Source organism: Lathyrus oleraceus, chromosome 5, assembly GCF_024323335.1.
Source record: "Lathyrus oleraceus cultivar Zhongwan6 chromosome 5, CAAS_Psat_ZW6_1.0, whole genome shotgun sequence".
Lineage (NCBI taxonomy): Eukaryota > Viridiplantae > Streptophyta > Magnoliopsida > Fabales > Fabaceae > Lathyrus > Lathyrus oleraceus.
Window position 1 is genome coordinate 332,716,656 of NC_066583.1, and position 72,089 is coordinate 332,788,744.

Here is a 72,089-nt window from a genome sequence, read left to right on the forward strand (position 1 = left end):
TGTCGATGCTTTGTGATTCTTGAATTTCTTCAAGCTCTACTTTCCTCCCACTGGTTCCTTTGGAATTAAAATCCTCTTCTAGGAAAACTCCAGTTCGAGCGACAAACACTTTGCCCTCAGAAGGATTGTAGAAGTAATACCCTCTTGTTTCTTTAGGATACCCCATAAATAAGCATTTGTCAGATTTGGGCTCAAGCTTAGTTGAAATTTGTTGTTTCACATAAACTTCGCAACCCCAAATCTTCATGTAAGACATATGTGGTTTCTTACCACTCCATATCTCATATGGTGTCTTCTCAACCTTTTGGATGGAACTTGGTTAAGTGTGTAAGCTGCTGTCAATAGTGCATGTCCGCAAATGGAGTTTGGAAGATCGGCGTGACTCATCATGGATTTAACTCATTAGGTTTCATCCTCTTAGTATTAATGTTATAAGTTGGCATTATGAGATCAAGGACATATAATGCATTGTTCATCTGTGCAGAAGCATAGAATATATCATTTAAATAAATTGAGCAACAATTGTTCTTTATTATAAATGAAAAACCAAACTTGTCCAAACAAGAAATGGAAATAATATTCCTGCTAATTGCAGGTACATAATAACAGTTCTCTAACTGAATTATTAAACCACTAGGTAAAGTCAATACATAAGTTCCTACGGCTAAAGCAGCAACCTTTGCTCCATTGCCAACTCGTAGGTCAACTTCACCTTTTGCCAAATCTCTACTCCTTTTCAGCCCCTGCACATTTGTACAAATGTGAGAACCGCATCCAGTATCTAATACCAATGATGCAGAAGTAGATAAATTTATTTAATAACAAAAATACCTGAAGTTGAAGTCTCTACTCCATTCTTCTTATCTTCCAGGTACTTCGGGCAGTTTCTCTTCCAGTGTCCGGTCTTACCGCAATGGAAGCAGGTGCCTTCTTTTTCTATGCCTCCATTAGGCTTCAAAGCAGCAACGGTGGGTTTGGGTTTGGCAACTTCCTTGCCTTTCCCTTTATCACCCTGCTTAGTGGGCCTTTTGATCTGTCTCTTTCCATTTCCGATCATCAGAATGGACTTCCCTTTTGTCTTCAGATTCTGCTCGGCAGTTCTTAACATGGCGAGCAGTTCAGGAAGAGATTTGTCCATATCAATCATATTGAAATTTAGGACAAATTGACTGAAACTATCTGGCAACGATTGCAAGATCAAATCAGTCGCAAGTTCCTTTTCGAGGGGAAAACCCAATCTCTCAAGGTTTTCCACATACCCAATCATCTTGAGTACATGGGGACCTACAGGGGCTCCCTCAGCTAACTTGCTTTGGAAAAGGGCTTTTGAAACTTCAAACCTCTCATGCCTTGCTTGCTCTTGATAGAGCAGCTTCAGGTGTTCGATCATATCGAACGCTGACATGTTCTCATGTTGCTTTTGCAATTCTGAGTTCATGGTAGCTAGCATGAGACAAGCAGTTTCATTGGCATCATCGACATGCTTCTTATAAGCATCTCTTTCTGCCTTAGGTGCAGAACTAGGAGGTTCCTCTTCAGGAACAGGTGTCTCCAAGACATACAACTTTTTATCATGTTTGAGGACAATCCTCAGGTTTCGGTGCCAATCCAGAAAATTTGTCCCAGACAATTTTTCCTTATCAAGGATTGATCGCAAGATGTTGTTAGAGGTGTTTGCTGTCATGGTAATCTACACAAGGATTAATGAAAATATAAGTATCATTGACATATTTAATTAGGCCTTTAATTAAATATGCTCCCACTATTTTACTCAAAACAAATGACCCTCATCATTTGATTCGGAAAATCCCGTTGGAAGATTTTCTAGTGGGTCGAGATCCATATTTCACTTCGTTCTAAGTCCGCGTAGGCGGATTACACAAAACTAGGTTATTTAGGTAGGAACTCCTTCCAATTGTATCTCATACAACTCTCGAAAATTTTAGTTGGGTGAATAACTCCTTATTCTAATCCATCATATGGATCATTCCCAACTCTTGCTTCTAAACACATATAATCTTATTATAATTTGTTTAGTTAAGTTTGACCCATTGTTTTAACAGTTGGATATTACAATTATCCCATCGCACCTTACTAATATATAGATCATGCACCTCGCGTAGGCAAAACCTACATTATCCATTACTAGTCTTGATGAGTGTTAAAACTTGGAAAGCATAAACTTAATATTTAATTTGAGGGAATTGCAATTTTATGATCTCACCGGCTTATTTATCATATAAATCGTCTCTCACATGCATCAATATACATACACATGCATCAACATACATACACAATGAAACAGTTATGGCCCCTAGCGCAATTGTTCTCCCAAGCCAATGAGAGAACCTAAGCTAACCTACAACGATCTAAGCTTCTCCAAGCAAGATCTTCAAGGTTGCCCTCCTTTGATCTTCAAGGTTGTCCTCCTTTGATATTGAAATCTTCTCGTTCTTTATAACATTGTCTTCTTCTCTTTCTTCATAACATTGTCCTCCTTTGACATTGAATTCTTCTCTTTCTTCATATCATTACATTACAGAAGAAACTCGTTTTACATACGAGGGATTGAGATGAGAAAAGAAGTTACACTTAGAGATTAAAAGGAGAGGCACGATACGCAGGTCGTATTTAAAACCCAAAACAAAATGAAGGAAGACTAAGGCCATAACTGATCATCACAAGGCAATAATAATAAACACATTATTATTATTATTATTATTAATTTTTAATTCCTTTAATTAATTAAAACCAAATTAAATTTCGGCAACCGATCACACTACGCAGAGTTAGCCGGGGGTTAGCCGGGGCAAACGATCATACAACCCTTGCGTAGTCACAAAACAGAAACCCCAAGAATTCTGACCCTGTGAGTGTGACGACCGTCACAAGCATGTTACGACCGTCACAGGTCACAAGCATGTTACGACCGTCACAGGCATATGTTACGACCGTCACGGGGCCAAAACAGAAACGCCTAGAATTTTGGATCTGTGAGTGTGACGACCGTCACAAAGCACGTGACGACCGTCACAGGCTTGTTACGACCGTCATGGGCCTGTTACGAACGTCACGCGTCTTGTTACGACCGTTACGCATCCAAAATAACAGAACTTTGAAACAGTCTACAGACCTGTTCCAAAAAACCCTAAATTCACAACTCCTTGACGGCACAACCCTTGCGCCGTCACCAACCCTAATGCGCCAATTTCAGACCGTCTCTACTCAGTCCACACGAACGGATTCCTTCAATCTCAGTGCTAGCTGGTATGAATGAAGGCTTTGAGTGAGAGAGAGAGAGAGAGAGAAAACGAAAGTAATGCAATCGCAATGAATGCTTCTGCACAAGGGTTCTATTTATAGAACCACTTGTGTGGGCTTCAAGCTAAAAAGCCCACTTAAGTGTATTTTGGCCCATATCTTATAATATGCCCAAAATCACTTAAGCCCATGGTACCTTACCATATTTCGTATTCTACTCAAGTACACCGTACCTTACGATGTTCTATAATTCACTTAAGGGAACCGTACCTTACGGTATTCCTTAGTTACTCTATCTCTCATCAATCCGTCCTTTGTGTGTGACCCTGTAGGTTTTCGTGATGTTGGCCATTATATTAAATCACGCATTTAATATAATAAACAGTGAGCGGTATCTAGCAACACATCACTGCTACCCAAGACACGAAAATGTCATGTGATCTGACAAAACCATCTGTGAAAATAATTATGTGTATAATTACCCTTTTGCCCTTATGTCTATATTGAACACAAGGCATAGACCGTGTCATCCTTGTCCAGTTCAATATTGGGCCCATAGACATTTATCCTGTTATGCAGGATGGGCAAATTCCATCTAGGTCACTCATGTCCCTCAGCATGCTTTGTGGAGTACCCATCAACTGTCTTTATGGTTATCCAGTTACGGACAATGTTGGATCAGCAATAAAGCACTCGACTCTACATCTAGGGTCCATAGTGGTTTCAGGTCGAAGAGTGGTATACACCATTATCACCATGAGAATAACTTATGACACTTTGCATAACTTTCTATATAGTATTCTCATAGCGAGTCAATCCGGTATAAATATTACTCCTAATATTCATACCTATGTTTAAGACTTGATAACTCTTTATCCATGATCCATGAGATGTGATCATCAGTCTACAAACATAATAGTCTTAATGCTTTAATGTTATCCCACTTCACACTAAAGCTCGACTACGGATACTTTAAGAATAGTGTCCTTATGTTTAATGTGTTCTCATGATTAAGTCACACTTAATACATTAAATGGACTATCTATTCCAGGGACTTTATTAATCAACCATAATAAAGAAAATGCCTTTTATTATTAATAAATAATTCGATACAAGTACCAAAAAGTATTGGCCTCTAGGGCTTACACCAACAGTTTTATGTATATAATTGTGTAGATATGGTTGTGTGGAGCATGCTGATATGTTTATATTTGAAAATGGATGAGAAATGAGCATGTTATGTTGATTTAAAGTTTGGATCTCAATTATGTTCTTGCTCGATCTGGAAAAGTTAGGAAGAATTAGGATTAATTAATATGATATTTGGATTGTGCGTGAGAGGACGGTTCGAACGGCATAGGTTTTGTCCATTTCTGGAAAAATATTTGGAAGCGCCGCCGTCCAGGTTGTCGGAGAAGACGACCGGAGCTTAGCTCCGGCGTCTGCAACATGCTAGGGTTTTTTTGCTGAGGTGTATTACACGTGTGTCACTGCGTGGCAAATTGATTGGATCTAATTATGTTGACCATTGCCACGCGTGTTGGACTTGCTGACTGAGCGTGATGACTGTTAAATGAAACGACGCGTTTCATGGAGTTGAACCTGAGTCATTGGATTTCCATGCGCGCCACATCGTGTGGCTGTGATCATTTCTGATTTAATTCAAATTTATTTATTTCCCTCCATTTCCATATCATATTTCATTTTATTTGCTCATTTTAGAAAATGCATTAAAAATAGGAAAATGATCCAATTTGACTCCAATTTTTTTTCCTAATTTTGTTTTAATCTCTAGTTTTTTATAGTGTTAATTTCATGACTTGTTTGATTCTGGATTTTTATTTTTGAACTTTTGATTGAACATTGTGCTAAATTGACATGTTACATTCAATGCCTTGTAAAATGCTATGTGTTGATCCAATTGATCTGATTTTTTGTGTGCTTAATCCTCACTCATGATATGATTTTTGGTAACTTTTTTGGAATTTTTCTCATATGCTATTACTGTTTTTGACACATGAAGATGTATGTGACAATTTGTGTCACATTTTCGACCTTGCATTTGTGCATTTTCGTTCATCTATCATTTGAACTTTTCTGGATTTGATATTTTGCATGTTGATCATTCATGATATGTGGAACTTGCATAAAAACTTTCAAAGCCATTGCATACATTTCTGTTTTGATTTGGATTTTCTAAGTTGGGAGTCCAATTTTGTGCATATTGTTTGTCTTTGCTTTACCTTGATCATTTGAGACATTTGCTTTGTGAATTGATGTTGGTCCTTTTGAGGATATTTTGTGACATGTTTGAACTTGCTTTATGCAAAAGATTGACTTCTGTTTTGATCATTTGGTTTGGTTTTGAATCTAGTCTTTGTACTAGTGTTTTGTACATAAACTAACCTTGACTTGTGTTTCAGGTTTGGACACTTAGCATTAATGGTTGAGTTGCTCACCTTTTGAGATGCAAATTGGATTGTGTTCTGACTTCTTTGTGTTTTGTAGGGATTTAAGTTGATGTGTTGAGCTCATTGATTCATATTGATTGCTTGACCATTGTACATTGAGTTGTGTAGCAGTTGGATGGTTTCACTGTTTGTTTTCTGATTGTTTGTCTGAGATACTAATTGGTTAGCTTTTGTACAGGTACATTAGTTGCTTGCTTTTAGCTCTTGCTTGAGCTTTGGATTATGGTTGATACACAACTTAGGTAGCTATTCTCTTACTTCATGTAGTCTGGAAGTCCTGTCACCTTTTTGGCAGGCATTTGGCTGGAAGTCCTCCTTAAGAGGCTCTGTTTGTGTTTGTTTATAATTGTGCCAAAGACCTCCAAGATGAGGCATGTTACTTGATAAGTCCTCCTAAGTGAAGAGGAAATTGAAGGATAAAAGGGATTAGTAGCCAATCCCCCGTTATTCAGTGAGTCGTTCTTTATGCTCGCACTACGTGCTGATGCTTTTGAACATATACCCAAGATCTTTGTCCAGAGTCTGTCAAGTGGAATAGGGTCCCTCTTTTTGGATCCCCACGCTTTCTTTGTCATGAGCTCACCCAGGCCAGGGTTAAGAGCATGAGGTATCATCCTCATTACCATTTTGATCAGCTTCACCCTAACTCTCAATGTTAGTGGTTAAGAGCTACAAATTACCTATTACAGTTTGGCTTGTTTGTCGAGGTTGATATGACCCCTCTTGACTAAAGCCTACCCATTGTCTGGGCCTCTTGTATGGATATAGTGTGTGATGCTTGTTCACTTGTGTTGGTGTGTTTATCTGCTTTCCTCTTCTCATCTCCATTTCTGTAGGAGTTGTATGATTGATTTATGAGGAATAGGATTCTGATTAGAGACCTCAACTTAGGGATTGTTGCTTGCATGACAACTATTAGGCTCGAGTCTTAGTCTCCCTATTAGTTTGTTGTTTCCCTGGTCTCTGGTTAGGAGAGTGTTGTACCCCTGTTCAGGGGAACTACGTCGCCCTGATTCTCATACTAGATGAGATACGTAGGCAGGAGATTGAGCGAGATCTCTCCGGGCACCCTTTTGTTTTTTTTTTGTGTTCAACCTTTTCTTTTTTTGTTGATTTGTGTGTGTACCCTTTATTTGTTTCTTTGGTGTGAGTACTCTTTGTTCAGCGTGTGTGTGTGGTATGTTTATACCTTGAGGATTTCTTCTGTTATCATTGGGGGTTCAGATTGGGGTTCACCTATATTGATTTGGGGTTCACATTTGGGGGTTTACCATGTATCGCTTGGGGTTCATATTTGGGGTTCATTTGTGATGATTATTCACTTGGGGTTCATCTTTGGGGTTTATCTTTGTTGTTTGCTGATTAGCGTTTGTTTTTGTTTGGAGTCGGATGTAAGTCCATATATTGGCATTCTGTTTCCTTTTTGTTGTTTGGAGTCGGATGTAAGTCCATGTATTGGCATTCTGTTTCCTTTTTGTTGTCAAGAGTCGGGTGTAAGTCCATGTATTGGCATTCTGTTTCCTGTTGAGTGTTTCTTTTGACGTCTCAGCGTCTCTTTTTGGTGTTTTGTTTCGGCGTGCGTTAGCCGAGCTACAAGTGCTCTGATTCTTCCTCTGGATAGAGAAGATACGTAGGCATAGGATGCAATGTGCTAGCGAGCATGTTCCCCATTTCCCCGAACTACGTTGACTCTGATGTTCGTTTCTGACAAACTACGTAGGCCCAGGATGCGACATCCTGCCGAGTCCACTTCCTCCGTCTTCTTTCACCTGTTTATTATTCCAGTTTGTGCAATTTCTTTGAGCAGTTTTATTAGCAACCTTTTCCTATTCTTTGAGCTATCTTTTGAGCGTGGATCCCGTCGAGTACGGCGGACGTAAGGGGTGTTAATACCTTCCCCTTGCGTAACCGACTCCCGTACCTTGTAATCTCTGGTCGTGAGACCATTCCTTTCCCTTTCTTAGGTTAGTCCTGCGCTCCCTTTCCGTCATAGGATGAATAGCGTCGGTGGCGGCTCTGTAAACTGTATTTTTTCCGCCGGTTGTTTTTTGCGTTGCGACAGCTGGCGACTCTGCTGGGGAATTAAAGTTGACCTCTTGCTGGTCCATCTTCCCTAAGCGAGTCAATCCTAGCGCTCCTTAGAGTAGTTTTGGTTGCTTTTACTATCATATTTATTGCATTTGTGATTATTATACTATGATTATATATTTGCATATATGTTTGCATGCATCATATTATCACTGTGCTGGATTTTGGACAGGTGTGGTTCCTATGATTTGGGGGTGGGTGTTCTGAGTGGGGCTAAAACCCAGGCCCGAGTATACACCTAGGATTAGCATGGTCTCACGTTCCTCACATGTTGGTTTGGCATGTTGTTGCGACGTGACATACCACAAGCCGGACGAGGTTCTTTTGAGAGAGCTTTTCCATTATGGAGTTTCCATTATGGTTGGCTTATCTCTTCTGAGTTGTTGACTTCGGTGACCGCTCTTTCCCGGATCTTTGGTTTAGACGATTTTATGAGAGCTGCACGGCACACCCGAAAGGGCAAACCCGTTGAGTATCTCATTCGATTGTCGAGACCGATTATCCGCCTTAGGATGACCTTATTAGAATTCACCTGTGAGGGGAGGGTTTGATTCTTACAAGCACAGGTTCTGATGGTGACTCTTTGATGGTGACTTTGGTTCGGTTTGAGATCTGAGTTCTATTTATGAGGTGGATTTATGGATATTTATTTCTGACACGCCGGAGTTCTGTCTGTGGTATTTATCAGCGGGTTCCGTTTATTTCGGATCCCCAGGCTGAATTTGAGGGTACTTGTTCAGATGGTTTTGTGGTTATCCGTTATGTGGCTTTCCTGTGATGATGGTGATATATCCTTCGTTCCGTTTATTTCGGAACCCCGAGTTGATTTGTGATTACTTAGTCCCTTGGATGGTTGTGATTAATTCTGAGACCGGAATCCAGTATAGTTGATGTTCAGATGACTTGGAGGATGGCACTATGCATTGCATTCATGCATCTGCATCATTCTCATTTTGCATTTATCCGCATCTAACTCATGTTTATCCATATGCAAGGTACATTCTTGATTGAGATCCTGGTTGAGAGGCATCCTTGTTCCAGATATGAGGACCGGCTTGAAAGATGATGTTGTCTACAGTTTCTTTGATCCAGAGATTAGCGTGTTGAAGGGTATGATAGCATTGATTACGCCTGACCATGTGGGGATGTTCCGTGAGACTTATGGTGGTATTCTGAAGATGGTTTTCAGGCTGACAAATGGGGACATGAGTTCCATCCATACTCTTCTCCAGTTTTATGATCCGGGTTTGAGATGTTTTGTCTTCCCAGACTACTTGTTAGGACCTTTGATGGAGGATTATGCCAGTATTCTGGGTATTCGGGTCAGAAACCAGATTCCTTTTTATGCTACTAAGGGAGAACCTGATATTACTGAGGTTTCTCGTGCTCTTTATTTGAGCCCAGAAGTGACTAAGAGAGGTTTGAAGGAGAAAGGAAAGTTGCTCGGTTTTCATCTGAGTTTCTTGGAGGCTAAAGCCAAGGAACATGTTGCTTTGGGCGATTGGAAGACTGTCTGTGCTCTGCTTGCTGTAAGCATTTATGGAATCATCTTGTTCCCTAATTAGAAGAATTTTGTGGATATTAATGCCATCCGGGTGTTTGCTCAGAGGAATCCCATTCCTACCTTGATTGGGGATGTTTATTACTCGGTCCATAATCGGAATGAGAAGCGGCGTGGAGGATTGGTTAGATGTTGTGCTCAATTGTTATATAAGTGGTTCATGGGATATTTGCCTTCCAGGGGTGCCTTTATTCTTCTTGACCATACTGTAAATTGGGCAACCAAGTTGATGGGTTTGAGAGCCAAGGACATAGCTTGGACTCACATTGATATGGCCGGATGAGATTTTATTTACAGTTGCGGGAGTTTTCCCAATGTGCCCCTTATAGGAGTTCAAGGGTGTATTAATTACAACCCGATGCTTCTTAAGAGACAAATGGGATTTGCTATGGAGGTTCCTCCCCTCGAGTGTGAGATTCAGGAGTCTTTCTACTTCCCGGTTGAGGGTAATCAGTCATTGTTAAGGCAAGTGTCTGATGCATGGCGCCGCATCCAGAGGAAAGGCAAGATTCCTTGTGGTAGAGCTAACAACATGTCTTTTCCTCCATTTGATGATTGGCTCAGAAAGAGGGTTGAGCTCACTCGTCTGCCATTTCCTGTGGGTGATCTTTGGTACCCGTTGATTGAGGAGTCCCGCTCTTCTGTTAGTATGGAAGAATTTCTTGAGATGAAGAGGGAAAGAGATCAACTGCAAGCAGAGAAGACTGAGCTGGAAATGAGGGTTGCTGGAATTCAAATGGCTAATCAGGAAGTCAAAGGGAAAGCAGAAGACCAGGATAAGAGACATGCTCTGGAGGTGAAGCATTTTGAGATAGACACCGCATATTATTGTAAGATCAGCCAAGCTTTAGAGTCGTCTACGAAGGAGCATGACATTACCAAAGAGAAGTTGACTAGAGCGTTGAAAGTTATTGAAGATGAGAAGAGGAGACAAGTCCTTGTGAAGACTCAGAGGGAAGCTAGAGCCAAAGCCCTTACCGCGGAATGGGAAGCGAAGTTAAGGGTTAAGGAAGAAGAGAAAGTGAAGATTATGACCGAGAGAGATCACTATCTTACTGAGAGAGACCATTATTTCCGTCAGATGAAGATTCAACAGAAAGAGGTGGGAAGACTTCAGCAGGAGAATACTGAGCTCAGGTTTTCTATGAAGTTTACCAAGATGGTTGATGGTGCAGAGTCTTCTGTGAGACCTTCTTCAGACTAGACTTTTATTACAGTTGTTATCATGTGTTGGATTACCGTCAGGCATGTTGACGGAATTCACTTGCTTGTATTTCTTTCTGATTCTGGAGGATTGTAGAGATGATTTGTGTCAAATAGAATGTTGCCGTCGGATTATTATCCGTCTCAATGAAACCAGGACCGAAAGACAGAATGTTCCTCATATGGATAGACATTGCATTCATGCATGAATCATAATAACTTGTCTTCTATTTTGCAGGTGTCGGTTTCTAACGTGTTTGAATGTTTCAGGAATCATTGCTCGCGCACGCAAAATCATTCCTTTGCACGTAGCTCGTCCGCACAGATACCCTACCAGACGCAACAAATCCAAACTGATGGATCCATCCAACGCTGACATTCTCGAGCTGAAAGATAAAATGAGTGAGTTGATCAACGTCATGCAAGGGTTCGCCTTGGGGCAGAAAGCACTTGTTGAGAAGGTGGAAAAGCTTGAGCAGGCTTCGGTTGCCAATAGTGGCAATAATCAAGAGGGTATCTCCAACAATGGTCTTGGTGGTTCTAGGGATGGTGGCGATCCCAGAAAGAAGGCAACTAATGCTGGTATATTCGTCAACAACGGTGGTGGTTTTGGTTTCGCTGCAGGCGGTGGGCCAGGTCCTGTGGGCAATAATCTGAAGGACACTCAGTTTCCTCCTTTCTTTGGGGCGGTGGAGGATAAAGAAGAGGACCAGTTCTCTGTGCTGAATGAGCAATTTGGTCAGTATGGTGTTCAACCGCCAAACAAAGAAATTCAGGTATTGGCGGAAAAGATCAAGGCTCTGGAAAGCCATACCTCTCCTGGGGCTATCAATATGACAAACATGGGGTTGGTCGAGGGGATTGTGATCCCACAGAAGTTTAAAGTGCCCACGTTTGATAAGTACAATGGGAGTTCTTGCCCGAAAACTCATCTTCAGGCCTTCGTCTGAAAGATATCTGCCTACACCATGGATCAGAACCTTTGGATGTACTTCTTCCAGGATAGCTTATCCGGTGGGTCTCTTGAGTGGTATACCAAGTTGAGATCATCAGATATTAAGAGCTGGCAGGATTTGGGAGATGCTTTCTTTAAACAGTACCAATTCAATGCTGACATGGCTCCTAGCCGTACCCAGTTGCAGGGTATGTCTCAGAAGCCAAATGAAGGGTTTAAAGAATATGCACAAAGGTGGAGAGAGTTGGCTGCCAGAGTTCAACCACCGTTGGTGGATCGGGAGATGTCTGATCTGTTCATGGGTACCCTTCAGGGGACTTTTGCTGAAAGGATGGTAGGTTGTCCCGTCACTGGTTTTGCAGACATAGTAGTGGCTGGTGAGAGAATCGAAAGCTGGTTAAAAATGGGAAAGATACAGGGAAATGCTTCGTCGTCTGGATCGAAGAAGCCATTTGGGAACGGTCAGCGTAAGAAGGAGGGTGACACGAGTGCTGTGTATGCCCAAAGAGGGCACGGTAGGGATCGTTACTACCAGCATACTGCTGCAGTAACAATTTCTGCTGATAGTCAACCTGCACAACAGCAACAGCAACATCAACGGCAGCCATTTCAGCAGAGAACACAACGGGCCGGGTATCAAGTGAGAGGAAGGATGACTGATCGTCAGTTTGATAGGCCACCCGTGACGTATGCATTTCTGTTAAAGAAGTTAAAAGATCTTGGGTTGGTTCAGCTGAGGACGTTGGCTCCGTTGAGACCAGATCAGAGGCCTGCCAACTATGATGAGAACGCCAAGTGCGAATTCCATTCTGGTGCTCCCGGGCATAACACTGAGGGTTGTAAGGCCTTTAAACATGTTGTTCAGGACTTGGTAGATTCTAAAGCCATTAATTTTGCACCATCGCCGAATGTTAATGCTAATCCCATGCCGACGCATGGTCAGATGGGGGTGAATGCAATTTCGGAGGATGAGAGGAAAATTGGGGTGATGAACATGGATCAATTAAGGACTCCGATGGCTGTGGTCAAGAGATGGTTGTTAAAGAATGGAGTTTTTCCGGGTTGTGATAATTGTTGTGCTGCTTGCACTGTCGCTACCAATGGATGTGTAATGTTGAGGGAGACGGTGTAGAGAATGATGGATGAGGGGAGTCTCCGATTTGAAAAAGTTGATTTGGAGAAGGAGAATGTTTCAACAATAACCATTTATTTTGATCCTATCAACTTGTCAGCGCCAGCAGATGCAGCTCCAGTTACCATCACGGTGCCTGGGCCTATTCCATATGAAAATGATGATGCTGTGCCATGGGACTATGGTGGAGAGGTGTTTTGTAATGGAGAAAAGGTAGAAGATCAGGCTGCAGGTGAGGCCACCGTTTCAAAGGTGGATAATGCCGGACTTAGTGGGTTCACTCGCAGCGGGAGGTTGTTTGCGCCTGACACATTAAGGAGTGGGGATGTAGAAAAAGAAAAGAGAGATAAGGCCGAGGCTTTAGCCAGGGAAAGAGGTAAACAGGTGGTGAGTGAAGGTACTCCTAGAGCGGCACCGGCGCCTGTTGGGTCAGAAAATGAGCTTGATGATGAAGCCGAGGAGTTTTTGAGGATCATCAAAAAGTCTGAGTACAAACTTGTTGATCATTTGCAGCAGACTCCGTCTAAGATTTCCATCTTATCTTTGCTGTTAAGCTCAGAAGGGCATAGAGATGCTTTGCTAAAAATCTTGAAGAGGGCCTACGTCCCGCAAGAGTTTACGGTCAATCAGTTGGAGACAGTAGTGTCAAATGTCAATGCCAGCCACGGGTTGGGTTTCACTGATCTCGATCTTACTATGGATGGACGTAATCACAATAAGGCATTACACATTTCGATGGAGTGTAAAAGAGCAGTGCTTTCGCATGTTCTGGTTGATACCGGCTCGTCACTCAATGTGTTGCCTAAGAAGGCCCTGGCTAAGTTGGATTGTGAAGGAGTAGTGTTGAGGCCTACTGATCTGGTGGTAAGAGCATTTGATGGCTCTAAGAGGGTTGTGTTTGGGGAAGTTGAGCTCCCTGTGAAGATCGGGCCCGAGGTGTTCAAGTCTGTGTTCTATGTCATGGACATTCAGCCGGCATACAGTTGCTTGTTGGGTCGACCATGGATACACGCTGCTGGGGCAGTGACTTCGACTTTGCACTAGAAGTTAAAGTATATCTGGGACGGGCAGGTCGTAACAGTTTGTGGGGAGGAGGATATTTTCGTCAGCCAGTTGTCATCGTTCAAATATATGGAAATGGACGGTGAAATATTTGAAACACCTTGTCAGGCGTTTGAAACCGTTAAGGTAGAGAATGCCATTTTTGCTGAGAAAGAGAAAAAGCCGTCCATTGCTTCTTACAAACAGGCCGCAGAAGTAGTGAAGAATTGAGAGGCCCCAAGTTGGGGAAGGATGATAGACCTTGCTTTAAAAGAGGACAGGTTTGGGATTGGCTATCAGTCGGGCCAAGGCTCGTCTAGACAGAATAAGGGACGTCGTCAACTGTTCACGTTCACCAGTGCTGGAATGCTAGATCCAGATCACGTATGTGCGGTGGGTGAAGAGATTGACAGTGACTGCGAGCTCGACTCGTGGATAAAACCGTGCGTACCAGGGATGGAGGTCCAGAACTGGAAGGCCGAAAAGATCATCACTGTTACTCTACGTGAAGAGTAATATTTCTGTTTTTCAATTCTGTTTGCATGAAAACCATATGTTTTGCCCGAAATGTAATGGTTCATTGTAAGGGCCACCTCATGTGTTTCACTTTGCAATATTTGCATCAGTAATAAACGGAAGTTTTCACATTAAAAGCGGTGTTCTCTGTTTTTCATTTATTTTTGCAGTTTAATAAAAATAAAATAAAAATGGCAATGTTTATTTTCATTTTTCTTCCTTTTAATTTGTCTCGTCCCGACTCTAAAATAATGCATGAATCAACATTCATACAGATGCGATCATTCTCCGGATCTCATTGATAACAATCCTGTTACACCCTCATATGACTTCGACAATCCGATCTATCATGCCGAAGAAGAAGGCGAAGAAGATTGTGAACTGCTGGAGGAGTTAGCCAGGATGTTGAAACAAGAGGAGAAGGTGATTCAACCGCACGAAGAGCAAGTCGAGATTGTTAATCTGGGCACCGAGGAGGTCAGAAAGGAAGTAAAGGTTGGGGCTGCTTTGGAGGTGAATGTCAAGAGCGGAATGGTAGCACTGTTGAAAGAGTATGTTGATATCTTCGCCTGGTCTTATCAAGATATGCCAGGGTTGGATACCGATATCGTTGTACACAAGTTGCCATTGAGAGAAGATTTTCCTCCAGTGAAGCAGAAGTTGCGCAGAACTCGACCCGAGATGGCCATGAAAATTAAAGAGGAGGTGCAGAAGCAGTTGGATGCTGGTTTCCTAGTTGTCACCAATTATCCGCCTTGGGTCGCGAACATTGTGCCAGTACCGAAGAAGGATGGAAAGGTGAGGATGTGTGTAGACTACCGGGATTTGAACAGAGCTAGCCCGGAAGATGATTTCCCATTACCTCACATCGATCTGTTGGTAGATAATACAGCTCAATTCTCGGTGTTTTCCTTCATGGATGGCTTTTCTGGCTATAATCAAATTAAAATGTCGCCAGATGATATGGAGAAAACAACGTTCATCACACCATGGGGCACTTTTTGCTATAAGGTGATGCTATTCGGTCTCAAGAATTCCGGTTCCACGTATCAAAGAGCTATGGTGACTTTGTTTCATGATATGATTCATCATGAGATCGAATGCTATGTTGATGACATGATAGCAAAGTCCCAAACAGAAGAGGGGCATCTGGTAGACTTGGCCAAGTTGTTTGACCGGTTGAGACAATTCAGATTGAGGTTGAATCCTAATAAGTGCACTTTTGGAGTGCAGTCTGGTAAGTTGCTGGGGTTTATCATAAGCGAAAGAGGAATCGAGGTTGATCATGCTAAAGTAAAAGCGATACAAGAAATGCCTGAACCGAGAACAGAGAAGGAAGTTCGTGGTTTCTTAGGTAGATTGAACTACATTTCACGGTTCATATCTCATCTAACAGCCACGTGTGAACCCATATTCAAGTTGTTAAGAAAAGATCAAACGGTCAGGTGGAATGACGATTGCCAAGCGGCATTTGAAAAAATAAAAGAATATTTGCAGGAGCTTCCGATTCTGATGCCTCCTGTGGAGGGGCGGCCTTTAATCATGTACTTGACAGTCCTTAAGGGGTCTATGGGGTGTGTACTGGGGCAGCATGACGAGTCTGGTCGAAAAGAGCATGCAATTTACTACCTTAGCAAAAAGTTTACTGACTGTGAAACAAGATATTCACTGCTCGAGAAAACTTGTTGTGCTTTGGCATGGGTTGCTCGCCGACTGAGACAGTATATGCTGGTTCATACCACTTTGTTGATTTCCATGATGGATCTGATCAAGTATATATTTGAGAAGCCAGCATTGACCGGACGGGTTGCGAGATGGCAAATGATTTTGACTGAATATGATATCCAGTACACTTCTCGGAAAGCAATAAAGGGGAGTGTATTGTCTGATTACCTCGCCCAACAACCCATTGAGGATTATCAACCGATGAAATTTGAGTTCCCTGATGAGGACATCATGTTTCTCAAATCGAAAGATTGTGAGGAACCTATCCCGGAGGAGGGGCCTGACCATGAATCCGAATGGATTCTGATGTTTGATGGGGCCGTTAACGTGAATGGTAGTGGAGTTGGTGTTGTTTTGGTTACGCCGAAGGGATCCCACATTCCTTTTGCTGCCCGGCTAACGTTTGAATGCACCAACAATGTGGCTGAATACGAAGCTTGTATCTTGGGTGTCGAAGAGGCGATTGATTTGCGAATCAAAAACCTTGTTATCTATGGAGATTCAGCTTTGGTTGTGAACCAGGTTAACGGGAAATGGTATACGCACCAATCTCACTTAATTCCATACCGGGATTATACGAGGAGATTGTTGACGTTTTTTACCAAGGTGGAAATACACCATGTGCCGAGAGAGGAAAATCCTTTAGCAGATGCTTTGGCTACTCTGGTCGCTTTGATTAAAGTGCGATGGTGGAATCAATTCCCTAGTGTTGAGGTGGGACGACTAGATAGACCGGCTTATGTGTTTGCTGTTGAAGCAGCGCCTGATGATGAAAAGCCGTGGTATTATGACATCGAGCGTTATCTGGAAACCCAAGATTATCCCGAGGGAGCGTCTAAAAAGGACCGAAAGACTCTGAGGAGGTTGGCCATGGCGTTCTATCTGAACAAAGATGGGGTTTTGTACAAGAGGAATTTTGATTGGGTTTTGCTTAGATGTGACGATGACAAAGAAGCAAGCCAATTGATGAAAGAAGTGCACGAGGGGTCGTTTGGTACCCACGCCAGTGGGAATGCGATGGTGAAAAAGTTGTTAAGGGCTGGATATTACTAGATGACAATGGAGGCCCAGTGTTTCAACTTCGTGCGGAGATGTCATAAATGCCAGATTTATGCTGATAAGGTGCATGTGCCTCCAAACCCGTTGAGTTTGATGTCATCTCCGTGGCCGTTTTCTATGTGGGGCAGTGATATGATCGGAAAGATCAAGCCTACGGCTTCGAATGGGCATCGGTTCATATTAGTGGCTATTGATTACTTCACCAAGTGGGTGGAAGCGGCGTCTTATGCAAACGTGACGAAACAGGTCGTTGCCAGGTTCCTGAAAAGAGATATCATTTGCCGATATGGGGTTCCCTAAAGAATCATTACTGATAATGGTTCTAATCTCAACAACAAAATGATGGCAGAACTGTGCCGGGAGTTCAAGATCGAGCATCATAATTCTTCTCCTTATCGTCCGAAGATGAATGGGGCGGTCGAGGCGGCTAATAAGAATATTAAGAAGATTGTGCAGAAAATGGTCGTGACCTATAAGGATTGGCACGAGATGTTGCCATTTTCATTGCATGGGTATCGAACCTCGGTGCGTACATCTACTGGGGCAACGCCTTTCTCGCTTGTGTATGGGATGGAAGCCGTGCTACCGGTTGAGGTCCAGATTCCGTCGTTGAGAGTCCTGATGGATGTGAAATTGGAAGAGGCTGAATGGGTAAGGACTCGGTATGAAGAGTTGAGCCTGATTGAGGAAAAGAGGCTGGCGGCCATTTGTCATGGGAAGTTGTACCAGCAGCAAATGAAGCGTGCTTTTGACCGAAAGGTGCGACATCGTGTATACCATGTGGGAGATATGGTGTTGAAAAGGATCCTTCCTCCTCAGAACGATCGTCGGGGCAAGTGGACACCCATTTATGAAGGTCCATTCGTGGTCAAGAAGGTTTTCTCTGGTGGAGCCTTGTTGTTGATGACCATGGATGGCGAGGATTTTCCATCCCCTGTGAATGCGGACGCAGTTAAAAAATACTTCGTATAAGAGACCCGCTGGACGAAAAGAATAAAATAGTCTAGGCAAAAATGGGCATCCCGGCGAACCAAAAAAAAATGAATGAAAAAGGTTCGGGCAAAAATTAGGGATAAAAAGAGAAAAAAAAACTGTACACCCGGCAAGTTGAAAACCCCACAAGGGCGGCTTGGGCAAAAAAGGGTATCCCGGTGGACTGAAAACCCGAAAGGGCGGTCCAGGCAAAAGAGGGAATGAAACGAACAACTGCGTCTAGCATGATCGTTTATACTGTGGATATGACACATGGGTAATCCCCGGCAGAGATCGGTCGGAAGCGTCTGGTTCAGAAGGCAGAAAGCACGGAGAGTCTTGAGGACATGTGGGTTGTAACCGGGTTGGAACTCGATGAGATCGCGGTTTCACATTGCCATTAGGATAGATTTTCCTTTTGTGCACAATTAACTCTTTTCAGGGATTGCTTCCTGTGTATTGCTCAGTTACGAGCCACCTTTTTCAATCAATAAAGTGCATATTCAGTCAAATAATTTTGTTTTTGTTTTCATTACCGCTTTGATTACAAAAACATCCGTTTATTTTGACAAAGAATCTTTGCATTTTGAGACATGAAGGTCCCTTCCAATGCATGTTTATAGGTTTGAAAACTTGAAATCTTATTCGGAAGGTTGAGTGACCTGGATGATGAAACTTTGGCACGCCTGGGGCACGTTTTTATCTAACGATCTCTTTTGCAGGTGTTGTTAGATATTTTCACTCACTTGCAGGTTGTGGTGTGAAGCGTTTCCTTTTGACAAAGGATTCCTTCGAGTCCAATCAGGGACGAGGAGTTGAAGAATGGTGAAGAGACGGCGAGAGAATTGCGACGATCCTAGAGGGTTAATCAAGAAGACTCTTCAAAGTCTGAAAAAGTGGAAGATGGACACTATGGTTAGATGGTGAATGCCTGTGTTCGACGAGTCGACAGGTGTTCCGTGTCAACTATTCCGCTTTTCCCCAGCGGGTTCGAGGTCGGTGTTTCCTCAGCAGGCGGGTTTGAAGTTTGCTGTTTCCCCTAGTAGGGTGAGATTGTTATTTCCCCAGCATGTCCGAAGGTTGTTGTTTCCCCGGCAGGGGTGTGCGTTGGAAGATTCCCCAGTGAAGTCCCCAAGCGGATCAAGTTCAGTGAAGGTCATCCCTAGTAGGGATTGTCCTTTCCCCAGCAGCAGTGTTATCCCAAGCAGGGTTGGAGATTGGAAAGATATCGAGTTCCTCGCCAGAGTTGCTCGTGCTGTCCCCTGAGGGGGATATTTTTTATGCATTCATCATTTAGAAAATCATATTGCATTGCATCCTCCCAAATTACGTAGCATTTCCATGGTTATGGGGCATTTACGCCAGTGAAAAATTCAAACATACGCATATAAAGCATAAACTAGTCTCGAGCCGTGGTTACTGTTTGAGAATTGGTTTAGCTGGTCGGTGAAGATGTTACTCTGAGGAGTTTGGCATCGTGATTTTGAATCCACAGCATTCCCCAGTAGCGCGATATTGGAGGAAAAATTTCCGTCGTGCGGAGATGGGAAGTCAAGATTGGAAAACGTTACGCGATCAGCGCGGAGATTGGGGTCCATCAAGAGAAAAGGAGACGTAGAGTGTCTTCTGGAGAACGGGGTTCAAATGGAGAACGGGGCTTGTTGTTTGACAGTAAAAATCAAAGAAGATTTGGGGGTCCAAGAAAAGCAAAAATAATAACAACAAGGAGAAGATCCCCAGCGGATGTGGCATTCAGGCCAATTTTTCCGATGTTCAGATCGAAGAAGTTTCCGACGTTCAGGTCGAAGTACTTGTGGCATTCAGACCAATTTTTCCGATGTTCAGATCGAAGAGGTTTTCCGACATTCAGGTCGATGCGACTTGTGGCATTCAGGCCAATTTTCCGGTATTCAGGCCGAAGTGGCATTCAGGCCAGTCTTCCCGGTATTTAAACCGAAGTGGCATTCAGGCCAATTTTCCGATATTCAGACCGAAGTGGCATTCAGGCCAGTCTCTCGGTGTTCAGACCGATATTAATAATCTCATATCTTCCGATGCTCAGATCGAAGTCATTTCCAGTATTCAGACTGATGAGTGACATTCAGGCCATGGTTATTCCTGTGTTACCATTTATTTTGGTATCCAGGTTAATATTCTTTTTCAGTATTCAGGCCGGCTCTCACCGTACCAGACGGATTTTTTCTTTCAAGACTACCTCTTTGCCGATTCTGACAGGAATTGTTACTTATTTTCCAGCGGAGCATAAATTGTTCGTTTGTTCTTTGTATTCAATCACTCTTCACCCTGATCATCTGAAAAGCCGAGGCTGTTCATATCGACAGGTTCACACTGGATTGAATAGGGGCAGCTGTAACACCTCAAAATTTGCCCTCCTCTTCTTGAGACTAGTTTGACACATTGCATTTCATATTCTAGGGCATTAGGCATTGCATTCTGCATCTCATGAGAAATAAGAAGGTCATCCTCCAAGGTCTTTTCAAAAGATGGGGAAGTTACATGATTCAAGCCTGAGGGTCTCTATGAATTGATGATCAACCACCTGAGGGTTTGCTTTTAATTAGGGTTTCTTGGTTCTTCAAAGGTCTTGAGTATCATCTTGTTTGCAAGGATATATTACCATCATCATGGTTCTATCATCATCAAGGGTTTCATTGTTCATTCTCAAGTTCCTTTGGATTAGGGTTGTGACCTCTGGTCAACCCTAATCAATGCCATTCTTCCAATCAGGGCTTCTCAAAGGGATGAGGCATTTGCTGGGGATGAGGATCACATGATTGTTATGAAGAGCTTACATGGGCTAGGGTTTCATTTTTGATCAATTTTCCCAAGTGGTAGAGGCTCAAATTCATTCAGGTATTTCAAGGTCATCTGAAGACCAAAGAGTCAACTGAGGGCTATGAGGTGGGGAAATGAGTTGAGACACCTCAATCATGTTCAAAAGAGGTCCATTTGTCATTCTAAACATCTATCTTGAAGATTTTGAAGTCATGGCAAAAGTTTCCAAAAATGGAAAATGACCTGTAATTTCAAGTTTCCAAAAATGGCAAGTTTATGGTCCACATTCAACTTAACTTTTCAACATCAAAGATGTTTCAAATGGATTTTTGGTGAACATGAAAGTTGTAGATCTTTGTCTCCCCTTTTCAAAAATTCCTATTTCATGATCATATGATGAATGGTTGAGAAGTTATGGCCAAATGATCACAAGGTGTGCATGGAAGTTCAAAGTGACATAACTTTTGATACAAAACTCCAAATTGGTCCATTCTTTTTGCAAAATACTCCTCATGACCAATACTTCTCAAAATAAGCCTTGCCGTGCATGAGAGAAGTGTGTATAATCATCATTTCTCACATGTGCATTTTGGAGGGAAATTCCATATTTCAAATTTGGCTTAAGCTACACGCAAAACAGCCATTCCATGTTGATTATTGGTTGATTTTAAATGAATTTCAGCCATTGCATGAGGAAAAACACGTGGGACATAGCCATGCAAGTTCATTTTTCAATTTTTGCAATTCACTTCATATTTCTCTAATCTTGATTAACCAAAGCCTAATTGGGATTACAACATCATTAGTGAACCATATAAAAGCCAAACCCTAACTGTATTTGGAAATAACAGAATTTGAGATCTAGAATTTTCCATTTCCCTCCAATTTTTCTCTCACTTTGATTTTCATTTTTCTCCACACAAACATCAAAAATTCTTCAAGAATCTTGATCATCATCCTTCATTGATCAAGAATCAACCTCTGTTTTGGACAATTGAGCAAGATTTGGAGCAGGTCATGTACATGAACATGTTGATGGAAGTTGGAAATTAAGCTAGATCCAGGCATTTTCATCCAATCCTTTGTGCACAAAGCTTCAATAGAGGTTCAAGGAAGTTGATCTGGAGCATATGAGAGCTTAAGGACACGTGTACAGAAACTGCCATTTCCAAGTAGGTTGAATTCGATCCTCACATTTTGCTGTTTTATGTATATAATTGTGTAGATATGGTTGTGTGGAGCATGCTGATATGTTTATATTTGAAAATGGATGAGAAATGAGCATGTTATGTTGATTTAAAGTTTGGATCTCAATTATGTTCTTGCTCGATCTGGAAAAGTTAGGAAGAATTAGGATTAATTAATATGATATTTGGATTGTGCGTGAGAGGACGGTTCGAACGGCATAGGTTTTGTACATTTCTGGAAAAATATTTGGAAGCGCCGTCGTCCAGGTTGTCGGAGAAGACGACCGGAGCTTAGCTCCGGCGTCTGCAACATGCTAGGGTTTTTTTGCTGAGGTGTATTACACGTGTGTCACTGCGTGGCAAATTGATTGGATCTAATTATGTTGACCATTGCCACGCGTGTTGGACTTGCTGACTGAGCATGATGACTGTTAAATGAAACGACGTGTTTCATGGAGTTGAACCTGAGCCATTGGATTGCCATGCGCGCCACATCGTGTGGCTGTGATCATTTCTGATTTAATTCAAATTTATTGATTTCCCTCCATTTCCATATCATATTTCATTTTATTTGCTCATTTTAGAAAATGCATTAAAAATAGGAAAATGATCCAATTTGACTCCAATTATTTTTCCTAATTTTGTTTTAATCTCTAGTTTTTTATAGTGTTAATTTCATGATTTGTTTGTTTCTGGATTTTTATTTTTGAATTTTTGATTGAACATTGTGCTAAATTGACATGTTACATTCAATGCCTTGTGAAATGCTATGTGTTGATCCAATTGATCTGATTTTTTGTGTGCTTAATCCTCACTCATGATATGATTTTTGGTAATTGGTTTGGAATTTTTCTCATATGCTATTACTGTTTTTGACACATGAAGATGTATGTGACAATTTGTGTCACATTTTTGACCTTGTATTTGTGCATTTTCGTTCATCTATCATTTGAACTTTTCTGGATTTGATATTTTGCATGTTAATCCTTCAAGACATGTGGAACTTGCATAAAAACGTTCAAAGCCATTGCATACATTTCTGTTTTGATTTGGATTTTCTAAGTTGGGAGTCCAATTTTGTGCATATTGTTTGTCTTTGCTTTACCTTGATCATTTGAGACATTTGCTTTGTGAATTGATGTTGGTCCTTTTGAGGATATTTTGTGACATGTTTGGACTTGCTTTATGCAAAAGATTGACTTCTGTTTTGATCATTTGGTTTGGTTTTGAATCTAGTCTTTGTACTAGTGTTTTGTACATAAACTAACCTTGACTTGTGTTTCAGGTTTGGACACTTAGCATTAATGGTTGAGTTGCTCACCTTTTGAGATGCAAATTGGATTGTGTTCTGACTTCTTTGTGTTTTGTAGGGATTTAAGTTGATGTGTTGAGCTCATTGATTCATATTGATTGCTTGACCATTGTACATTGAGTTGTGTAGCAGTAGGATGGTTTCACTGTTTGTTTTCTGATTGTTTGTCTGAGATACTAACTGGTTAGCTTTTGTACAGGTACATTAGTTGCTTGCTTTTAGCTCTTGCTTGAGCTTTGGATTATGGTTGATACACCACTTAGGTAGCTATTCTCTTACTTCATGTAGTCTGGAAGTCCTGTCACCTTTTTGGCAGGCATTTGGCTGGAAGTCCTCCTTAAGAGGCTCTGTTTGTGTTTGTTTATAATTGTGCCAAAGACCTCTAAGATGAGGCATGTTACTTGATAAGTCCTCCTAAGTGAAGAGGCAATTGACGGATAAAAGGGATTAGTAGCCAATCCCCCGTTATTCAATGAGTCGTTCTTTATGCTCGCACTACATGCTGATGCTTTTGAACATATACCCAAGATCTTTGTCCAGAGTCTGTCAAGTGGAATAGGGTCCCTCTTTCTGGATCCCCACGCTTTCTTTGTCATGAGCTCACCCAGGCCAGGGTTAAGAGCATGAGGTCTCATCCTCATTACCATTTTGATCAGCTTCACCCTAACTCTCAATGTTAGTGGTTAAGAGCTACAAATTACCCATTACAGTTTGGCTTGTTTGTCGAGGTTGATATGACCCCTCTTGACTAAAGCCTACCCATTGTCTGGGCCTCTTGTATGGATATAGTGTGTGATGCTTGTTCACTTGTGTTGGTGTGTTTATCTTCTTTCCTCTTCTCATCTCCATTTCTGTAGGAGTTGTATGATTGATTTCTGAGGAATAGGATTCTGATTAGAGACCTCAACTTAGGGATGTTGCTTGCATGACAACTATTAGGCTCGAGTCTTAGTCTTCCTATTAGTTTGTTGTTTCCCTGGTCTCTGGTTAGGAGAGTGTTGTACCCCTGTTCAGGGGAACTACGTCGCCCTGATTCTCATACCAGATGAGATACGTAGGCAGGAGATTGAGCGAGGTCTCTCCGGGCACCCTTTTGTTTTTTGTGTGTGTTCAACCTTTTCTTTTTTTGTTGATTTGTGTGTGTACCCTTTATTTGTTTCTTTGGTGTGAGTACTCTTTGTTCAGCGTGTGTGTGTGGTATGTTTATACCTTGAGGATTTCTTCTGTTATCATTGGGGGTTCAGATTGGGGTTCACCTATATTGATTTGGGGTTCACATTTGGGGGTTTACCATGTATCGCTTGGGGTTCATATTTGGGGTTCATTTGTGATGATTATTCACTTGGGGTTCATCTTTGGGGTTTATCTTTGTTGTTTGCTGATTAGCGTTTGTTTTTGTTTGGAGTCGGATGTAAGTCCATGTATTGGCATTCTGTTTCATTTTTGTTGTTTGGAGTCGGATGTAAGTCCATGTATTGGCATTCTGTTTCCTTTTTGTTGTCAGGAGTCGGGTGTAAGTCCATGTATTGGCATTCTGTTTCCTGTTGAGTGTTTCTTTTGACGTCTCAGCGTCTCTTTTTGGTGTTTCGTTTCGGCGTGCGTTAGCCGAGCTACGAGTGCTCTGATTCTTCCTCTGGATAGAGAAGATACGTAGGCATAGGATGCGATGTCCTAGAGAGCATGTTCCCCATTTCCCCGAACTACGTTGACTCTGATGTTCGTTTCTGACAAACTACGTAGGCCCAGGATGTGACATCCTGCCGAGTCCACTTCCTCCGTCTTCTTTCACCTGTTTATTATTCCAGTTTGTGCAATTTCTTTGAGTAGTTTTATTAGCAACCTTTTCCTATTCTTTGAGCTATCTTTTGAGCGTGGATCCCGTCGAGTACGGCGGACGTGAGGGGTGCTAATACCTTCCCCTTGCATAACCGACTCCCGTACCTTGTAATCTCTGGTCGTGAGACCATTCCTTTCCCTTTCTTAGGTTAGTCCTGCGCTCCCTTTCCGTCATAGGATGAATAGCGTCGGTGGCGGCTCTGTAAACTGTATTTTTTCCGCCGGTTGTTTTTCGCGTTGCGACAGAGGGGAGTCAGTGGAGGTCTTTTGTCTCGTAATAATGCCAAACCTTCAATGGTAAACGTATTATTCTCGACTGAAGGGCTAGAAGCTGACAAACTTCTATTCTTAGAACCTACTAGTGAGGGGCGGGCTAAATTCAGGAAAGCTTAACCTTCAACCAACCCGGTTTTATGGTATTCTTGTTGGAGCAGAACTTTGATCTCTTATATGTTCCTCAGTGGGTTTCTCTTCTTAAAGTGCGACCTGACAGTTGTTCAAGCAGATACAGCGATCCTGATTCCCATGTCACTGCATTACATCACATCATTTTGCATTCACATCATTTAACACATGTTTATCTATTCCTAGGGGTTTATATCTTCTTCTTGATTCTAGTCGGGGTTTTCTGGTTCTCATCCACGGCAAGATCTTCTTACACTACTTATCTAATGTGAGACTGGAATCAAGGGGTAGAATACCCTTTGGAATTGATTAACATGTCATTGCATTTGCATATCCATTAGCATGTCTTTCTCCAGTGATGGCGTCATTCAGTATGGCCATATCTCTGCAATCAACGAAGAAGATGGGGATAGTGATTGCGACATTGATAACTAGGTGCGTCCGAGGGTCCCGGGTGAAGTTCTCCGCAATTGGTCTTCTGAGGAGATTATCCAAGTCACTCTTCTTGAAGAGTAATTTTCTTTGTTTATTTGTACATATCCAAGTCTTACGTTTCGCCCAGGGCGTAATGACTCATTGTAGGGCTCATCTATGTGAATACCTGCATTTTTTATCATAAATAAAGGACGTCTTTTTGCATTCAAATATTTTGTTCACTGTCTTTCTATTTTTGCAATTTTTCAAAAATCAAAAAAAATATATTTGGCAATGTTTTGTCTAGTTTTCACTTCTTGTTCACACTCATAAGCACATACCATCACTCATGCAGATGCACGTCACCGGATCCTATTGATAACAGTTCTGCTATGGCTCGCTTCGACTTTGAAAATCCAATCTTTCAAGCTGAAGAAGAGGGTGATGAAGACTGTGAACTCCCTGAAGAACTTTACAGGTTGTTAAAACAGGAGGAAAGGGTCATTCAACCGCAACAAGAGTCTATTGAAGTGATAAATCTCGGCACCGAGGACGTCAAGAGAGAAATCAAGATAAGGGCTGCTTTAGAAGATGATGTGAAGAAGGGGCTGATTGAATTGCTGCAAGAGTATGTTGACATCTTCGCTTGGTCTTATCAGGACATGCCAGGGCTTGACACAAACATTGTGGTACACCGTTTACCTCTCAAAGAGGATTGTCCTCTGGTCAAGCAGAAGCTCAGAAGAACAAGACCAGAGATGGCTGTCAAGATAAAGGAAGAAGTGCAAAAACAGTTGGATGCAGGGTTTCTAGTGGTTATAAATTATCCGCCTTGGGTTGCAAATATCGTTCCAGTACCTAAGAAGGATGGAAAGGTACGAATGTGTGTTGACTACCGGGATCTGAACAAAGCTAGTCCTAAAGATGATTTCCCATTACCTCACATCGATGTTTTAGTGGATAACACGGCTCAGTTCTCGGTATTCTCCTTTATGGATGGCTTTTCTGGCTATAATCAAATTAAGATGGCACCAGAAGACATGGAGAAGACAACTTTCATAACCCCATGGGGCACCTTCTGCTACAAGGTGATGTCGTTTGGTCTAAAAAATGTTGAGGCAACATATCAACGAGCTATGGTAACTCTTTTCCATGATATGATTCATCATGAAATCGAGGTTTATGTTGATGATATGATTGCCAAATCTCAGACGGAAGAAGAACATCTGGTGAATTTGCAAAATTTGTTTGAGCGTTTGAGGCTGAATCCGAACAAGTGTACTTTCGGGGTGAGATCTGGAAAACTGCTGGGTTTTATTGTTAGTGAAAAAGGGATTGAGGTGGATCCGGCCAAAGTAAAAGCAATACAAGAAATGCCTGAGCCAAGAACAGAAAAACAAGTCTGTGGTTTCGTAGGGAGGTTGAACTACATTGCAAGGTTCATCTCTCACCTAACAGCCACGTGTGAGCCAATATTCAAATTGTTAAGAAAAGATCAGGCTATCAGGTGGAATGATGATTGCCAAAGGGATTTCGAAAAAATAAAAGAGTATTTGCAGAATCCTCCAATCCTTATGCCTCTAGTCCCAGGGAGACCGCTGATTATGTATTTGACAGTACTTGATAATTCCATGGGTTGTGTTCTCGGTCAACACGACGAGACAGGTAGGAAAGAGCATGCCATCTACTACCTGAGTAAAAAAATCATAGATTGCGAGTCAAGATACTTAATGCTTGAAAAGACATGTTGGGAACTTGCATGGGCTACTAAGCGATTGAGACAATACATGCTGACTCACACAACCTTACTGATCTCCAAAATGGATCCAGTGAAGTATATATTTGAGAAGCCAGCTCTCACCGGAAGGGTTGCTCGTTGGAAAATGGTACTGACAGAGTACGACATCCAGTATACATCCCAGAAAGCCATCAAAGGGAGTATTCTGCCAGACTATCTTGCTCAGCAGCCGATTGATGATTATGAGCCGATGAAGTTTGATTTTCCGGATGAAGACATCATGTTCCTCAAGGTGAAAGACTGTGAAGAGCCAGTTATTGAGGAGGGACCTGACCCAGATGAAAAGTGGACTTTAATGTTTGATGGGGCCGTCAATGCCAAAGGAAGTGGAATTGGTGTTGTCATTACCACTCAGAAAGGTGCCCACATGCCTTTCACCGCTCGTCTGACTTTTGAGTGCACCAATAATGAAGCTGAGTATGAGGCCTGTGTCTTTGGTATTGAGCAAGCCATTAATTTGAGAATCAACACCTTGGACATCTTCGGAGATTCAGCTCTAGTGATCAATCAAGTGAATGGTGATTGTAACACTCTCCAGCCTAATCTGGTCCCCTACAGAGATTACACGAGAAGACTGTTGACTTTCTTCACAACAGTAAAGTTGTATCATATACCTCGTGATGAAAACCAGATGGCAGATGCTCTTGCTACTCTATCCTCCATGATCAAGGTGATTCGGTGGAACCTTGTTCCCAAGATCGATGTTATGCGTCTTGATAGGGTCGCGTATGTGTTTGTTGCTGAACTAGTAGTTGATGACAAGCCCTGGTATAACGACATCAAGTGCTTTCTGAAGAATCAAGAGTACCCTGCAGGGGCATTCAACAATGATAGAAAGACTTTGAGAAGATTGGCAGGCAGTTTCTTCTTGAACAAAGACGATGTGCTGTATAAGAGGAACTTCGACATGGTTTTGCTCAGATGCGTGGATAGACACGAAGTGGACATGTTAATGCAGGAAGTTCATGAAGGTTCCTTCGGTACTCATGCCGGCGGACATGCAATGACTAAGAAATTGTTGAGAGCGGGTTATTACTGGATGACCATGGAATCTGATTGTTTCAAATATGCTCGGAAGTGTAATAAATGCCAGATTTATGCTGATAAGGTGCATGTGCCGCCAAATCCTCTGAATGTGATGTCTTCGCCGTGGCCGTTTGCTATGTGGGGCATTGATATGATTGGAAAGATTGAGCCGACTGCTTCCAATGGGCATCGCTTCATCCTTGTTGCCATCGACTATTTCACCAAGTGTGTCGAAGCGGCGTCATTTGCGAAGGTCACCAAACATGTGGTTGCCCGATTCATTAAGAAAAAAATCATTTGTCGTTATGGGATTCCCGAAAGAATCATTACTAATAATGGTTCTAATCTCAATAACAAAATGATGAAGGAGTTGTACAAGAACTTCAACATTCAACATCACAATTCTTCCCCTTATCGTCCTAAGATGAACGGTGTTGTTGAGGCAGCAAATAAGAACATAAAGAAGATTGTGCAGAAGATGGTCGTTACATACAGAGATTGGCATGAGATGCTACCCTTCGCCTTGCATGGGTACCGTACTTCAGTACGTACATCGACCGGGGCAACCCCTTACTCCCTTGTGTATGGTATGGAAGCAGTCCTACCTGTTGGAGTGGAGATTCCTTCTCTAAGAGTCCTGCTTGATGTCGAGTTAGAAGAAGCTGAATGGATTCAGACAAGGTTCAATGAGTTGAGTCTTATCGAAGAAAAGCGAATGGCAGCCATTTGTCATGGGCAGTTGTACCAAGGTCGGATGAAGAGAGCCTTTGATCAGAAAGTGCGTCCTCGATGCTTCCAAATCGGAGATTTGGCGTTGAAAAGGATCCTTCCTCCTCAGACAGATCACAGGGGCAAGTGGACTCCTAACTATGATAGACCATATATTGTCACCAAGATTTTTGATGGTGGAGCCTTAATGCTTGCAACTATGGATGGTGAAGACTTCACTTCCCCTGTGAACTCAGACGCAGTTAAAAAAAATACTTCGCATAAAATATACCCGCTGGACAATAAAAAGAATAGTCCAGGCAAAAAATGGGCATCCCGGCGAACCAAGAAAATGAAAAAGGTTCGGGCAAAAGTTAGGGATTAAAAATGAAAAGATTGTACACCCGGTAAGTTGAAAACCTGAAAAGGCAACTTAGGCAAAAATGGGTATCCTGGTGGATTGAAAACCCGAAAGGGCGATCCAGGCAAAAGTTAGGGATTAAGCGAATGACTGCGTTCTGAGTAGTTCTGAATCTCATCTCGTGTCGATAACTGGAAACTTTCGAAGGATAGGAAACAGTCCAATCACCTTTTTCAGAAAGCTGATCATTTGGAGGATCTTGAAGATGAGTGAGTCATAACAGAATTGGAACCCGATAGAAATCCATTTCACATTGCCATTAGATTAATTTCTGTTTTTTTAATCTTTTGTGCAATTACCTCTTTCCAGGGATTGCTTCCTGATGTAAATGCCTATTCAGAGGCCATTCAATCAATAAAATCATGTTATTCAGTATATCTCTATGTTCATTTTCATTTTACTACTTTATTTGCAAAAATGACGTCGAATTTTTGATAAACATTGCATCATGAGACATAAGAGCTTTACAGGTTCATGCTTAATAAACATTTAAAATTGCTGTAAATTTTAAGTGCTTTGGATCGTCTATTCAGAACAGGTACACTTGGGGCATTTCCTTAAAGTTCCCAGCAGATGATCGTAGATGTTTTTCTTCAACAATTGGTATTTGGTATCTTATCCCTGCAAAGTTGGTCCAAGCATTGGATTCTTCAATCCCCAGCAGTTTCTCACTATTGTACTTCCCCAAGCATTTGTTTCAGATTATACATTCCCCAGTGGAGTCGACAGTGCCAGACTGTATCTTCCCAGCAGAAGCGGTTGCTCCTCAGAGTTCGATGCAAGATCAATGATCTCTACGCTAGATCCGTGGTCTTTTTTTCCTTGAAGCAGAATCTCGGTACAGTATCGGTGTTTGCTTCCCCTTCTGAGTCGTCTCTCTCGTAGATTATGGTTGCCAGAACCACTGTCGCTTTCCTCAGCAGCAAGCTTTCAGTGCCATTCTCTCCCCAGTCAGAGTCTCGGTATTTTGTTATTGCCAGAACATCGTGTGGCGGGTCATTTCCCCCCAGAGTTCATTGTGCTGTGTATTTCAAACAGCATTGTCAGGGTCCAGAAGATTGTGATCATTTCCCCAGCAGAATTCCTTGCCTCGGCTTGGCGTTCTCTCTAACCTAGCATTTCGCATCACTGCTTGTAGAATCATATTGCATTGCATCCTCCCAAATCGCGTAGCATTTCCAGTTTCATGGAGCATTACGCCATTGAAAAATTCAAACATATGCATGTAACGCATAGAACATTCTCGGTATCCCAAGTGATAAGCCAGAAGTTGTTTTCAGTACTCAGACTAAAGGTTATTCATAACTTATCCTTTATTATTCCCAGCAGGGGTCGTTGGCCCACTCGCCACCTCAATTATCATTTTCCCTATTTCCGCCGATACTGACAGGCATGCAAGTTTCCGGTATTCAGAACGAAGTGGCATTCAGGCCAGTTTTCCGATGTTCAGATCGAAGAAGCTTCCGACGTTCAGGTCGACGCAACTTGTGGCATTCAGGCCAGTTTTCTGATGTTCAGATCTGTCGTAACCTGAAAAATACAGTGCGCGAAAAAACAACCGGCGAAAGAAAATGACAGAAGAGTCGCCACCGTGCGTTATTCATCCCAAAGGAGGGAAAGGAAACGCTCGAAGTAAACCTGAAAAAGGAAAGGACAAGACGGGGTCTCGCAACCAAATCTTGGGTTCGGGAGTCGGTTATGCGAAGGGAAGGTATTAGCACCCCTACGCATCCGTAGTACTCTACGGGATCCACTTTTGTAGTTCTTGTCTAAAGGGTGTGAGTTTATCTTGTGCTGTTTACCAAAAAAAAAGGGTTAAATGAAAATGACTCGCGTGGATGTCGCATCCACTGCATACGTATCTCATCTGAATATGAGAATCAGAGTCTTCGTAGCTCGGCTGACCTATGGGTTGGGGGATTGTGTGCTCGCTAAGACATCGCGTCTTATGCCTACGTATCTCATCTGGAATGAGAATCAAAGCAAGCCGTAGTTCGGCTAACTATGGGGTTATGGAGTGGGTTTTGGACGAACGACGTTACTACGCAATCTACCGGATGCTCGACCTTTGGAGACTTACTCACCTGTAGTAGAAGGAGTAAACGTGTGTTTAGGAGAAGAAAAATCAATGAAGGGTTAGGGTTTGGTGAACTCATGCAAAAAGGCAGTCCTTGACGAAGGAATCTGTAAAAAAACACACAAAAACATTGCCTCCTATCGAGGTCTTCCAGCTAGGAAAGCAGTAAAATGCGGGAAAAATGTAAAAGTACCACGCGGATAAAGATCCGAAGTAACAGCAGTTAGAGGAATGGGAAACCCAGGGATCCTTCCAAGCTAAACACCATCAAAGAAAGTGAGTCAGTACAGGTAATCGGAATGAAACCTCCAGGGGGTATCCCACAAATAAAGTGGAAAACCATGCAAGTTATCCCTGCAAAAGTCATGTGAGCCCTCACAAAAACTCAACAAACAGGTTAGAGCCAAAAAAAATAGGGTAATCAAGGGTTGCCCCCAAATCAAAATGTAACCACATGAATCATGCCATTAAAATTCACAAAAAAGACATGCATCAAAAGGGTATCAAATTCACCCATAATACCTCATACATTTAGAGCATTCAAATTAAAGGCATAAAGATGATGGATATAGGGCAAACCTAATTGGAGAGCTTGATTGAAATTGAGTTGCACCCGTGAGGTTTACAAAACAATCTTTAGGGTTTATGTGAGGCAGAGGTGATTCTGTGCAGTTGAGTTCCCTTCAGGGTTTGGAGGCTGCTCTGAACTCTGTTAGCTCTTCTCTCACTATCTTTTTCCTCAGGGTAATAGGAATAGAATGAATATTTGTTTCACTGAAACTCTAGTATTTATAGCCTAATATTGGTAGCTTAGTGGGCTTTTGAGAGAGGTCCAAGTCTGAGATTTTTTCTTTTATTTATTTATTTATTTATTTATTTATTTATTTTATTTATTTATTTTTTTTATTTTTTTATTTTTATTTTTTTTATTTTTTTTATTATTTTTTTTTAAATAAAGTTTCTTGGATCTAATTCTGATTGACATGATGAAATGCAATGTATCTAATGTTAAATGACCTAAAAATGAATGCATGCATGAGGTGTAAAGCGTATGCTTCCAGGAAAAATGAAGGGTAAATTTTGGGGTATTACAGCTGCCCCTATTCAATCAACTGGAGACCTGGAAAGAAGATAGCAGCGGCTTTCGTGCTTTCGAGGTATCAAGGGATTGAATACAATAAAAGCCAAAAAAAATTGCACTGAAGTGAAGTGAAGTAACAATGTCTGTCAGAATCGGCAAAGAGGTGGTCTTGAAAGAAGAATCCGTCTGGTACGGTGAGAGTCAGTCTGAATACCGAAAAAGAATGTTAACTTGGATACCAAAATAAATGGTAACACAGAAATAACCATGGCCTGAATGCCGCTCATCAGTCTGAATACTGGAAATGACTTTGATCTGAACATCGGGAGATATGAGATTATTAATATCGGTCTGAACACCGAGAGGCTGGTCTGAATGCCACAAGTTGCGTCGACCTGAACATCGGAAACTTCTTCGATCTGAACATCGGAAAATTGGCCTGAATGCCACAAGTTGCATCGACCTAAACGTCGGAAACTTCTTCGATCTGAACATCGGAAAATTGACCTGAATGCCACAAGTTGCATCGACCTGAACGTCGGAAACTTCTTCGATCTGAACATCGGAAAACTGGCCTGAACGCCACTTCGGTCTGAATACCGGAAACTGGCCTAAACGCCACTTCGATCTGAATATCGGAAATTGGCCTGAATGCCACTTCGGTCTGAATACCGGAAAATTGGCCTGAATGCCACTTCGGTCTGAATACCGGAAAATTGGCCTGAATGCCACTTCGGTCTGAATACCGGAAAAACTTCATGCCTGTCAGCATGGGCAGAAATAGGGAAAGATAATAGAGGCGGCGCATGGGCCAATGACACTTGCTGGGGATAACAAAGGTAAGTCATGAACAATCTTCAGTCTGAGTACTAGAAACAACTTCTAGCTTATCACTTGGGATACCGAGAATGTTTTATGCTTACATGCGTATGTTTGAATTTTTCAATGGCGTAATGCTCCATGAAAATGGAAATGCTACGCGATTTGGAAGGATGCAATGCAATATGATTCTACATGCAGGGATGCGAAATGCTGGGTAGAATGCCAAGCTGAGGCAAGGGGATCTGTTGGGGAAATGATCACCATCTTCTGGACCCTGGCAAGGCTGCTGGAGATGCACAGCGCAAAGAATTATGTGGGGAAATGACCCGCCACACGGTGTTCTAGCAATGACGAAATGCCGAGATTCAGACTGGGGAGAGAACGACACTGAAAACCTGCTGTTGGGGAAAGCGATAGTGGTTCTGGAAACCACGATCTGCGAGAGATGACTCAGCAGGGGAAGCAAACACTGATACGGTACCGAGGTTCTGCTTCAAGGAAAGAAACCATGGATCTGGCACTGGGATTATCGATATGGCCTCGAACTCTAAGGAGCAACCACTTCTGCTGGGAAGATACAGTCTGGCACTGTCAACTCCGCTGGGGATATATAGTCTGGCACTGTCAACTCTACTGGGGAGTGTATGTCCTAAAACAAACGCTCGGGGAAGTACAGTGGTGAGAACCTGCTGGGGATTGAAGAATCCAACACTCTGATCAGCTCTGCAGGGATAAGACACCGGATTCGTCTGTTGGCGACTTCACTGGGGAAGATATTCACGATCATCTGCAAGGGATTTTAAGGAAATGCCCCGAGGGTATCTGTTCTGAATAGACGATCCAAAGCACTTAAAATTTACAGCAATTTTAAATGTTTATTAAGCATGTACCTGTAAAGCCCTTATGTGTCATGATGCAATGTTTATCAAAAATTCAGACGTCATTTTTGCAAACAAAACAGTAAAATGAAAATGAAAACAGAGATATACTGAATAACATGATTTTATTGATTGAATGGCCTCTGAATAGGCATTTACATCAGGAAGCAATCCCTGGAAAGAGGTAATCGCACAAAAGATAAAAACCGAAATTAATCTAATGGCAATGTGAAATGGATTTCTATTGGGTTCCAATTCTGCTATGACTTGCCCGTCTTCAAGATCCTCCAGATGATCAGCCTTCTGAAAAGGTGATTGGGCTGTTTCTTACCTTTCGAAAATTTCCAGTCATCGACATGAGATGAGATTCAGAACTAACTCAGAACGCAGTCATTCGCTTAATCCCTAACTTTTGCCTGGATCGCCCTTTTCGGGTTTTCAATCCACCAGGATACCCATTTTTGCCTAAGTTGCCTTTTCAGGTTTTCAACTTACTGGGTGTACGATCTTTTCATTTTTAATCCCTAATTTTTGCCCGAACCTTTTCATTTTCTTGGTTCGTCGGGATGCCCATTTTTGCCTGGACTATTCTTTTTACTGTCCAGCGGGTCTATTTTATGCGAAGTATTTTTTAACTGCGTCTGAGTTCATAGGGGAAGTGAAGTTTTCACCATCCATAGTTGCAAGCATTAAGGCCCCACCATCAAAAACCTTGGTGACAATATACGGTCCATTATAGTTAGGAGTCCACTGGCCCCTGTGATCTGTCTGAGGAGGAAGGATCCTTTTCAACACTAAATCTCCGACTTGGAAACAACGAGGAAGCACCTTCTGATCAAAGGCTCTCTTCATCTGACTCTGATACAACTGCCCATGACAAATGGCTGCCATTCGCTTCTCTTCGATAAGACTCAACTCATTGAACCTTGTCTGAATCCATTCGGCTTCGTCTAACTAGACATCCAACAGGACTCTTAGAGAAGGAATCTCCACTTCAACAGGTAGGACTGCTTCCATACCATACACCAGCGAGTAAGGGGTTGCCCCAATCGACGTACGTACTGAAGTACGGTACCCATGCAAGGCGAAGGGTAGCATCTCATGCCAATCTCTGTACGTGACGACCATCTTCTGCACAATCTTCTTTATGTTCTTATTTGCCGCCTCAACAGCGTCGTTCTTCTTAGGGCGGTAAGGGGAAGAATTGTGATGCTGAATGTTGAAGTTCTGACACAACTCCTTCATCATTTTGTTGTTGAGATTAGAACCATTATCAGTAATGATTCTTTCGGGAATCTCATAGCGACAAATGATTTCTTTCTTGATGAAACGGGCAACCACATGTCTGGTGACATTCGCGAACGACGCTGCTTCGACCCACTTGGTGAAATAGTCGATGGCAACAAGGATGAAGCGATGCCCATTGGAAGCAGTCGGCTCAATCTTTCCAATCATGTCAATGCCCCACATAGCAAACGGCCACGGCGAAGTCATCACATTCAGAGGATTTGGCGGCACATGCACCTTATCAGCATAAATCTGGCATTTATGACACTTCCGAGCATATTTGAAGCAATCTGATTCCATGGTCATCCAATAATAACCCGCTCTCAACAATTTCTTAGCCATTGCATGTCCGCCGGCATGAGTACCGAAGGAACCTTCATGAACTTCCTGCATTAACATGTCCGCCTCGTGTCTGTCCACGCATCTGAGCAAAACCATGTCGAAGTTCCTCTTATACAGCACATCGTCTTTGTTCAAGAAGAAACTTCCTGCCAATCTTCTCAAAGTCTTTCTGTCATTGTTGGATGCCCCTGCAGGGTACTCTTGATTCTTCAGAAAGCACTTGATATCGTGATACCAGGGCTTGTCATCGACTACCAGTTCAGCAGCAAACACGTACGCGGCCCTGTCAAGGCGCATCACATCGATCCTGGGAGCATGGTTCCAACGAATTACCTTGATCATGGAGGATAGAGTAGCAAGTGCGTCTGCCATCTGGTTCTCATCACGAGGTATATGATATAATTTTACTGTTGTGAAGAAAGTCAATAGTCTTCTCGTGTAATCTCTGTAAGGGACCAGATTGGGCTGGAGAGTATTCCAATCACCATTTACTTGATTGATCACCAGAGCTGAATCTCCGAAGATGTCCAGAGTCTTGATTCTCAGATCAATGGCTTGCTCAATACCCAAGATACAGGCCTCGTACTCAGCTTTATTATTTATGCACTCAAAAGTCAAACGAGCGGTGAAAGGCATGTGGGCACCTTTCGGAGTAGTAATGACAGCGCCAATTCCACTTCCTCTAGCATTGACAGCCCCATCAAAAAACAAAGTCCACTTTTCGTTTGGATCAGGTCCCTCCTCAACAACTGGCTCTTCACAGTCTTTCATCTTGAGGAACATGATGTCTTCATCTGGAAAATCAAACTTCATCGGCTCATAATCATCAATCGGCTGCTGAGCAAGATAGTCTGACAGAATACTCCCTTTGATGGCTTTCTGGGATGTATACTGGATATCATACTCTGTCAGTACCATTTGCCAACGAGCCACCCTTCCAGTGAGAGCTGGCTTCTCGAATATGTATTTGACTGGATCCATCTTGGAGATCAGTAGGGTTGTGTGAGACAGCATGTATTGTCTCAATTGCTTAGCAGCCCATGCAAGTGCACAACATGTCTTCTCAAGCATTGAGTATCTCGACTCGCAATCTGTGAACTTCTTACTCAAGTAGTAGATGGTGTGAGCAAATTCTTTACTTTGAATAAATTTTGAATGATAGCAAATTGTGTGATCATCATCCAAATGATGGTTGTGCATTACCTTACGTGATTCATTTGTGTTTTTATCCCATTCTATTGTTGCATAACTGTACATAAAGACCCACATTGATACATCTCTTAAAAGAACTCATAAAATCTATTTTGTGTCAGTATGTATCAACACATAATCCTATGCATCGATCCATACAGTATGTTGTAAACCACAAAATTGTTTTGTTCAGTATGTATCGATCCATACGAGTCATGTATCGATACATGGACAGGCAAAATGCTCTATGGATCGATCCATACGTGCCTTGCATCGATCCATGTTAGTTGAAAAGTCCTATGTATCAATACATACGAATTATGCATCGATCCATGTTAGTTGAAATGTCATATGTATCAATACATACGAATTATGCATCGATCCATGCTTACTTAAATTCCCCAAAAACTCATTAATCTTACAGTATGTATCGATGCATACACTCATGTATCAATACATAAGTCTGTTTTATGATCTAACAGCTTCTGTTCTTTCATATATAAGAAATGTTGTGACAGCAGTGCCAAGTACGAATTCTGAGAGGAAAAACAGTTGAACACAAGATCAAAGAAGTGTAGCAGCAATTGTTTTAGAGCAGATAGAAACCTGAAAGAGACTTCATCTTCTTCATCTTCTCAATCACTTTTCTTCAAGAACATCAACACATAATCATTCTTGTTCTTTGGATTAAAGGATCAACGAGATAACGTTCAGTGGTACGATCAAGGATCTAGCTGAGGTGTTCAGTGGAACGATCGAGGATCTAGCTGAGTTGAAGATTGAAGGGGGTTTCGAGGAAAATCCAATTGGTTTGTCCTTCAAGAACTGGAGTGTTCTTGCGGGTTTGTCAGTCACGTTTGCAGAACAGATTCAGCCGCAGCGTTGCGTTTGGAGATCGGGGGATTTCGCAAACAGGTCGTGGAACCGGTGAATTGTTTGCAATTTCGTGCAGGAAATTCTTGATCGTGCTCAGATCAAGTGGAGGTTTCATACAAGAAGAAGTTCTTGGGATTTAGAATTCTGTCTTTGTATCGTAACCTTGTATCAACGAATTCGGCATTATTGATAATCAAAGTTCTCAATTTCATTTGAAATTGAGAGGGAGACGTACCCACACGCGAGGACGACGTGGGGAACTTCCTTACCAAATCTCTGCGTATCGTATTCTTTCCTTACTTCTCTTTACGTTTCCAACAGTCTTGCAATTTCAGTTAGTGTGTTGTGGCTGTACCTTTTGTGATAAAGCAGTGGCAAGAAAACTTCTTTAACTAAACTCCACTGTTGTTCATCATTGATCACACACACACCAACTGTTTGACAAACCTGTTAGCTGAATTTTATTCATTGGAATTAGGATTTAGTGATAAGTGCATTCAATTTGATAAGATTCTAGTGTTAATAATTTCTGACATTCAAATTCAAATCCAGCAATAAATTCGCGTGTCCGGTTTTCTAGTAGCGGTTCAGAATAGACGGAAGTCGATTCGGAACTGAAACTTTCCGCCAAGTTTAAAAACTCTGATAAAATTTTAAATCCGTTTATTTTTAAAAGAGGTGATCTATTCACCCCCCCCCTCTCGATCACTAGCCACACCGTCTAACAAGTGGTATCAGAGCGCCGGTTCGCTGGTGCTCTGTTGCTGCCTGTAACAGTATGGATTCTGAACCAAAGGGGGCGTATAATAGAGCGCCTATTTTCAACGGTGAAAATTACGGCTACTGGAAAGACTGCATGCGAGTTCATATAAATTATGTGGATAGGCTAGTATGGGCTGCCATTGAAAATGGTCCTTTTCAAATTACAATGACAAATGCGGCTAGCGCCATAGTTCCTAAACCAGAAGCTGATTGGAATGAGAAAGATGAGAAAAAGTGGTCGTGTGATTGGAAAGCTCGAAATATGCTAATTTCAGCACTTGGTGTTGATGAGTATTATCGAGTATCCCATTGCACGACAGCTAAAGAAATGTGGGATGCTTTAGAAGTTGCCCATGAGGGTACTACTGAAGTAAAACAGTCCCGCATTAACACACTAAATCAAGAGTTTGAGCTCTTTCGCATGAAACAAGGAGAATCTATCTCCGACATGCAAAAGAGATTCACTCATCTCACAAATAGGTTGAATGCACTTGGAAAACCTGTTTCCAATGAAATCGCTACTAATAAAATTCTCAGGTGTCTTAGCAGGGAATGGCAACCTAAAGTAATAGCAATTAAGGAAGCCAACGATCTAACAAGACTTACGATTATAACTCTGTTTGGAAAGCTGGAAGAACATCAGCAAGCATTGGAAAGTCTTGAAAGATATGAGAACAAAAGTAAGAAGGAAAAGGAGAAGAAAAGAGACAAAGAGGGAGAGAAGAAGCCAATAGCTCTTGTGGCCTCTAGCTCTAAGTCCTCACGAAAAGAGCAAAGTGACAATGATTCTAGTAGTGGCAAAGATTCGGATGATGAAGAAATGGGACTGTTTGTAAGGAGATATAATAGATTCATTCGAAAGAATGGAGTCAAGCATTCCGACAAAAACCTCATGAAGTTTCGAAGACAATCTACAGATGCGAAACAGGAAGAGAATAAGAAGAGTAGAGGAAGAGGATCCTGTTTTAATTGTGGTAAATCTGGACATTATAAAACAGATTGTCCTATGAAGTATAAGGATCAAGGAAAAGCTCCACCAAAAGGGTACAACAAACAAAGAAGAGCTTACATTGCATGGGAAAGTGATAGTGATTCATCAAGCACACAAAGTTCAAGTGATAGTGATGAAACCGCAAATCTGTGCCTTACGGCTCACACCAAAAATCTGTCCTACCACAAGAAGAAAATCAATGATAAAAAGGTAAAACAAGCCTACTATAATAACTTCTCTTCTATGACTTTTGCTGAACTGAAAATAGCTTTTGAAAAACTGCATAACGAAGCTGTAGATGCTTTTAAAAGATTATCTTCCGATAAACAAATTTTTTCATTTCTGGAAGGTAAAGTATACAAAGCTGAAAATGATTTAGAATCATTAAAAGCTAGTATTGCAGAAAATTCAAAAGATATTGACATTGATGGATGTAGTAAAGTTAGGTATTGTGACGCTTGTCATATTTGGCAAAAAGAGGTAAACACTCTCAAGGTCAAATTAGAAAAAGCGTTACAACCTAAGGTTACTTATGCCGTTGACTCTAGGTTGTTTAAGAAGCCATTAAATCCACCATATGCAAAATACTCTTTTATTCCAAAGGATTTAATGAACAAGAATAAACAAACACATCATCATGGTTTATGTCATTATTGTTGTCGTGCTGGCCATACCTTCTTTGAGAGGCAACCTTCTTTGAGAGGCAAGTGGTGTACCACGATGTCTGTGTCCAGCCCGGGCATGTCCTGATAAGACCAGGCGAAGATGTCAACGTATTCTTGCAGCAATTCAATCAGCCCTTTCTTCACATCATCTCCCAAAGCAGCCCCTATCTTGATTTCTCTCTTGGCGTCCTCGGTGCCGAGATTAATCACTTCAGTAGGCTCTTGATACGATTGAATGACCCTTTCTTCCTGTTTTAAGAACCTGGCAAGTTCTTTAGGGAGTTCACAGTCTTCATCACCCTCTTTTTCAGCTTGAAAGATTGGATTTTCAAAGTCGAAGCGAGCCATAGCAGAACCGTTATCAATAGGATCCGGTGACGTGCATCTGCATGAGTGATGGTATGTGCTTATGAGTGTGAAAGAAAAAAGTGGAAACTAAACAAAACATTGCCATTTTTTTTTTATTTTGAAAAACTGCAAAAATAGAAAGACAGGGAACGAAATATTTGAATGCAAAAAGACGTCCTTTATTTATGATAAAAAAATGCAAGTGTCACATAGATGAGCCCTACAATGAGTCATTACGCCCTGGGCGGAACGTAAGACTTGGACATGCATGAATAAACAAAGAAAATTACTCCTTCAGAAAAGTGACTTGGACAATCTCCTCAGAAGACCAATTGTTGATGACTTCACCCGGGATCCTCGGACGCACCCAGTTGTCGATGTCACAATCACTATCCCCACCCTCTTCATTGATTGCAGAGATCTGGCCGGCATTCTCAAACGCCCCTTCCGCAGATTCTTGGACAGACAAATCTTCAACCTGGAGGGTACCTTTGTCGAGCAAGGCCTGGATACCCTGCTGTAGCTTCAAACAACCTCCACTCTGAGTGGCACAATCCAAACAATCCTTCCCACAACCGGGGAAAACATCGGCCTTCAGCAAGCATCCTTTGATATCCAACAATGGAGTCTTCAACTTCAACACATCCTTAATGGACTTGGCTTTTCCTTCCATCATATTAATGTTTGCACCACCATGCTGCGGCATGGGATTGTTGACGACATTAGGAGTCGGTGCAAGGTTGATGGCTTTTGAATCTATGAGGTCCTGAACTACGTGCTTAAAAGCTTTGCAGTTCTCAATGTTATGGCCAGGTGCCCCAGAGTGGAAGCTACACCTAGCGTTGGCGTCGTAACCCACCGGAAGTCTACCAACAGGAGGAGCCAGAGTGCGCAATTGCACAAGTTGTAGTTGTTAAAGACTAGAAAGCAACTGAGCGTACGACATTGGAAGGGTGTCGAAACGCCGGTCCATCATCCTTTGCCTCTGTTGATAGGCGGGTCTGTTACCCGGTTGTTGCTGCTGTTGGTACTGAGCTGGTTGAAGTTGTGGTTGTTGTTGTTGTAGTGGTGCTGCAGCTGGAACGGTTGCAGCCGCAACATACGGTTGTTGATGATAATTCTGGAAACTGTTCCTTCTAACACCTCTGTTCTGATAGGAAGTCAAAGAATTCACTCCCCCTCTCTCTGCTTATGCCCTCCAATGAACGACTTTTTTACCCCTGATGAAGATCCAACTCCATTTTGGATCTTGCAGGTCTTCAGGTAATTCTCCACCCTCTCTCCGGTAGAGACCACATCAGCAAAGTTGGAGGCACTGCACCCCACCAGACGCTCCAGATAAGGTCCAGGCAGCGTATTCATGAACATGTTGGCCATTTCCTTTTCCAACATAGGAGGCTGAACACGGGAAGCTATCTCCCTCCAGCGTTGAGCGTATTCCCTGAAGCACTCATTGCTTTTAAGAGACAGATTCTGAAGTTGAGTTCTGTCCGGAGCCATGTCTGCATTATACTGATACTGCTTTACGAAAGCCTCCGCCAAATCCCTCCAGCAGCGGATATGGGCTCTGTCCAGCCTCATATACCATTCCAAGGATGCCCCAGCTAGGCTATCCTGGAAGAAGTACATAAGTAGCTTCTCGTCATCAGAGTATGCAACCATTTTACGGAAATAGGCTTGCACGTGAGTTTTGGGGCAAGAGCTGCCATTGTATTTGTCAAAGACCGGGACTTTGAATTTCGGTGGCACTCTCACACCTGGGACCAGCCCCAAGTCAACAACATCTACTCCCAGAGGATTCTGTCCTTCCACAGCTTTCAGCCTCTCCTCTAATCTTCTAAACATGGGGTCCATGCCATGGCCAATGCCAAAGTCTTCCTGAAGTAGGGGGAATTGATCGGCCTGATCATCATGGACGAGCTGTTGATCAAGGTTGACATGTGGGATCGGGATAGGCCCCGGTCCATTGGGACCATTAGCCTCTCCAGCTGGAGGATCATCCAATGTCTCTAGTTGAGTAGCGGCGGGATTCCTCTGCATCATCTGTCTGAGCTCTTGCTGTCCCTGAGCCACCCCTTGAACCACATCCATGAATTGGGTCATGCGGATCCTCATCTCAGCGAGCTCTGCTTGTACACCTTCCATTGCTCTCTGTTGATTCCTTCGGGTACCGTATCGGTGAATGCTTGAGTCAGCTATCCTGCTGGAAACACCAAACAATATGAGAACACCGCAGCGGTACCTGTTATGCAAGATATGACAATGAATATGTAAATGTAATGACATGTTTATCAAATCCAAAAGGTATTCCACCCCCTTGATTCCAGTCTCACATCAGGTGAATAGTGCAAGAAGATTGAGTCATGGATAAACTTCTGAGATCAAGATACCATAAAGGGAAACCATCATATAAATGAGTTCCAGGAAAGGGGCCTTAGCCAAAAATACATCAAAAGAGGATCTCCACAACAAGCCTGTGGATCATAGCAACAAAGCAATAAGTAAAGAGAGTAACATAAATCAGGAATCGGCCTCCTGTATACAACCCATAAGGACTGCTCCTCACTTCATCCAGTAATGCCACCGTGTCGGGATGATCTGGAGATTCTATCAAACGCCGGATAAGCAGATTCCTCTTGTGAATGATCCCATCCAGTTCGTTGATGTGCTCTCTGTAGTAATTCCCATCATCTTCTCTGAATACCTCTTCAAGTCTGGATTTCTTCAAACCTGCCAGCACCTTGAGTTCTTCAATCTGTCCTCGAGCCTCATTGAGTTGATTTGTGATGTAACCATTAGTAGAACGGGCACACAGAAGCTTATTGTTCTTCCCCTTCAGCAAAGTCTTCAATTTCTCCATCTGACCAGTCAGTTCGGCTACCGTCTCCTCCTCCTTTGCCTTCCGAGAAGTTGAAAATGCATCCCATTGCTCTTGCCACCCAGCTAATTTACCATGAGCATCCATTAACTGCTTCTTGACTCGCCTCAACTCAGAACTGGATAATCTCAAGGCTTCGTCTGTCTTCCTGAAGAAGTCCACCTCCACAGCAAATTTCCTCTCTGCTTCCTTTTGCAATCTGACGGCTTCCCCCTTCTGATATTCTGCCTCATGGAATTGATGCATATAGTCTTGCAACTTCTCCCTTAACTCCGAGTTCTCGGTTTGAAGTCCCTTCATGGCGTTCTTCAACTTGTCATACTCCTCTCGGCTCACCATTGTTGACTGCTTAGGAGTAGGTGGATACACAGGTTCTTCAATAGGAAACGGCAGACCAAACTCTTCGACTCTTCCTTGAAGCCACTCTCCATACTGAGGGTAAATTCTACAATCTCCTTTTCCAAGCACAGTTCTTCCTCTCTTGATCACCTTGAGCCAGGCCTTAGCTGCCTTACGGGATACAGTCAGATCAGGCGAAGAATGGAAAAACAGAGATTCTTCCACATCCTTTTCCAAAGGCGGAGTTCTTAAAGCATATCCAAACTGTCTAACTGCTAGAGAAGGATTATAGTTGATTCCTCCTCTTCTTCCTACCAATGGTACATTTGGGAAATTCCCACAACTGTGAATAATATCCGCCCGAAGCAAGCTCCGGTCAGACCACCAAGAAATATCTTCAGCTCTCAACCCCATCAATCTCTTCGACCAACTCAACGAGTCCTCGACATCAATGAACGCTCCTGATTTGGGTAGGTGAGAACTAAACCACTTATAAAACAAAGGCGCGCAACAATTCAACAATACTCCTTTTCTATTTTCATTCCTGTGGTGCACTGAATGAAAGAAATCTCCTAGCAAGGTCGGCACTGGATTTCTCAACACGAATAGGCGTATTGCGTCCCTGTCCACAAATTTGGCAACATTAGGGAACAGGACAATTCCATACACACAAAGAGCCAACACAGCATTGAAACCCCTCTGGTCACCATCTTCAAGTTTCTTCTTTGCTTCTCCCAGTAAGAAACTCAAATGAAAACCACTGACTCCTCCCTTCTGACACATATTAGCCTTCAAGACTGATTCCCCCAAATATGTGGTTGAAGCAACCAGGCTGAGATCGGGCAGAAACTCAGAACTGTAGAATAACAACTGTGACTTGATAGGAACTCTGAGAAAACTGGCAATCTCCTCCAAAGTAGGGACCAAGATATAATCCAGGAATGTGAAACACCTCAATGGAGGATCGTAGAACTGCAGTAGTGTGAATAGAGCATCATGTTGATCCTTGGAAAGAATCGTGACGAAACTTAGAATCAAACCGTAATCCTTTCGGAATCCTTCTAGAGAATCAGGATCCATTAACTTCATTAACTGTTGAATGGGCTCCAGACAGACCACCGGAAACTTGTAGGCGACATGTCTCTTTCTGCCAATATCCATCTTAAGAGAACCAGAAAAACCCCGACCGGAATCAAGAAGAAGATGTAAACCCCCTAGAAATGGATAAACATGTGTTAAATGATATGAATACAGAATGATGTGATGCAATGATGTGAATGCAATGCAGTGGCATGGAAATCAAGATTGCTGTATCTGCTTGAACATCTGTCGGGTTGCACTGTCTGAAGAGAAAACCCACTAAAGAATATAATATAAGATCAGATCTCTGCTCCAGAAAACCGGGTTGGTCGAAGGTTAAGGTTTCCTGAATTTAGCCTGCCCCTCACTGGTAGGTTCTAAGAACAGAAGTTCGTCAGCTTCATCCCTTCAGTCGCGAATAATACGTTTACCACTGAAGGTTTGGTATTATTATGGGACAAAAGACCTCCATTGACTCCCCTCAACAGGACATCCTAATAGCAAGTTCCCAGTCTCGGGATCCTCGGATTGAGCAACGAGAATGCGCCCACCAGAGCTAACATAATCACGTCTCGGAGGAGAGGCCTCGACTGAGTTCTCGGGAAATGGTCACCAGAGTCGACGATTTCTAGAGGAACATCCTGCCGTTACGGAACACCCGTAAGACATAATATATCCAAAAGAAACCTCGTCTGGGTGTGGTTCTTCACGAACGACTTAACGTAGCAACACGCCACGCAAGCCTCATGATTATCCACTCTAAAACCTGTGTGTACACTCAAGCCTGGGTAATGGGTTTATCTCTCATAGAACACCCCATCCCAACAAACAAACAAACAGATCCAACAGATACAACAGATGCATGCAAGAAGGTAAGCAAATAAATGTACAAAAGCATGAACACCCAATAAACAAGAAATCACACAAGCTAGGAGGGACTCGCTTAGGGAAGATGGACCAGCAAGAGGTCAACTTCTTAGTGTCCCCAGTGGAGTCGCCAGCTGTCGCAACCTGAAAAATACAGTGCGCGAAAAAACAACCGGCGAAAGAAAATGACAGAAGAGTCGCCACCGTGCGTTATTCATCCCAAAGGAGGGAAAGGAAACGCTCGAAGTAAACCTGAAAAAGGAAAGGACAAGACGGGGTCTCGCAACCAAATCTTGGGTTCGGGAGTCGGTTATGCGAAGGGAAGGTATTAGCACCCCTACGCATCTGTAGTACTCTACGGGATCCACTTTTGTAGTTCTTGTCTAAAGGGTGTGAGTTTATCTTGTACTGTTTACAAAAAAAAAAGGGTTAAATGAAAATGACTCGCGCGGATGTCGCATCCACTGCATACGTATCTCATCTGAATATGAGAATCAGAGTCTTCGTAGCTCGGCTGACCTATGGGTTGGGGGGATGTGTGCTCGCTAAGACATCGCGTCTTATGCCTACGTATCTCATCTGGAATGAGAATCAGAGCAAGCCGTAGTTCGGCTAACTATGGGGTTATGGAGTGGGTTTTGGACGAACGACGTTACTACGCAATCTACCGGATGCTCGACCTTTGGAGACTTACTCACCTGTAGTAGAAGGAGTAAACGTGTGTTTAGGAGAAGAAAAATCAATGAAGGGTTAGGGTTTGGTGAACTCATGCAAAAAGGCAGTCCTTGACGAAGGAATCTGTAAAAAAACACACAAAAACATTGCCTCCTATCGAGGTCTTCCAGCTAGGAAAGCAGTAAAATGCGGGAAAAATGTAAAAGTACCACGCGGATAAAGATCCGAAGTAACAGCAGTTAGAGGAATGGGAAACCCAGGGATCCTTCCAAGCTAAACACCATCAAAGAAAGTGAGTCAGTACAGGTAATCGGAATGAAACCTCCAGGGGGTATCCCACAAATAAAGTGGAAAACCATGCAAGTTATCCCTGCAAAAGTCATGTGAGCCCTCACAAAAACTCAACAAACAGGTTAGAGCCAAAAAAAATAGGGTAATCAAGGGTTGCCCCCAAATCAAAATGTAACCACATGAATCATGCCATTAAAATTCACAAAAAAGACATGCATCAAAAGGGTATCAAATTCACCCATAATACCTCATACATTTAGAGCATTCAAATTAAAGGCATAAAGATGATGGATATAGGGCAAACCTAATTGGAGAGCTTGATTGAAATTGAGTTGCACCCGTGAGGTTTACAAAACAATCTTTAGGGTTTATGTGAGGCAGAGGTGATTCTGTGCAGTTGAGTTCCCTTCAGGGTTTGGAGGCTGCTCTGAACTCTGTTAGCTCTTCTCTCACTATCTTTTTCCTCAGGGTAATAGGAATAGAATGAATATTTGTTTCACTGAAACTCTAGTATTTATAGCCTAATATTGGTAGCTTAGTGGGCTTTTGAGAGAGGTCCAAGTCTGATATTTTTTCTTTTATTTATTTATTTATTATTATTTTTATTTATTTATTTATTTTACTTTTTTTTTTCTTTTTTTTTTCTTTTTTTTCGTTTTTTTTTTTTTTTTTTTTAAATAAAGTTTCTTGGATCTAATTCTGATTGACATGATGAAATGCAATGTATCTAATGTTAAATGACCTAAAAATGAATGCATGCATGAGGTGTAAAGCGTATGCTTCTAGGAAAAATGAAGGGTAAATTTTGGGGTATTACAAGATCCAAGAAGTTTCCGACGTTCAGGTCGACGCAACTTGTGGCATTCAGGTCAGTTTCCGGTATCCAGACCGAAGTGGCATTCAGGCCAGTTTTCCGATGTTCAGATCGAAGAATTTCCGACGTTCAGGTCGACGCAACTTGCGGAATTCAAGCCAGTTTTCCGGTATTCAGACCGAAGTGGCATTCAGGCCAGTTTTCCGATGTTCAGATCGAAGAGGTTTCCGACGTTCAGGTCGACGCAACTTGTGGCATTCAGGCCAGTTTCCGGTATCCAGACCGAAGTGACATTTAGGCCAATTTTCCGATGTTCAGATCGAAGAAGTTTCCGACGTTCAGGTCGACGCAACTTGCGGCATTCAGGCCAGTTTTCCGGTATTCAAACCGAAGTGGCATTCAGGCCAGTTTTCCGATGTTAAGATCGAAGAAGTTTCCGACATTCAGGTCGACGCAACTTGTGGCATTCAGGCCAGTTTCCGGTATTTAGACCGAAGTGGCATTCATGCCAGTTGTCCGAGGTTCAGATCGAAGAAGTTTCCGACGTTCAGGTCGACGCAACTTGTGGCATTCAGGCCAGTTTCCGGTATTCAGACCGAAGTGGCATTCATGCCAGTTGTCCGAGGTTCAGATCGAAGAAGTTTCCGACGTTCAGGTCGACGCAACTTATGGCATTCAGACCAGTTTCCAGTATTCAGACCGAAGTGGCATTCAGGTCAGTTTTCCGATGTTCAGATCGAAGAAGTTTCCTACGTTCAGGTCAACGCAACTTATGGCATTCAGGCCAGTTTCTGGTATTAAGACCGAAGTGGCATTCAGGCCAGCTTTCTAATGTTCAGATTGAAGAAGTTTCCGACGTTCAGGTCGATGCAACTTGTGGCATTCAGGCCAGTTTTCCGGTACTCAGACCGATGTTGATAATCTCGTATCTTCCGGTGCTCAGATCGAAGTCATTTCCAGTATTCAGATTGATGAGCGGCATTCAGGCCATGGTTATTTCTGTGTTACCATTTATTTTGGTATTCAGGCTAACATTCTCTTTTTCGGTGTTCAGACCGACTCTCACCGTACCATACGGATTCTTTATTGATACTCAAATCAAGACCACCTCTTTGCCGATTCTGACAGGCATTTTTACTTCATTTTTCACTTCAGTGTAAATTTTCGGGTTTTTATCGTATTCAATCCCTTGATACCTCCAAAATGCGAAAGCCGTTGCTATCTTCATTTTGGGTCTCCAGTTGATTGAATAGGGGCAGCTGTAATACCCCAAAATTTACCCTACATTTTTTCATGGAAGCATGGGATTATGTTTCACATTCCATTAGCATCATACTAGGTCATAACTCATTGCATACTGCATTAGTGACTTGGGAATCAGGTTTTGATTGACCACTCCTGAACAGAAGGAGCCCACACAAAGCAAGATTGCGAATTGGACTTCATTCTCTAAGTATACGAGTCTCAAGGGTTTCAGGGGGCTCCAGGTATCTCATTATGGTCCTCAGTCCATCAGTGAAGGATTCAGAGCTATCAGAGTGTTCATCTGGATTTAATCAGGAAATTAGGGTTTCATGGCTGCCTGCAACAGGAAATGTTTGGTTGGAAGTAGAGGAGCTCATCCATGTCATGATTGGAGAGGCATCTTGGCCTAGGAAGACTCACAATTATCTCAGAAAGATCCATTGGCAAGCAGTGCAATCAGTTCCCGATCAATTTTGCCCTAAAATTAGGGTTTGGTATAAAATCAGTTTATTTCTGATTCTTGGGGTGAAACCCTTTTCCATGGCCCTCCATATGTCCACAAGGGTCTACATACAAAAAATCAGCTTTTTATTTGAGCCAGAAGTGCTTCAATTGATCACTAGAATCGGAAATCAGACAGTTTGGGAAAAGTCAATTGTGGGGCCAGAAAAGTCAACTCCTGACTTTTTGAGAGTGGAATCTCAAAATTCATGCCTAGGGAAGCCTACATGTGAAATTTGATCAAGGTTGGATCATGGATTCATCATTTAATCAGGAATTGGAAAAGTTACTTAATTTGGAAATGGTTGACTTTCCATTTAGGGCAAGTTTTCATGATTTTTGCACCCACTTTAAGCCCATCTCCCATCAAGATAAAGGCTCCATTTGAAATTTTCTCCAACATGAAAGTTGTTCATCTTGTTCCAAGCTTTCTAGAAATATAAAGTTTGCTCCATTTGGATCAAGATTGAGAAAGTTATGCTTAGTCAAAGTGGGGCATTTTTTTAGGACACTTAAAAAAAATTCTAAGTCTCAAAATCTTCAAAGTTTGTCAAGACTTCTTGGCCAGTTTTCTTGCACTTCAAGGCACCAATTGAAAATGTTTTCTTCACAACAATTATACCTTGCCATGTCCTCTTTCACCTCCTTTTGGAATCATCTCATTTGGATCCATGGTTTGAGAGATACATTCACCTAAAGTGGGCATCATGACTTGAATCTCTAGGCAGATTTTATACCTAACTTGCCCACCAGTTTTGCATGGTGTGACCTGAACTTGAGGCCCATTTTTCACTTTCTTCCATTCATTATTACCATTTATGCTCAACATGAAACATGCCAAGCTCCATGATATCTTCCTACTATTTGCATTATCTCATCAATTAGTGGTTTGTTCATCAAGTTATGAAGCCACAAAGTCAACATTTTGAACTGTTTTCTTGTTGCCAAACCAGGCCAGCCATGCTGCATTACACAGCCCATGTTTTTCTGTTTTCCTCATTTGGCCATGCACATTATTTCCATTCACTTAAAACTTTTCCAAAATAAGAAACAAGCCTCACGTGCCCTCTTTCTACATCTCACCAAATTGCCACCAAATGCATCATTTTGCTCATGGCCAAACATCATTTCTGAGCCCATTAAGGACACTTGACCCATATATTTAAGAGCCATAAACCCTAAACCTGAAAGGAAGACATTGGAATTTTCGAGCAAAGCAAAGGCAAGGTCACAAGTCAGCTTCCATTTCTCAAGTTGAAGCTTTGAAGCACCAAGAAGGAAGCATCATCTTCTTCTATTCTCTCCACAGTCAAGAGGCAGTGGACCAAACTTCCACTAGGTAACCTTTCTTACTCCATTTCCATGGCTATTGTGTTGATACATCCATGCTTGCTTACCATGCTCATCATCATGCTCATTACCACGCTCATCATCATGCTCATTACCATGCTAATCATATGTTGTGCTTGTTTCTGAAGCCCTCAACACGAGGCAATGTCCATGTTATTGGTTTATGCTGTTGCTTTTTGCTCATATTCGTGTCCATGTTGACACTTTGTTATCAATATTTCTCCATGAATAAGCTATCATTTCATTTAAACAAAGACACCACGTTAATCTTCACATTTCATACTTGAGATCTGGGCTTATTTCGTGTGTTTTGATGCACTATGGAGGTCGTATTTTTGATTTGAAGTTTGAAAAAAATCATTGCATGTTCTGCGTTTTTTTGCATGGCGCTAGGGTTTTCTTGGCCCAATGAAGAAGATGATTGCGTGTCATCTTGAGGGCCCTTGGATCACTTGCTTTCGTTTTAATCTGGTCCGCCCGTCCTTTTTTGTCCTCTAGTGACTTAAGTTGTTGTGACCAATTGATAACATGTCACATGGTTTTTTAAATAAAATGTTATTTAAGTGTCACACCTGGTTTAAGTGGTGACTTGGGTCGTGGGCCTTCCACCGTTCGTTTTCCACACCCCCTTTCCTGGCCCATCAGCACTAATACACTTCCATTTTCATTTTCTTTTTTAATTCACATTTATTTTTTGTTTTGATTTTTATTGATATAAAATATTTTCTTTGTCCATAAAATTATCCAAAAATATTTTCCATTTTTCTTGATGCCTTATTTAATTTTATTTAATTTTTATTTTCGCATTTATTTAATATTGATATTTTATTTTAATTATTCATTCCAAGTGGTTCATTTTAGCATACATATTTTTATTGATTTTATTTTTATAACTTAAAACTATTTTCAGCCTTTGATTTTTGGGATGAAGGTTGACCACTGTCCCATGGTCAACCTGACTTTTTCTTGGATTTTTATTTCATAATTTGCCATTTATTCTTGATTTATTTTAAACCTAGTCTTGTTGGTTGACTTTTGGTTTGACTTCTGTTTTATTTCAATTAATTCATGAACCAATTTTCATTATTTTTTAAATCTTTTTGGGGGATGATGATGTCCTGACCCCACCTTATTGATTTTAATTTTTCATAATTTTCTTAATTAATTTGCTATTTATTTGATAATTATTAAGTTGACTTGAATTTTCAGTTGACTTCTTTATGATCGATGTTTGACTTAGGGATTGCTTACGGCAATTGAAGAGATCTTTTGATCCTCCCTTGTCCATATCATATGCCATGTATTATAGGCCTTTCATCTTGATTTTATTTGATCCTTACCTCATTTCATCCTTTGATTCTTTGATTTGATTATTGTAGATGTTTTTGATTGGCTGCATTTTGTGTTAAAACACTAACTGTACTCTGATGTCTTGACTGATGTCATGACATGCTTGAGTAGTATGCTGCAGGATTAGCTAATACAGGATTTACTGAATATCAAACTCGATGTTATGACATTCATCCCTGACAGTAGATACTGAACTATAGAATAGTTGGTTTTTCTGTTATAGCTCAGTATTTAGTTCAGTCTGTTTTTCAGGAGAGTAACATACCTGGCACATAGCCTATTGTCTGAATGTCAAACTGAATGTTATGATATTCATCCTTGACAGCAGATACTGAATTATAGGCAGGTTGGTTTTTCTGCTACAGTTCAGTATTTAGTTCAGTCTGTTTTTCAGGAGAATAACAGACCTGGCACATAGCCTATTGTCTGAATGTCAAACTGAATGTTATGACATTCATCCTTGACAGCAGATACTAAATTATAGGCAGGTTGGTTTTTCTGCTACAGTTCAATATTTATTTCAGTCTATTTTTCAGGAGAATAACAGACCTAGCATATGGCCTATGTTCTGGACGTCAAACTGAATGTTATGACATTCATTCCTGACAGCATATGCTAAAGTGTAGGCTAGTTAGTTTTTTTGTTTCAGTATTTTTCTCAGGCTATTTTTCAGGAATCTAACAGCTGAGCTAAAATCCAGGAAACTAACAACTGAGCTACAATTAAGAGGCCTAACATATAGCCTATTTGGTAGCACCCTAATATGTGAAACTTAGGTTAACTTGCTTAACCTTAATTTTAGGAAATACAAGTACAAGGCCCAAGTGTTGCATTATAAAAGGATGGCAATCCTACTTTCAGCAACTCAGGGGATTTGGAAGTGTGAAGCATTAAATACATCATTGTATTTCATAGTTGTATTGTTGTTTGTGTCTTGTATTAGGTTTAACTTGTGAGCCAAGCAATTATCACCTAGATGATTGCATTGGACTAGGGTGTTCATTGTGTTGTAAGTGTTGTGTCACTCTAAGCTTTTAAGCGTGAGAGCTGTATTTCTTGGTTAAAGCTGTTAAGCATAATCAAGAGTTATTTGAAGTATAACTTCGCCATTAACTTTAAACTAATTAAAGGTTGTAATCACTGTGGTGATTGAGGGGGAGTGAGTAGGAACTCTGGTCTTAGTTTTAGATTGAAATTGCATTGGGTAGGTATTAAGTGATAGGATTAAATAGTTGGTTTAAGGCCTGAATTAATACTGCTAATAGTGGATTTCCTCCCTGGCTTGGTAGCCCCCCAGACGTAGGTGTGTTTGTCACCGAACTGGGTAAACAATTTTGTGTGTTATTTACTACACTTTACATTTACGTTCTGCGTCATTCTTGTCTGCGCAGAATTGGATGTCATAACGTCTAGTGTGACATCGAAAGTCTGTTAACTAGAATTTCAATTGGCATCAGAGCGGGCACCCTGCCTGTTAATTTCTGGGTGAGATCTAGGGACGTTACTTTCTAGTACCATGGACAAGGATGTAGGATTCTCAAATAGACCACCCATGTTGGATGTTTCTAACTATGATGATTGGAAACCTCGTATGATAGCCTTCTTGAGGTCTCTCGATAACAAGGTCTGGAGAGCTGTCAACAAAGGATGGGAACATCCAAAGAAGACAGGCAAAGATGGAATTATTATGCAAATTCCTGAAGAAGAGTGGGACAAAGAGCAAGATGCATTAGCCCTTGGAAACTCTAAGGCCTTGAATGCACTGTTCAATGGGATAAATAAGAACATCTTCAGACTGGTGCATCATTGTGAGCTGGCTAAAGAAGTTTGGGATACTGTCAAAACAACTCATGAAGGTACCTCCAAGGTGAGGATGTCTAAACTTCAGATGCTGACCACCAAGTTTGAAAATCTGAGGATGAAGGAGGATGAGACTATTCATGATTTCCACATGAATATTCTTGAAATTGCCAACACTTCTGGTGGCTTGGGAGAGAAAATGTCTGAAGAAAAACTTGTAAGAAAGATTCTCAGATCATTGCCAAAAATATTTGCCATGAAGGTCATTGCTATAGAAGAGGCTCAAGATATCTGCAATATGAAGGTTGATGAGCTTATTGGTTCTCTCCAAACCTTTGAAATGGGCTTGTGTGAGGATGTTGAAAAGAAAAACAAAAGCATAACTTTTGTATCAAATACTGAAGAGGATTCAAAAGAAGGACATATTGGAGGTGATGAAAGCATTTCAGAAGCTATAGCCATGCATGGAAGACAATTCAACAAGTTCATAAAGAAGGTAGATCAAAAGGGCAGACCTAATGTCAAGAACTCTTCATCTGACATCAGTAGAAGACCAAATCTGAAGAAAAGGTCAACCAAGGCAAGGGAATCCAGTGCCATGGATGTGAAGGTTTTGGTCACATTAGAGCTGAATGCCCTACCTTCCTCAAGATGCAAAAGAAGGGGCTATCTGTCACCTGGTCTGAAGGAGACTCTGAGAGTGAATCTGAAGGAGAATCTGCTAAACATGTCACTGCACTAACTAGTGTCTATGCCTCTGACGATGACTCAAGTGGAGATGAACTTACCTTTGATGAACTTGCTGCTTCATATAAAGAGCTATGCGTCAAAAGTGCAGAAGTGTGTATACAAGGAGAAAAGCAGAAGAAACTCATCAAGGAGTTGGAAGCTGAGAAAAAGAAGCATCTAACAGTCATAGATGGTCTAAATGGTGAGATAACCTTGCTGACCTCTAAGCTAGAACAAATGACAAAATCCATCAGAATGCTGAATAAAGGAACTGACACTTTGGAAGAGATTCTAAAGGTGGGACAGAAGTCAGGAACCATGTCTGGTTTAGGCTTTGTTAAGAAATCCTCAACTGAACTCAAAAGCTCAAAGGCTGAAGTTCAGAAACTCAAGCAGAAGTCACAACCAATGTCACAACATCAGGGAACCAGGAGGAGTAACCATCAGAAGAAGAAATTTCAGAGATGGAGATGTCACTACTGTGGTAGATTTGGTCATATAAAACCCTTTTGCTACAGGTTGCATGGTTATCCTAACCAGACCCCTCAAGTTAGACCTAAGCAGAAGGCATCTAAGCATAATGCCCCCATCAAGAAACAACAATGGGTTGCTAGACTAGATCACACATCTCTAAGGGCATCTACCAGAGAAGACTTGTATTTTGATAGTGGCTGCTCAAGACATATGACTGGGATGAGTAACTTATTGGTGGATATACAACCTCATACTACCAGGTATGTGACATTTGGTGATGGAGCTAAAGGAGAAATCAAAGGTGTTGGTAAGCTGGACTGTCCTGGAGTTCCAGAACTGAGTAATGTGCTGTTAGTTAAAGGACTAACTGCTAATCTCATCAGCATAAGCCATCTATGTGATCAAGGCTTCAATGTACAGTTCACTAAGGAAGTATGCGTGGTGATGAATGGAGACAATCAGGAAGTTATGAGAGGATCCAGATCCAAAGATAACTGTTATCTGTGGGAATCTAAGGTCTCAAACTACTCCTCAAAGTGCCCCTTAGCCAAGGAAGAACCAGAAGTGAAGTTGTGGCATGGAAGACTTGGACAACTTCATTTAAGAGGAATGAAGAAGATCATATCCAAGGAAGCAGTTAGAGGAATCCCAAATATGCTTATGGATGAAAGAAAAGGTTGTGGAAAATGTTAGGTGGGCAAGCTAACCAAGATGTCACATCCCAAGAATTGATATCCAAAAACATCCAAAATTCTGGAACGTTTGCCCATGGACTTAATGGTACCTATGCAGATTGAAAGTCATGAGTTGTCCTCACCTATTAGTCCTCATCAAAATGGTGTAGTTGCAAGGGAGAAACAAAACTGTGTAACATTATCCACTGCAGAAGCTAAGTACCTAGCATCTGGTAGCAGTTGTTCCCCACTGGTATGGATGAACCAGATGTAGACTGAGCACAATGTCACTCAGAATGTCATGACATTGGATGCTACTCAGTTTGAAAATTTAAGGGGCAAAGTGGGAATTTGTCCTTTTGAGGAATTATAGCAACTAATGATGTTAGTTATTTTCTGTTTAATAATTCAAATTATTAAACATTTGAGAGGTTGCTCTGATTGGTCAACAAATAATAGATACTGCTCGTGCAACAAGCGTTACCTCTTCCATCGTTTCAACTTTCAGTCTCGCAAGCTTTCTCTCAAAGAAACTTTTCATTTCGCCTCTAAGATATTCATCATGTCGCACCAATCCAACTCATCTTCCTTCAAGACCATGTCTGATTCCTCTAGCTCTGAATCATGCAACCCTAACAGGGAAGATCTTGTTGCTGACTCTGCGAATACCTCACATGCAAGAAGACCTAAAGAAACTGTCTCAGGCTTCTCCTCAGCAATCGCGCTTGATGAACAAACCAGAGAAGGCTCCAGGTATGTTCACAATGCCATTGCAACTATGGTGACTGGAATACTATCTGGTAATCATAAGGTTCTTGGGGTTTCCATTCCCTTAAACACTATTGTACCTGATAATGTTGCTTGTCAAGAAAATACAGTCTCCTTAGGAAAGAATGTATCTGATGATGCTGAGCACACTGATGCTCAGGAGGGGTCAAATATTGACAAACCCTTAGATAATGTGGGTGGTGAGGAAGTCCGGGTCACTCATGATGTCAGTGACAACCCTAACTGTGAAGCTGAAACAGTAGACCTGGAGGAATTTTCTGATAATGAGTTGTTGACCTCAGTTGTCCCTAGCATAGCCAAAAGGGTTAGGACTAGGAGAGAAAAGAAAACAGTGGTGCAAAGGTCCCCCAGAAAGAAGATTGATGTGCCAACCTCTCCCAATCCAAAGGTGGCAGAGAGTTCCCTCAAGAGGAAAGGTCATGGTCCAACAAAATCTTGGAGCAAAGGGGTGCCCAAGAAAATGAAGACCAAGTCTGTTGTTGTGGAGTCTGACTTAGATGTTCCATGTGATGTCACTGCCTCTCTATCAAAGAAGAAGCCAACCACTAGCAAGCTTGCAGCTAGTGTCCCTGAGGTACCAATTGACAACATATCGTTCCATTTTGCTTCAAGTGTAAACAGGTGGAAATATGTTTATCAGAAGAGGTTGGCTTTGGAAAGGGAATTGGCTCAGAATGTCCTGGAATGTAAGGAGATTATGGCCCTTATTCAAGAGGCAGGTTTAATAAAGACTGTGACTCAGTTCTCAAAGTGCTATGAGATGTTAGTAAAGGAATTTATTGTCAATGTGTCTGAAGAATATGCTGATGGAAAGTCTAAGGAATTCAGAAAAGTATATGTGCGAGGCAAGTGTGTAAACTTCTCTCCCTTAGTAATCAACATGTATTTGGGAAGACTTGATGTAGCTCAACCTGAGCTTGAGGTGACTGACAACAAAATCTATCAAGTCATCACTACTAATCAAGTGAGGAAGTGGCCTCTCAAAGGTAAGTTGGTGGCCAGCAAACTAAGTGTCAAGTATGCAATGCTGCACAAAATTGGAGCTGCTAACTGGGTGCCCACCAATCACAAATCTACATTGGCTGTAATGCTTAGAAAGTTCAGATATGCTGTTGGAGCTAAAGCCAATTTTGACTATGGATCCTATATTTTTTATCAAACCATGAAGGATGCAGGAAGCTTCAGTGTGAAGGGGCCTATAGCCTTTCCTTCCCTCATATGTGGTATTGTGTTGAATCAATTTCCAAACATATTAACAGAGAATGATTCTGTGAAGAGAAGAGACAACCCTTTGGCCTTCAATCATAAACTGTTCCTAGGTACGCATGTTCCTGACATTGCCATGGCAACAGGAGAGACATCAAGTGTTTGCAATTAACCAGGTAAAGTTGCTGTCATTGCAATACTCGAACAAACGTGCAAGGAGTTAGAGGCAAGGAAGCTCACTTTGGAAAATTTGATTATCAAATTGGAGATGACTGAAGGTGATGTGCTTGGTGAAGTTGCTTATGCTGCAGAAGGAGCTGCAAGACAAAGTGCAGAGGGAGAAGAGGATGCGAATCCTGATGATGGCACTGATGATGATGCTGACTCTGAGTCAGATGAATAGAGCATTTTTTCTTGTGTTTCTGAAAATTTGTGTGTAATTTATTTTTTTTTTGGTCTGTATTATTAAGTGTTACTTTGGCAACATTTTTGACAAAAAGGGGGAGTAACACCTGTACCCCAGGACAACAAATTTGTTATTTGCTTGAACAGATCTATTTGAAGTTGAAGGTCCTCTAATCCAGAGGTTGTGCTGCAGCTTGATGTTCAACTTCTATGTGTGATGAGTGTGCTGCTGTTTAAAGTTTTTTTTAACTTCTATGTGTGCTGAGTGTGTTGCTGCTCAACTTCTATGTGTGCTGAATGTATTAGCTATGTTAATTCTATGCTTGGATGTGTGTTTTCCGCTGCTGTGAACTCTGTTGTGATGCCAAGTTGTTTTAGCCAAAAATTTGCCAAAGGGGGAGTTTGTAGATGTTTTTGATTGGCTGCATTTTGTGTTAAAACACTAACTGTACTCTGATGTCTTGACTGATGTCATGACATGCTTGAGTAGTATGCTGCAGGATTAGCTAATACAGGATTTACTGAATGTCAAACTGGATGTTATGACATTCATCCCTGACAGCAGATACTGAACTATAGAATAGTTGGTTTTTCTGTTATAGCTCAGTATTTAGTTCAGTCTGTTTTTCAGGAGAGTAACAGACCTGGCACATAGCCTATTGTCTGAATGTCAAACTGAATGTTATGACATTCATCCTTGACAGCAGATACTGAATTATAGGCAGGTTGGTTTTTCTGCTACAGTTCAGTATTTAGTTCAGTCTGTTTTTCAGGAGAATAACAGACCTGGCACATAGCCTATTGTCTGTTTTCCAAGGTCGTAGTGTATACCGACCACTCGGCGATTAAATATTTTCTCACCAAACCGGACTCTAAGCAAAGGCTCATCCGTTGGATCCTCTTGTTGCAAGAATTTGATGTTGAAATCAAAGACAAGAAAGGATCGGAAAATTTGGTGGCAGATCATTTATCTCGCTTAGTTAATGTGGAGGTTACCGCTTCCGAGAAGGAGATCCGGGAAGAGTTTCCTGATGAAAAACTTTTCAAAGTTCAAGTTATGCCGTGGTTTGCGGACTTCGCAAACCATAAGGCTAGTGGTTTGGTGCCTCCCGACCTAACTTCGAACCAAAAAAGGAAATTTCTCTCGGATGCTAAGTACTACGTATGGGATGACCCATACTTGTTTAAATTGGGTGGTGATAACCTTTTGAGGAGGTGTGTTACTGGCGATGAAGCGCAAAGCATTCTTTGGCATTGTCATAACTCGCCTTACGGCGGACACTACAATGGGGTAAGAACAGCCACTAAAGTCCTTCAGTCGGGATTTTATTGGCCTACTATTTTCAAAGACGCAAATGCCCATGCGCAAAGTTGTGATAGTTGCCAAAGAAGTGGTGGGATTGGTAAGAGAGACGAGATGCCTCTCCAAAACATCCAAGAGGTTGAAGTATTCAATTGTTGGGTATCGACTTTGTTGGACCATTCCCACCCTCATATGGTAATGAATATATGCTTGTGGCGGTTGACTACGTTTCTAAGTGGGTTGAGGCGATTGCCTCACCTCGGGCGGATGCTAAAACGGTAATAATTTTTTTGAAGAAAAACATCTTTTCCTGTTTCGGAACCCCCCGAGTGTTGATTAGTGACGGAGGGTCGCACTTTTGTAATGTACCGTTAGAAAGCGTTTTGAAACATTACGGTGTATCACATAGAGTGGTGACTCCGTATCACCCACAAGCAAACGGTCAAGCCGAAGTCTCTAATCGTGAGATTAAGAGAATTCTTGAAAAAACCGTGTCAAATTCTAAAAAAGAGTGGTCACAAAAATTGGATGAAGCTTTATGGGCATACCGTATCGCTTTTAAAGCTCCAATTGGGCTATCTCCTTTTCAATTGGTGTTTGGTAAAACTTGCCATTTGTCGGTCGAATTGGAGCACAAAGCTTTGTGGACTCTGAAATTATTGAACTTTGATAAGGATTTGGCCGGTGAAAAAAGAAAAGTGCAATTGTTTGAGTTGGAAGAAATGCGCAATGCCGCATATCACTCGAGTTGGTTGTACAAAGAAAAGGTGAAAAAGTATCATGACAAAAAGCTTAGGAAGAAGGAATTTGTGCCCGGACAGTTGGTCCTTTTGTTCAATTCTAGGTTGAAGCTATTCCCCGGAAAATTGAAATCTAAATGGTCCGGGCCATTTCGTGTCAAAGAAGTCAAAGAGTATGGAGCTGTTGTCATTGAGGACTTGGAGAAGAAAGAGAGTTGGACGGTTAATGGCCAACGTTTGAAGGTTTATCTTGGCGGTCTTGTGGATCGCGAAAGCTGTGCAATCTGCTTGGATGCTCCTCTGTGAGCATCTCAAACCGTCGAGTTTATCCGACGTTAAACAAGCGCTTGTTGGGAGGCACCCCAACATTGTAAGTATTTACAGCTTTCTGTTGTGTGGTATTGGTGTTCAAATTGATGGAACCTTGCTGAAATGTGCTTTGCATGTTGTTTTGAAAAAACAAAATCCTGTCATGATCGCTAGCTGCTCGCTAGGCGAAGACAATAGCGAGCTGATTCGCTAGTTGCTCGCTAGGCGAAGACAGTAGCGAGCGTGGCAGAAACCCATTTAATTTTCAGAAGGCCACTCATTTGGGCCCAAAACCATTTTAAATTGTTTTAGTCTGAACCTCACGAACTCACTCTCACTCTCACACTTTTCACTTCCATCTCACACAAACCCAAACTGTTGCATTGCAAACCCTAACCGTTGCATTTCAAAATCAATCAACCTCTTCAATCAGGTTTGTTCTGTCTTTATTCCTTTATGCTTTCAATGTTGTAAATTCTGAAGAATGAATCATTAGGGTTGAATTTGGGAGATTGGTTTTTTAGGTTTGCATGTATGTTTAGAACGATTCCTAGCATGTTAAATTACTTTGTTTCTGAAATTTGGGAGATTGGGTATCATTAGGCTTTGGGTTTTGTGAAATTGGAGTGTTAACAGTGGAGAACTCAGAATCCCGTAACATTCGCTAGCATCCTCGCTAGGCGAATCTGTGGCGAGCATTCGCTACCACTTCGCTAAGCGAACCCGTAGCGAATCTTCGTTGGGTCCTCGCTAAGCGAAGCAGTAGCGACCATGACAGTATTTGGTTTTTCTGCTTTGCTCTCTAATCTGTTTTGTGGTTGTGTGCTGTTTCTTTTCTATGATTTTACAGATGGCATCCAGGTCAAGTGCTTCGAAAAAGAGAAAGGTCGGGAGCACTTCCCGCACTGTGCCAATTCAATTTGACACCGACAAATTCATCGGGGCAAAGCAAGCCGCACGTTATGTGGCGTTGGAAAAAAGAAAATTCTTGCCAGAGAAGAGGTTTATGATCAACCCTGAAGGCGATTATCGGACATTTGCTGGGTTGATACATAGCAAGAAATGGGACAGGTTGATCACTCGACTCGAAAGCTATGACATTGAGATAGTGCGCGAGTTCTATGCGAACGCGCTGCCGAATGACGACGAGCCTTTCACTTGGACTACAAGAGTGTCAGGCCGTCAGGTCGCTTTTGATCGGGATGCTATTAACCGAGTGCTGGGTGAACCGCTCCATCTGGGAGCTAATGAGAGGGATGCATACCACAGAGATCTGAGGCTCCACAGGGACACTGATGCTATTTCTGCTGCCCTGTTGTTTGAGGGAAAGTCAGTTGAGGTGAACCCATTTGAGGTTCTTGTGAGGTACCATAGGGAGGATATGATTCCCTTGGCTCAGCTGATCTTGATGTTGGTTCTGACCAACATTAAGCCCAAGTCACACACGTCGACCGTGCCGATCCTAGTGGCACACTTGGTCCACTGTATTCTAACCAATGTACAGATTGATGTGGCGCGAATCATTGCGATTGAGATGAAGTCTGTGGTTGAGAGCGGGCTGAAGTCGGGGGCACGAGTTAACTGCCCCCTTGCTTTCCCTTATTTCATAATGGCTTTGTGCCAACAGTCGAGGGTGAAGCTTCCCTCCCGCAGTCAGGTAAGGATTCCGTCCGCAATCGATGATCGATATGTGGCCAAGTACTGCAAGCCGAAGAACTTCTGAGGTAGTACAACTGCTGATGATACCAGGGCTTTTGATGGTCCTGGTGTTTTTGCTCAAGGGTTTGATCCTTTCTAGCAAGCTGTCTGCAACTACAATTGGGATTGGATGGCGGCGACTCAGCGCGCCATGATTGATATTCATGACTCTATGCAGTTATTACAATTGTAGGTACGTGACCCTTCTGGAGAGCATCCTATGATAACGTGTGAGCAGTTCCTGCAACATGCTAGCTGGCCTGTGGACAGGCCTGTTTTCGGAGAGGGGGCGGGTGCTGGTCCTTCTGGTGCTTCTGGTGGCGCTGATGATGATGATGATGATGATGGTGATGATGAGGATGGTTCCGGTTCTGAGGCCGGTAGTGAAGAGAGTTCTGAGTCCTATGAGGACTAAGTTTTATTTTTCATGTTATGTTTTATTTTATTGTATTTTTAGATATGTAGTATTTTGGTTTTGGTTATGTACTTTTTGGGGTGTTTTGTCCCCCACGCACATTTTTAACATTTTGAAGTGATGATTGTGTTTATGTTTTAAATTATTGTGTTTGGTTTGAATTTCTTTTGTTTAATAAATTTTTGGTTGTTGAGGGTCAAACCTTCTAGATTGGTTGCTCCTCAAGGAAGTATCCAATGAAGGTGCAATCGAGCTTGGATGGCAATGATAAAAATAAACAAGCGAATAATGCTAAGGTACATGGTTACCTCCGGTTAGAATTTTAGAATGCATTAAGTACTTTACTCTTTTCGTAATTGAATATTGTTCTTTTTGCAACATAATTGAATGAATGATTCACCTAGGACTTAGAACCACAAATTGTGAGGAAACCTCCATTGTACACTAAAATGCTGGATTCTAATAAACTGTGTTGATTCATTTGATTCATGCTTTGTCTTTTATTATTGTGAATTTGTGAAAGCAATTAGAAATGATCAAGGCGCTTGTTTTCTTACGAGCACAACCAGTTCCAAATACAACTTACCCGTGAGCAGAGAGTATTCGTGAACCCCTTTGAGCTTAAACAGTTGAATCTCAGCTTGAAATAAGGCGAGATGTCAAAATCTTTTTTCTTGAAACCCTGAAATTTTTGATAATTGTTCTTTTGTCGTAAAAAGTCAAGAGCATTCACTTGGGGCGAGTAAAAGATAAGTTGGGGAGAACGAAAATGAGAATCGGTAGGTGCCACAACTCTTGAATAACCGAGCAAGCATTGAAAAATAAATAAATTAGAAAAGAGAAACATCTGTTTTGTGAATACGATGTGAAAATAAAAAAAATAGAGAAAATGAAAATGAATGCTTGCTTGGAAGAAAAATAGTGAAAAACAAAATTGAGTTGTGAAATAAGAGTTGTGAAGGTTTCAAATGAGAAACAAGTGGAACGAAGTTGAGATGTGTGAATAGCTTGTACAGTGAATGTCTCTTTTGCATCGGCAAGTTCGTTTTCAATGGCCTTAGATATGACCCTTGTTTGTAAACCTGACCAAGCTACAACCGGAAAAGACCATAGTGATCTTCGTGCTTCCGCATTTTCATTTATAATTGTTAGATATTGTATGAATTGAATTGACTTTTGCATTGTTTGTTGGAGAGTGAGATTGTCCCCGCGGTTGCAAACGCGTAATTTCTTCAATCCTTATTCGAAGAGGAGAGATAGGGCGATTCATTCAGGATAACATTGTTGTGGATTGATACATGTTTTGCATTGCTATAAGGCTTTAGTTCTTGTGTATTGTGTTATTCTAACCATTGGGAACTTGTGTCTGGTTGATTCTCTTTGTTTGAGCCATTTTATCCGATTTCGGAGAAATCTTTTTCTTTAAGCAAATCCTCTTGTCCTTCAAGAGGCATACTTTGCTTGAGGGCAAACAAGAATCTAGTTGGGGAGAGTTGTTAGATGCCCAAGTTTGCTTATTTGAGCTATCAAATATGGGCATCTTTCACTCCTTTTTGTCGAAAAAGTGTTCAAAACCGCCCTTGCTTTTGTTGATTTGCAATACTATGTGAAATGATCTTGGTACCTTTAATTTGTGTGTCATTATGCAGGAATTAGGCATGAAAGAGTAGAAAACGAAGGCACACGAAAGATGGCAAAGGAACCAAGAAAGAAAGCAAACATCAGCAAGCTCGCTAGGCGAGTGAGGTAGCGAAGTGCTCGCTAGGCGAGCACTCAGCGAGATGCCAGCGAACACTCCCAGACTTGGACAGAACCAAAAATATCCAGTACTCGCTAGGTGAGCATCCAGCGAGCAATTCCAGTAGCAAAACCATCAAGACTCGCTGGAGCGAGGGAAGCAGCTAAGTATTCGCTAGGTGAGCGTCTAGCGAACAGGTAGCGAGCAATTCCAGTAGCAAAATCATCAAGGCTCGCTGGAGCGAATGAGAGAAGCGAGGGCTTCACCTAGCGAAGGATTGTTCGCCTAGCGAACATATGCAACTTTTCTGGGATGTTTCCTCTGGACGCAGGCTACTCTGGTGGCTTATTTTGGGGCTCGCTAGGCGAACCATTTTGCTCGCCTAGCGAGCATGACAGCTCAGTAACCAGTACTATAAGTAGCATGGGCTACTTTTTGGAACAGCATCTTTTATCTTTTCATCTTCATTTTTCTTGGGATCATCTTTTTACTTGTTTTTGTGCCCTAGAAACCATATTTCTCATTTCTCTTCTTCTCTTAATAATATTTCACAAAAAGAAGGTGGATTCCCATCCAATCTCGATTCTTCGACTTGGATGTTGATCAACCTTCGATCGAAACTTGTTGACCAAGCTACCATGAAAATGAGTAGCTAAGTCCTTCATTTTGTTAAGGTTAGATGTAGATGATCATAAGCTTTGTATGTATATGGGATGATCTTCATTTGTAAACTCTTTGATGATGAATGTATGGTTAAAACCTTGTTTTATTGATAACTCTTTGTGTTGGTTTATGATTGAAAGGTGTTTTCCAACTCTTGACCTAGGTTTTCATCCATCCTTGTTCTTTAGCCAAAGATAGTATTGAATGAGTTTGTTCACTAAAAAGTTGAACCTAAAAGTTGTCATTTTGATAGATTGTGTGAGAGATCAACAATGGATCAAAATGGGAAAAACCACAATGTGTGTTAGAAATAAACACATTGGGAGGACTTTGTGAATGTGTTTATCATCTAATGGAGTTTATGAGTTTTGTTGATCGAACATATGCATGCAAAGTGATCGTCGAACCCTAACTTTGACAATCTTTCTCAAATCGTAAAACCAAAACTTTTACCGCAATTTCTTACTTTTTATGAAAGCTACCGTAACCGAAAACTAAAACCCCCCTTGTTACTATAAGTTCAGAACTTAACAACTGTTGAACGGCGGCAATATCACATAATCCCTATGGAGACGATAACAAATCTCGATACTCTATCCCTCATACCATCAGTTAAATTCTGTTTTTCCTCTCCAAGCTTTCTTTGCCTGACAAACAACACTGGCCGTGTTGTTGCACACGGGTGCCCGTGTTGACTTGCTATATCTTCATATTTTTGTCTTTTTGTGCATCCACAACTCCACTATTAGTTCTTCTAAACCTGTGCAACGACATGTAACAACAACACTACCAAATTGAAGCATAATAGAGACCTTTTTGACATAAACATGTAATAAAATGAAATGCAATAACAAACTAACAAAACATGATAAATGACTATGAAACAACTATAAACAAACATAAATCTTACCAAAGTGATGAAAATATGTCGGATTAACGGTGGGAATTCAATGGAAATGGTGACCGATCATTCACAAAGCTCTCAATCATCATATATGCCTCCCAAGTATCTCAATTTGTCAATTTGATCAAGATAAACCAAAGGGCTTGGGGATTGTTTCCCAAGGAAACCCTAATTCAACTGTGTGTTGACGGTGCCTTGCTCATGAAGCAGCCTCAACCCATGATCAGATACAATCAAGGGAAGTTCTTTCATTCATCATTTTATGCATATATGAGCTCATGTGAGTGTCCTCGATCATTAATTCATCAAGATTTGAAGTTTGGCTTTTAGAAGTTGATCAGTCAAATCATCTGACTATTTTGAAATCCACTGAGACCTAACTTTTGATGTGTTTGTCAAATGAAGATGACCCCAAGAGAAAAAATGTTCTTGGGAACCATATGAACATCGTTCATGTTAATCAAAAATCCATTTTAAACTTGTAAGGTAATCATTCATTTCAAAACATTATAGGTCATTTTGATTGAAACCCTAATTTTAGGTCAACTTCCCAAGGACCTAACTCCTTCATTTTTTATGATTTTGAGGTGGGACCAAATTAATTGAAAATTTTACGATGTCTACTTCAATTGTTATGTTGGACAAAATTTCATAATCCTAAAAGAAACACATGTGGTAATACAAAACATTATAGGTCACTTTGGGCCAAAGTCATTGAAATGTGAAAAAGTCCAACTTCAAGTGCCCATAACTATCTCATCAAAAATCCAAATGATGCAAACTATAAGTACAAATTTATTTTCTTGAAAATATCTACAACTTTGATGTTGAAGGTTTTGTCATTTGAGGCTTGCATCATCGAAACATAAGGGCCTGAAGTTGGTCCACTTTGGCAAAATTTCCATATACATGTTTTGTACATTGAACATCATGGCCTGTTTTCAATAATTTCCAAACTCCAAATGAACTTTTGATCAACATAACATTTGTTCCTTATGTCAAGACCTTTCCAACCATTACTCACATGCCCATGTTTCAATTTTGCAAATGGCATTTTCGAAGATTTGAAGTTTTATGATCATTTATGGAAACCATGTTAAATCTGTGCACAAGCTAATACATTGCAGTCTGCACGTCCAAATCATCTCACACTCATCTTAGCTTGCATTTGTAATGGATTTTGGGCCTCACATGCGCCTGTACAGGCCCATGCATGGAGGACCCAATTCTCATGCACACACAAGTATTTCCTTGCTTGCATCAGCCTTGGCTATAAATAGAATGCTTCATTCACTTCAAATCTCAACCTAAAGGCGCCTGAAGCTCTACACAACTAAATCCCCAACCCTCCATTAAAGGAATTATGATTTTTCTCTTCACTTTTCAAGCTCAAATTTCAACTTCATTGGTTGATCTCTGACTTATAATTCCTTAGCCTTGCTTCCTTGTTACCTCAAGATCAAGGTGCATTGAAGATTTGGATTGGATCAAGCACTGAAAAGCTGCACTTCAAAGGTTGATTCTCCAACTGTTTTCCTTCGAATCTCCTTGGATATTGATCATTTTTTGTATTGGTTAGTACCTTTGAAGTCCTCATGTGAGAGGCATTTGATTTGTGTTTTTAATTTTATGAATTGAGCAAGTTCAGATTGAACACCTCATTTTTCTATCTCATATTTCTCCTTCTATGAGAGTCTTGAGTAGAAATTAAGGTTATAGGGGTGATGTACATCACCCCAGCTTTCGAGTGATATATGGATCGTGAGTTTTGGTTGAGGTTGTGAAACCTGCAAATCTGGCCGGAAACAGTGAGGTTCACCGGAGAAGACGGTGGTTTCCACCACCGTCCCCACGTGGATGACTTTCAACCCTTGGATCTGGCTCTTTGGATCTAATCTTAACCATGCATTGTTTTGACTTTTTTAAATACCATATGTGATGTTGTTGACTGGAGTGTACCATGCGCGCACGCTTCCTGGCTGTTTGATGCGCCATGTCAATTAATGAGCCATGATCTGACGCCTCAGGATTTTTGTTATTTTTAATTTCTGTTTTAATTTTCTTTTATTCCATTTTCGTTTAAAAATTCATAACTTCTTTATTTGGAATCACAAAAATATGGGACCAATTGCAAAAAAAATCTCTTAAATTCTAGTTTCTAAAAATGATTTTTAATTATTTTTGTGATTTCATTTAATATTTTTTGTGAATTATTTCATTTCTGATTGTTTTTAATTCATTTAAAATACTTTTCAATATTCAAAAATGCGAAAAATATTTTCTTAACATCTTTGGATGATGATGAATCTATGAAAAATATTCTCATCAATTTCTTATTTGATTTGAGATTTATTTGAGATTTTAGTTCAATTATGTTATTTTTCTTCATTTTTAATTGTTTAAAATTAGTTTTTGTATTCAAAAAATGATGAAAATTTTTGTCAAACCTTGTTTGACCATGTTAGACTTATGATGATCCAATTGGACTTTTCCAAGTTGATTTGAATTGGATTTAAAGTTTGACCTTTATTTGTCCATTTAATTTCAAGTATTATTTTAATTCCAAAAAAATACCAAAAATATTTTTGTTGTTTCTTGACTTCTAAGCTTCATCTCACTTATGTTTACCATTGATTGATGTTGATTCTATTCATGTTTTATCAATGTGTGTTGGTTATGTTATTTGAATTTCAATTATGTACATTCCATTTCCATCTTCTTCTTCTTCTTTTTTCCTTTTTGACCAATGAGTTAATGATTGGTGGTTAGCCTTGACATTTGATAGGCTTAACCTTCTTTGATCCAAATCAAATTCATCTTGATCAAAGATCAATTGAATAGCTTTGCATTAGAGATAGGTTGCTTCTTGGTCAAGCAAAAAACCTAAATTCATACAAGGTCATTCTTCTTTTCGTTTGGCATGGCAAGTTGTAGAAGCTTGGCTTACTAGTCATGATCTCTAACTTGTGTTCATTTGCCTATAGTTTTATTGACCGGCCTCAGATAGGTGTGACTACTACATTAGTCCACTTACGATTACTTAACATAGCGCTAAATTTCCTTATGGCACACTAACACTAACTACTAATTACTAACTTCTAATTCAAGCATTTAATTCTTGTAATTTACTTTAATGCAATTTAGATTCTTGCTCATTAATTCATTTGTCTTTGCCCTTTGCTCACTTGAGCTCATGTTTATGTTTATGCAATTTTCCTTTTGCTCACTTGAGCATATTATTGTGTATATACTATTGCCTTGTGCTTGTTTTGTTTTGTTTGTGTGAACCCAATGCAAGTGGAGAAAGGACTTAGAATTAGGACCTTAACTATGCTAAATGGAGTTTGAAGAGCAACTAGGCCTCATGCCTTTAGAATGCTAAATATGTTGAAGAGCAACTAGGCCTCATGCCTTTAGAATGCTTAATCTTCAAGATGAATTGAAAGGACCCCTAATTCTAAACTCACTCTTGTCCATTCTTTTTATTGCATTATGGAACTTTTTGATTTGTATGTTTTTGTGATAGGGATCCCAAACTTGAGCTATTTAGAAGGACCATTGTCATGAGCATCCAAAATGAGAGAGACAAATCCAATTGGAAGATTCCTAGGAGCTTGATTGAATATTTGCTTGATTGCTTGAATTAATTGCTTATTGCTTGCTAAGTCCAAAGGAAAGGAGCAACTTGGATCATCTTTATGATCTCAAGAAGGGAACTCCAAGTGGTTTTACTTCTCTCCCTCATCTTTTCATGTTTAGGACCTATCCCTTCTCTTCCTCTCTCCACTCTAACCCAAGCCAAACTTTTTGTGCAAACATTAACATTGATTTTCAAAAATTAGAAACCTAGGCACTATGCCTTTTATTTTTTCAAACTCTTTTTCATAACACTTATTTTGAATTGAATCTTAAGTCAACTTTGACCTTATTTTGTGAATACTTTTCATTTGTAAATACAACTCACTCAAACTGTTTTTATGGTTCCAATGACCATTTGTGTTAAAGCTTTTCATAAACATTAGATATTAGGTTTGAGTTATCATAGAGGTTGATATAATACTCACCTATATCCTTAGTGATGGATTATAAGTCTCCCATGCTTATTATAGGGCTAACCCCTCACTAGCATGTTGAAGCTCTCCTCACATGGTGTATTTGTGGTTTTTAGGTTGAGTTTTCTCCCTTTGATAACAAAAGACCTTAAGGTTTTTGACCAATCAATTCACCAACTTTTTTTTTGAAATTTTTACCCCGAACTACGAGGTTTTGATCCTATCTTTTTAAGATGGTACGTAGGCAATGGGTTTATCCATTCAAACACAAAATTGTAAATTTGTATATTCTCTTCTCATATCCCCAATCATGTTTGCACAAATATTTTCACAAATACCAACCTACCTTACAACATTTGTAAAAAGGGCTCCCTTAGAGTACTAAGGATGTTTTGGGGGCTTAAAACCTTCCCATTGCATAACCAACCCCCTTACCCAGATCTCTGACATTTTTATTAGTTTTTGATTTGATAAAACTTCTCGGTTTTTGTTCGTTTTCTAACCTTTCCTTTGGATAAATAGAAGTGCGGTGGCGACTCTCAAATTGTATGATTTACTTTTTATTTAGTCAATAAATCTAAAGGTAACGAATACCCCGCTACAGAAAAATGGCGACTCTGCTGGGGATAATTTGCCTAGTGGGTTTTGCCTACTTTTTACCTTTGTTGTATTGTATGTTTATATTTATTTGTGGCATATTTTTGTGCAAATTTGGGATGACTGTATTGTTTGTAATGTATGAATTGCTTGATATATTCAATTGTTTGTGTGCTTGGTGGTCTCTTGTGAGATGAGTTCTATACCCGAACTCGAGTGCACTTATGATAGGAGAATGGCATAGTCTTGTTGACTTGTGTGGAGTTATTCCTTAGCAAGTTGACTTGCAAGACCATTCACTTGGTGGAGGTTATGTTGGGATCAATAATGTCACACGAGTAGTCGTGGTTAGGCATTACTCTTTCCAATATATGCCTTAGAAGCCAAGGACCTTAGATTACCTAGCCCATCTTGACCTATTTTAGGACGTAGTGCGAAGGTCGTTCAAGTGTAAGATTTGATACGATTGTTACGCGATACTACACTCATAAGAGTCTCTCTTGAGAATATTTTTGGAATACGAGTAGTCGTTTATTTGATAATATCTGAAAGATGGGATGATGACTATGGGAACCTCTTGTAGAACATGATCGTCAGGTTTAACCATAGTACACTCCCTTTGGGTGGTTCTTAACCGAGACTCCATGCTCGTGACTTACAACAAATCCTTGATTCGCGGTTGATTCGTTCTCGTATATCCTTAATATCAATGGAACTTGGGTGTTGATAAAGTGTAAACCCTAATCCACCAAAATGGATGATTGATATTAAGGATAACTTGATCCATCCCGTGACCTTTGTGTGGTGTGTCTTGCTTGATCCTTAAGTGTGATTGTTGCATCCATGCATTCATGCATTCATACACATCCATATCATCAACAATGAGAAAAGTTTCAAGGAACTTAAGAGGTCTATTTGCAAATTTTCAGACATGGATAAGCAAAGAAGGAATACGAAGAAGTACAGTTTCAGACAACCCGACTTGAAAGAGTTAAG

General features: G+C 41.2%; 1 protein-coding gene across 1 annotated transcript; it reads left to right on the forward strand.

Annotated features, from left to right (window-relative positions):
* Nucleotides 1-12,677: 12,677 nt before the first annotated feature.
* On the forward strand, nucleotides 12,678-58,672 carry LOC127080492 (uncharacterized). The gene is made up of 5 exons (XM_051020803.1): nucleotides 12,678-13,169; nucleotides 56,393-56,527; nucleotides 56,783-57,330; nucleotides 57,685-58,382; nucleotides 58,446-58,672. Exons 1-5 carry the CDS (start codon nucleotides 12,678-12,680, stop codon nucleotides 58,670-58,672), a joined length of 2,100 nt encoding a protein of 699 aa, XP_050876760.1.
* The last annotated feature ends 13,417 nt before the right edge of the window (nucleotides 58,673-72,089 follow it).

Bases quoted from the DNA above. Each gene is read 5' to 3' on its own strand.
- LOC127080492 (XM_051020803.1), top strand. From the start codon at position 12,678: ATGGATGAGGGGAGTCTCCGATTTGAAAAAGTTGATTTGGAGAAGGAG. The intron at 56,528-56,782 runs GTATGGATGAAC...TTCAACTTTCAG, and splicing joins GTAGCAGTTGTTCCCCACTG to TCTCGCAAGCTTTCTCTCAA. The intron at 57,331-57,684 runs GTTGTTGACCTC...AAGTGTAAACAG, and splicing joins GAGGAATTTTCTGATAATGA to GTGGAAATATGTTTATCAGA.